This window comes from Caretta caretta, chromosome 7, assembly GCF_965140235.1.
Source record: "Caretta caretta isolate rCarCar2 chromosome 7, rCarCar1.hap1, whole genome shotgun sequence".
NCBI classification, from domain to species: domain Eukaryota; kingdom Metazoa; phylum Chordata; order Testudines; family Cheloniidae; genus Caretta; species Caretta caretta.
Window position 1 is genome coordinate 35,333,563 of NC_134212.1, and position 72,089 is coordinate 35,405,651.

Sequence of the window (72,089 nt, forward strand, 5' to 3'; positions counted from 1 at the left end):
CCCCTAGCAGGACACTTGACTGCCACCGGGCGAGCAGCTAAATGCCCCCATCTTTGTCATTAAATACATCAATCAAAAAATAAGTGGAAAGGGCAACCGACGAAGTCTTTAGGCAACAATGAGCTTTTTCTCTCTCGGCTGTTGTCTGGTAGTCTAGCCTTCCTTTAATACAAGTAGATACGATCTAAATTGTCCTGGGCTGAGGACTTCGCTCAGTGGTGCTGAACACAGAAAGAGTTCTCTTTCTCAAGCAGCCTCTGCCATGCCCCTGGCTGACAGGGACGCTGCTGCTGGGAGAGGGTTTATCTCAGTGATCATTTGTTAATCCTGACTCGGAAATCGGGGGGGGGGGGGCGGTGAGGGGGACGGGGGTGCAGGGAAGTGAGATGAAAAAATTAAGAAGTGGGTAGGCAGAAAGAGGGGAGGAGCATTTGGGCTGGTGGCAAACACATAAAACCAGCCGGTATGTTCACCCCACAGAGCAAAACAGGAAAACTATCCCCACATAAAACTTCAGATCCCCCTTCCCTCCCTGACAGGGAACAAAACCACACAACAACGAAGCGAGAGTACGGCGGGGGGTGGGGGGTGGGGGGGGGGAGGGAAAGAAAGCTTGGAAAACCCTAAACGATGAAGAGAAAGGAGAAGGGAAAACGGATCATCCTAGCGAAAGATTAAAGCAATGCAGATCGGTGTAGCCTAGCATACTAAAGTGTCAGGAGGTTTGCACACCTTTGGGGGGTTCTGCATAGCTTCACAAGCGTATTTACTGCAGTGTCTCATAAGGAAATTAACCTGTTACACTCCTTCTAGTTGGGGCTGTCATTCAGTAGAGTCTATGCTCCTTTCCCTGATCCTTGACTTAAGGAAGGACTGCAGAAACCCACCTTCCGCTTAGGAGAATCGGTGGTGCTTCTTTACAAGCAGGTGGTCTGTTTGCGCTTTCTTATTCCCTTCTCCCCCCTCACTCCCCCACCTCCCGGCTGGACAACTCCCTCCTTTGGAGAACACGCCCAAGTAGCTGAAGAAGAGAGGGGAAAAAAGAAGAGATAGATAGTAACATTGAACCTGAGGAGAGATCCAGAGCTGCTGCGTGCAGAGAGCGATCACTGCAGCCTATACATTCCCAGCACTAAAGTATTACGTGTGACAGGCATACAAATCCGGAATAAAAAGAAAAAGAGAGAGAGAGAGACAGACAGACACAGGGTGGGTGAGTGAGAGAGAGAGAGAGAGAGAGAGAGAGAGACCCAGCTGAGGGATATGGTGTTTGTCTCTTGGGATTTACAAACACACACCGCCTGTTCAGATCACAAGAGGGTTTGTCTGTTTTGTCTGCACTACCTTGACCCGGAGCTGCACTGTCTGAGGCAACGAGAAATTAACCAGCACGAATAGCATTAGAGGCATCCTTTTGCATGGTGATCTGAAAAACAGCAAACAAGGAATATGAACAGGAAAACAAGGCGTTGGATTTTCCATATCTTTCTGAGCCTAGGGATTGTATATATCAAAATTGGGTAAGTAACTTAAAAAAAAAAAAAAACCCACACACAAACGATTTCTCTCTGCCTATCCTGTCCAGACCTGTTAATATTTATCTGGGAAAGTTTGGAAGACTGTTGTTATTTTTTATTAAAGACAGAGCAGAAATGCTATTGCCTTTCAGTGAATTCTTGGTGTGTCGTGTAGAGCTGGGGAATGTGAAAGTCATTGGTGATGTGCCGGAAGCATGACTGGAATGGCAATGTGCTGGGGTTATTTTTATGCTCTTTCTGTACCTACCGTATCCCCTGAAATCAAACCAAACTCTGCTTTCACATGCATGGCGAGTATCGCTTCAATGGGATCTGAAAGGACATTTGTCAGCCGTTCAGGAGAGCGAGCACCGGCGAGAGTAGCCGCCGGCTCCCTACCCTTTCCTCCCCCGGGACCTCCGGGGAAACCATCTCCTCTCTTCCCAGGTGCAAACTACTTGATGGACTGTTGCTGAGGGGGGATAAGGACCTGCGCCTGTCCCCTGGGCGCGCAACAGCGATCTCGCAGGGCCGCCATGGGTCACCCTGCCATTAGCTGCTGGACTGGTCAAAGTGGGCGCTTTTATTTATTAAAAGCAACGGGAAATAAAATACGCGCCAGCGCTCCGGCTATCCGGAGCCAGACCCGCTCCGCTCACTTGTAGATCAGCAGCACCTTTTAGCATTACACCTCACCCAAGTCAGAGGCGTTATTCTGCAAGGGCGGGGAGTGGGGCGGCAGCCCAGGATCGGAGGGGAGGGGCCGCTTTATTTTTCCTAACTGCACTAATTTAATAGCTTAATAAAACAACGACGATGATAATAATAATAACCCCCCAGCCCTTGGAGCGTGTCCCTGTTCTGGGCGCTAGAGTTGCATGCGCTCTAATTTATGAATCAGGAAGTTGGGTCACGTTATGGCAAAGCCCACGCGCTCTTTATCTCTCTTTTAATTATAGACCGAAAAAAAATGATGGGGGGGGGGGAGGGGAGGGCGAGGCTCTGATGTCCGTGAAATTGATCCGCTCTTTCCTTTAAACGTCATTATTCTAGTCTTATCCCCAGGCTCCGCAAGGGACGGTCTGGGGAGGGCAACAAGCCCAGCAGAAAGTTGGGGTGGTCTTGGCCAGGGGCTGGTTGAGTAAAATGATGGTTTGGTTTTGCTGGAGTATGTGCCGTAATCTATCAGTGGCATGAGCCAACAGCCGGGGGAGGGCTTTAAACGCACGGTGCCTCGTGAATACCCCAGCAGGGTTACAGAGGATGGGGCTTTCTCTGTCCTCCGCTGGGGATCAGCCCCTTTATCTCCTTTACACCAGTCTATTGACTGACACAAAGCGGCCTGAAAACCGCTTGCTCCGGGGAGAGGTCACTAAAGGTACTGTCACAGCGTGAATGTGACAGGTTTCAGAGTAGCAGCCGTGTTAGTTGTTCGTCTCTTAGGTGCCACAAGTGCTCCTTTTCTTTTCGCGTGAATGTGGAAATCCTAGGTTGAAAGCGCTTTCAAGGCAGAGAACATGCTTTGAAGTGAGAAGATGCCTCCCTCTGAAAGCGCCTGTAAGAAGGCTGCCGCCTCAGGAATCGATTGGCTCTGAAAGCTGCGGTACTAATTTTATTTGTTCTGAGTCTTTCCCCCTTCTTCTCTCATTCCAGGGGTTTTTCCTCTGTGGTGGCTCTGGGGGCCAGCATCATCTGTAACAAGATCCCGGGTTTAGCTCCTAGACAGAGGGCAATCTGTCAGAGCAGACCCGATGCTATCATAGTGATCGGAGAAGGGTCTCAAATGGGAATCAACGAATGTCAATTTCAATTCCGAAATGGACGCTGGAATTGCTCTGCCTTGGGGGAAAGGACGGTCTTTGGAAAAGAGCTGAAAGTGGGTATGTTACCTCTTTACTGGTTATTGCAAGGTTTGGACCTGAAGTCCACCAAAAGGTTAGCAAAAAGGGTTTGGTACACATCAAAATGTCACAGAATCATACATGCTAGGGCTGGGAAAGACCTGCCAGGGCACCCAGTCTGTGCCAGCCAGTGCAGGATCAGTCCCTTTAGTGTATTTTCACCTGCCCCCTTCTCTAGGATTACCAAAATAGATATCTGTGAATTTTCCCTATAGGATATCTAGTGAAACCCTCCCAAATACTCTAAAAAAGCACTTATATAACAAATAAGCCATCTTCCTCTAAATATCCCACAGTCCTATACTTGTAAAGCCTGTGCCCTGTGCCTTTTTTCATGTATGTACAACACACAACAGGACTTGGAGATTTGGATCTGGTTCGGGGTTTTGTTGGGAGACAGGGTATTGAAGAGAAGCTAGATTTTGGACTCTACACACAAAGCTCATGAGCCATTCTCTTTAGATATCAGCCCCAAAGGGTGGACTATTTAGACCAGTTTTCAGAGTAGCAGCCGTGTTAATCTGTATTCACAAAAAGAAAAGGAGTACTTGTGGCACCTTAGCGACTAACACATTTATTTGAGCATAAGCTTTGGTGAGCTACATCGGATGAAGTGAGCTGTAGCTCACGAAAGCTTATGTTCAAATAAATTGGTTAGTCTCTAAGGTGCCACAAGTCCTCCTTTTCTTTTTATTTAGACCAGTAAGCTCAAGAAAGCTAACTGTTTATTTGGTGAGAGATTGGTTCCTTCGAAAACAGAATCAGAAAACACACACCTGCCAGTTTAGAATTCAACCTAACCCAAACCTTAGATGCAGTTAATATCTGGGCATTCAAGTCTGAACCACATCCACAGTCAAAGGGGTTCTAATCTGATTTTCCAATTTGGGCGCATCTCTCTCAGTCACACATGTTGGGTTTTTTTGTACTAACAGCTGAAGCTACATTTTAAAATTGCACTCAAATAGCATCAATAAAAATACAAATTTAGATGTGAGGAAATTTCTAAGGAAGGGGGAAACACTGTCTTCAGACCTAGTATTGTAGAACTTATGGCACCTGAGGGCTTCTTTGTGTTTGTTGATCATGTCATACTTGGGAACAGTGAGAAGAGTTAAGGATAAAATTTCAGCCTTAAGGGCCATAGTCACCTTTCAATTCCCAATTTAAAATGGTCACTGATACCATTATGAGTTCCATGTTCGACAGTAGAATCCACAGATCTGCGGTTGTATGCCTTGGACTGTGACAGTGCCCAGGGACCCAACGAGTTTAGATTCAGGAGGGAACGCTGTCACAATAGAGAGCTAAAGTATTCTGTGGGACTTGGGAAGCAAGATGTAGCATTGGCAAGGCAAGGAGCCAAGAGTGCCAGGGGCACTTTTACACCAGGAGTATTGGGCTCTTTGATTTGTTGTGCAGGGCCTTTGGTTCGTTGCGAAACACTTTGGTTGGATTGGATTCAGGCCCCACTTTGTCTTAATCCAGCCAGGGCAGGTGGACCAGGGCAGGATATGGCCTAACTATAATACCAGTATGGCATTCCTTGTGCACCCAAGATACCTATCAAAGTCATTGGGATTGGTACACAAAGAATGGAGCATTGGCATCTATATAGCTGAAGTTCCTCACTTAGGCAGGTTTAAGTACATGTTTTAGTATTACTCAAATGTAGGTGTGTGTGATTTCCAGTGCTCATGGTTTTATGCAAGAACAAAAACAGGGAAAAGTCTGAAGATTTTTTATTGAAGGCCATTGGGCTCTCAACACCTCTGAAATCCGGCACTATGTCTCAGATTGGTCACCCAAAGACTGGGGCATACAACATTAGTGAATACTTCTCAAATTGTGTCCGTTACACTGGAAAACTGTAACTGCTTCAATAGAGTTGGCTCATTCTGGCCACTGATTTATGCAGGCATGTGTCTGACTGATCTCAACCATAGGTCTGCTTGGAAGGCTGGTAGGATTGGACCACTCTAATCCAACAGTTACATATATATCTGTAAAAAGAAAATGTGTGTGCCCAAGAGCAACAAACATGCAGAGTTATTGTGGTATGTTGGGTAACACTGTCAGTTTTTTTCAAAATTGATTTAGCTGGTAGGCTATATTTAGGTACTTTTAAAGAAAGTCAATATTAAAGGAAGTGGATTTGATCCATCTTTGAAGTGTTACCTCATATCTAATTACCTATTATAATGTTTACATAGATAGGTGTATTCAAACATATCAGGCCAAAGTCATCCCTGGTGTAGCTCCATCAGAACTTATACCAGCATTGAATGTGGACCATAATGAACAAAACTCACTTAAAATGCATAAGTTTTATGTTCAGATTTAAACAATGTTTACACTTGCATTTCAAAATACACTATATGCATCTTGCTCGCAAAGTGCATAAGAAAGACAATCAATCCCATGCAAAAAAGCAGCTTTTTTGGAGCTCAGGAGTACACCCTTGGGATCTTTAATGGCAAGTCTGATTTCAGTACAAACTGTTATGGCTGAGTTAACTCACTGAAAAATAGTGGGTCTATTGGGTGCCACTAAATATTAATAACATTAGTGACAGGTTTCAGAGTAACAGCCGTGTTAGTCTGTATTTGCAAAAAGAAAAGGAGTACTTGTGGCACCTTAGAGACTAACCAATTTATTTGACAGGTTTCAAAGGAACAGCCGTGTTAGTCTGTATTCGCAAAAAGAAAAGGAGTACTTGTGGTACCTTAGAGACTAACCAATTTATTGAGCTTTCGTGATGCTCAAATAAATTGGTTAGTCTCTGAGGTGCCACAAGTACTCCTTTTCTTTTTGCAATTTATTTGAGCATCACGAAAGCTTATGCTCAAATAAACTGGTTAGTCTCTAAGGTGCCACAAGTACTCCTTTTCTTTTTGCAAATAACATTAGTGTAACCATTTGTGTTCTTCTATGTTTCTTGTCTGTAACAGCATGTGTGGGAACCCTTGCACATTTGATTCAGACAATATCATTTTATAAGAAGATGGGGAAAAAATCATTCAGTTCCTAGGATTCTCTAAGCTGCTCACTGTTTTCCATTCCCCTTTATCAACTGTTCATTCCATCTCATCACACCCTGTAAAGAACCAGTAGGAACTACAATTTACAATAATCTAAGCTAATATTTCACTGTGTTAAGAAGGGCAAATCCTATACCTAGTAAATACAAAGGCCAGATTTAATGCCCACAACGAAGATAAGATAAAAGAGAAAGTCTCAGATTTGTTATCATAAATACTGGCAGTGGGGACAGGAATGACACGTGCAATATGAAATGTTAAACCTAAAATATCTCCCATATTGTAACCAATGCATTAATTACAATGCAATTGAATATTAATCTTCAAAATATTTTTCACTACTATATTTTTCTATATGAGTAGTAGCTGTAGATCTCTACTTTCTTATTCCTTTCACACGATTACTCCAGATTGCCATTAGAATGCTACAAGTGTAAAAGGTACTAAAATATTAGTTAATGTGTGAACACTGATGATGTTTCTCAGTATGGTTGAATCTTTAAGATTGTTATCTTGGAAGTAGGCAGGATCCCACAACTGCAATTTGCAATAAAATCATTTGACCGCATGACATCATTCTGCCTTCTCTATTAGTTGAGTGCCATGTGACATTAAAGTGGCATTGTGGTGCCTGTACTAAGATTAGGATGCAAATTCAAAAAGACTGTAATGTAACTTGTTGAAATGTGTCATTCAGTGATTACAACACGGGCGTATATGTGTACTAATACTATACAAAGTACCCCAAAAGAAATTCTATCAGTCTGTGCCGATTCAGCCATACAACTCCTATGCTAACTGGAGTTGTGTGTGTAAATCTATGATAATAGGTTACCTTGACAACTGCATAGTCATGCATCCTAGACTGTTCTATACTTAGTACCTATCTTTAAAAAAGGGAAACAAAGAAGACCTCAGGAACTATAGATCTCGTCACCCTAACTTCAATATCTGGAAAGATACTGGAACAAATTATTGAACAATCAATTACTGTGCATCTAGAGGATAATAGGGCGATAGCCAACATGGATTTGTCAAGAACAAATAATAATAAACCAACCTAAGTTCCTTCTTTGACAGAGTTACTGGCCTAACTAATGTGGGGAAGCAGTGATATATCTTGATTTTAGTAAGGTGTTTGACATATTATCACACAATATTTTCACAAGAAAATTAGGGAAATGTCATCTAGATGAAAATACTATAAGGTGGGTGAACAACTGGTTGAAAGACCATACTCAAGTAGTCATCAATGGTTACTATTCAATATTTTCATTAATGACTTGAATAAATGGGGTGGAGAGTATGCTTATAACATTTGCGGATGACACCATGCAGGGAGGAATTGCAATCACTTTGGAGGAAAGGATTAGAATTCAAAATGACCTTGACAAATTGGTCTGAAATCAACAAGATGAACTTCAGTAAAGACAAGTGCAAAGTACTGCACTTAGGAAGGAAAAATTAAATGCACAAATACAAAGTGTGTATGACTGGCTAGTCAGTAGTACTGCTGAGAAGGATCTGGGGGTTATAGTGGATGAGAGTCAACAATGTGATGCAGTGGTGAAAAAGGCTAATATCATGCTGGAGTGTATTAAGAGGAGTAAGACATGGGAGGTAATTGTTCCACTCTACTCAGTGCTGGTAAGGTTCGAATGGATTATTATGTTCGGTTTTGGGTACTAAGCTTTAAGAAAGATGTGGACAAATTGGAAACAGTCCAGAGGAGAGCAACGAAAGTGATAAAAGGTTTAGAAAACCTTACCTATAAGAAAAGCTTAAAAAAACTGGATATGTTTAATCTTGAGAAAAGAAAAGAGAGAGAGGGGACCTTTTGAGGTCTTCAAATATATTAAGGGCTATTATAAAGAGGATGTAATCAACTGCCCTCCATGTGTATAGGTGGGACAAGAAATAATCATCTTAAACTGCAGCAAGGGAGATTTAGGTTAGAGATTAGGAAAAACTTCCTAACTATAAATACTGTTAAGTACTAGAATGGGCTATCAAGGGAAGTTGTGGAATCCCCATTAAGAACAGAATAGACAAACACCTGTCAGACATGGTCTAAGTATATTTGATACTGCTTCAGTGCATGGGAATGGAGTAGATGATCTTTTGGGGTCGCCTCCAGCCCTATCTTTCTATGACATCAGATACAGTTTTATTATCAATCTGAATCCTGGGATATCATTATTTTATTACTTTTGTCTTTACTTGGTAGTCTGAATTCTGATATTGTGCAAGTGTAACCAAACTGATACAAGTTTAATTTTCTTTCTTTTGTTGATTCTGGACTGTGACTCAGGAGATCTGGGTTCTAATCCTAACTCTGCCATTGATCTGCTGGGTAACACTGGGCAAGTCATGTCCCCTTCTCTCTGATTCACTTTATCCATCTGTAAAATAGGGATAAAGATTTTGACCTCCTTTGTTAAGATCATTGAGGTCTATGAATGAAAAGCACCACATAAGAGCTAGATATTATTATTTGTAAAGTTTTTTGGAGAAGTCACATATAACTTTGCTAATCTGTTTTTCAAAGATAGTTTTGGACAAAGGATTATAGCTAGTGACCACTTAAATTTATTCACTATCAACATGGCATATTTCTGTTCAGGTACTGGGTTCCCAAATATATTCACAGTGAGTCTTCATCCCATTTACTGCATATATTTCATTTCTAGTGTTATACAGTATACAGTAGTTTGTCCTTCAAGAGCAAGACTTTACTGATATTTGAATATGGATATCTGGTCATAACAATTGGTAATGATAATGTCAATAACAGTGCAGGTGATGTGGTGATTCAATTATGAGTGTTTTTTAAATTAACAAATGCATAACGATGTCCACACTTCAGCATTTTGGGACTTTCCATCACCAAAGCCATAAAGTCTTCAGAGTAAGACAGCCCAAGGATTCTGCTCACATCTATTCAAATGAAGTGTCAGAGAGGATCCAAAGGCCTGACCATGCAGATGTGTCTTTTGCAACAACATGAAGCTCCAGTTTGGGCTTTCATGGAACTCTGAAAGAACAAATTAAACCCTGAGGGGTTTCCACTGAATACTCAGCAGACCAACCCAGAGGATGTAATACCATGCACAGAGCAAACGTGAACCTGCTAATTGCCATAGCTATGACAGGACACGAACAGAGTGTTAATCTCTCAAACAACTGAGTCCTGACTCCTAGTTCCTGTGGCGATTAACTGCACCCAGAATACGAGAGTATCAAGTTGATGTGATGATGCAAGACACAAGGAAAAAGATGTTTCTGTTTCTGATTACCTTAATGACACTATGATACAGTTGTGCCTTTGCAATGTGACAAGACAAAGTTGAAAGCAAATTCAATGCAAGTCAATAGAAACCTGGCAAAACTAAAACCAACTTCAGTGAAGGTCTTTGAAGATCCTGTGACAGACATTAAACAGGAAGAACTTCAACACAAGTCTATTAAGACCCTATGACTCTGCCATAACGTGACACAGCAAAACTAAAAGTAATTTCAAGGCAAGTCTGTGGAGACTCCCCTCACTGAGACATTGCCTGTGAAAAACATTGAACACAACCTTTGGAGAGAGGACACGATGATCCGATTACACAGAAAACACATGAGACACTATTGCCATGCATGTGCCTGAGACTAAAAAAGTCAACTTTAGACAAAAGGATCTCACTGCAGATTTGAATGTTAAAAAACCTAAAAATAATGAAGACATACATTATACAACAAAAGCAAGAATATCCTGAGTGACACATCTGCCAAACATTGTTAAATTAACTCATTGTGTCCATAACTTCCATCGTGATGGACAATCCTCTTGGCCTTGCCTATGCTAGCAAAAATGGGACCTTGGATTGATTGCTGGTACAGTCAATAGTGCAGCTTTAGTAGGCAGGGATGATTAGAAGAGACTGATAAATAGCTGAGTCCTGCTTACGCTGCAGCTGACAACATTGGTACCACTGGCAGAGCTCAACAAATGAGGACACATTTTGGGGAATGTATGTGCAGCCTCAGTGTGTGTGGGCGTGGGGTGGGGGGAGGGAGGCTCACTATAATGTGGAAAGTTACGTTCCACAGACCTTTATCCTGCACATACTACTCATGTGAGTAGTGCAACTGAAGTCAAAGGGACTACCCATGTGAATGACGTGAACAGAATCTGGCCCATGTGCATTACAATCGGCCAAATTCAGCACTGATTTGCACTTTGTGCAATACTTTTAACTTAGGGAGAATCTCAGTCAAAGAAGTTAAGTGATCTATGCAGGTTCATAGAGGGGACAAGGTGTTAGGAGTTATTAGCTCCTACCTACTTACATTCTCAGACCAACAGACCATGCTTCTCTTCCAGCAACATCCTTAACTCTTGTTCACTGAGTGATTTACATTCCACATAGTCTCATGATAGTAATGGGAGAGAAACTTCTTGGAGTGGTCTGAGTGAAAGTGGAGTCTTCCATTCTCACACTTCCCCATGAATGACAAATATTCTGAAGGCCAAATTATGCCCTCTGTAATACCAGTGTAACCCTCTTATCTTCCATGGGCTTGCAGTGTAACTAGCTAGCCTTGTAATTGGAATTTATTAAACAATTGTTTTATAGATGCACAAAAGTGAAAAGAATTCAGCTCATTTTCCCATACCTGAGGTAGCAGGAGAAAAACGTAGTGACACTTATTTTGTCACTAATGTGTACAGATCTGACTTGCAGTAAACACACATCTGTCCAGTAAAAAAAATTACCATCTTTAGTCACTTTTCAGATTAGAAATGCATTTTCAATTATATTATTTCATCAGAATTATTTTTCTATCACGTCTTTGGACCAACATTTTTTGGTATTCAATTCCAGGGTAATTTCATGGTACAGGCTTTAAAATTTTTGATTTTTTGAATTCCAAAGAGCAAATATTAGGCCTAGGAGATCACAATAAAATGATTTGCAGAAGGAAAGTAGGTTAAAATTAAATTAGTTTTTATAGTCAGAGAGAAGATATTTGCCCAAGGAAACAAACAGGCAAAGCTGCCATCTTAGCAAAAGGTTTCTGTTTGGTATTGTGCCATTAATACAATACAGACCTTACTTTTTCCAAATGCAACCAGTGATTGATTAAAGATCGACAAATACTATATATTTTGAACCACTGGCACTCATGAGCCCCCAAGATATACTGAAAGGGCCAAATACAGATCCCAGTGAAATTAATGGGAATTTTACCATTTTCCTCCGTGGGATGAGGACTTGCATTTATGTGCTGGATTTTCATCTCCTGCCACTATATTTTAGCATATGTATAGTATTTGCATATGCAGTAATGCAGGCTTAGTTATTCACAGACAAAAAACTGTTCCTGCAAAAACAGAGGTGAGGCTGAAAATCTGGCATAATATATCTAAAAACCAGCATGTTGCTTTATGCCAAAGAGTCAATCTTTCTAGGCTGTGACTATCACAGTAAGATAAAAACATTGCCCCAAGGTCACATTAGTTGGAATTCACATCAGAAGGCTCTCATACCTGCCTTCAAATGTATCTTGTGAGTACATGTTTTAGAGAAACAAAAAGATTACATTACATTAGAACGTAGAATAACTAAATGCCTATTGCAGGGTCACTATATAGGGTTTTTCTGAAAGAAAATATAACTACATAAAACACATTTTGACACAGTGTCGTATAAGAAGTGAAGATATATAAAAGGGACGATCCATATCTTCTGAAATACCGAATGATAGGTCTGATTTTACAATATCTGTGCCTTGAGTAACTATTTTATACGCTTAAAATAGAATTTGCTTTTGAAATGGAATATACCTGTTTGTATCCCATTTCAGAATTTCATATTATTAATCTGTGTTGATGAAACATCATAAAATGTAGACTGATAAATGGGCAATAACTAAAGCCTCTGAAGATGGGAAATATTTCCTGCTTACCTTTTTAAATACAATTCACCCTATTTCTTTAAACTGGTGAGCTAAGAATTTTTAATTTGGCATCCTCAACTTCATTTCAAGTCAGCAGAATTGTTGGGAGCTCTCAGCACCCAGGTTTAGGCCCTTAACTGGAAAAATGGTCATACTTTAATTTTTAAAGCTGCCTTTTAAAATTAATTACACATGCTACTTTAAGAATCAAGCCCGTGCGCGCTCTCTTGCTCTCAAAAAGGCAGACCGAGATAAGTAGTCAGAGGATGAGTTCTGCTCTCCATTTTACTAGCTATGAATTATGATCTCTATAGAGATGTGAAGTAATGTTAGTCATGGCACATAATTGGCAAGGTACGCTGTATTTTCCATCTTTCTATTTTCACAATCAACATATATTTCAGTTCATGTCACTGCAGATAACTCCCTCCCTGACCCCTTGGCTTTAAATAGCAGAAAATACAACGTATGTTTTCCAGTGAGATAAATACAAATTTGTCTTTTTTATTTCCCAGATTAGTCAATTTATGGTTGGGCTGATATGGGGGGAACAAAACTTTTTAAAAATATACTTAGAATCTTAGAGTTGAGCTGCTCAACACCACCAGCTCTCACTGACTTCTTTGGGAGTGGAGGGCACTCAGCACCTTACAGGATTAGATCCTGATTTCCTATGTAATGCCAAACATACCCTGATTATTACGGCACTGATACACATACATTTTACAAAAGGGTTTAGTTTAAATTAATTACAAATGAAGAACTCTCTTTTAAAGAAGAACAGAAATGTTTGGGGCAGGGGGGAAAAGACTGGCAATCCCAAATCAAGTAACAGAATATAGATCTATGTTTGCCTCAAGTACACAAACAGATCCCGCACTGACTTGCCAGATCCCAGTCCTGTCAACACTTTATTCATGGGGGTAAAGTGATGGATGTGCAGGTTTGTAGGATTAGGGCTGTATTGTACAGTATGCATTTCCTATAGTTACATTAAATGTTAGAAGAGCCACACTGTGGCCAACTTAACAAGTGTTAAGTTTATGCTGCACTCTCTTCTTGACTTCAGTAGCTGTTCTGTGCAAGAAGCAACTGTCATACATACACTTTTAAGTACAAATAAACACATTTAAAAACTAAAAGGGTCAAAACATCATTCCCTCATTCAAGTATTTGCTAAATCTGAGTTCAAAGTTTCCCCCTGAAGCAGCTGATGGTGTAACTGATGCTAAACTCACAGAAGTTCGAGATAGAAGAGACCTAGTAGATCACCAAGCCCATCCCCTGAAAGGTCAGGATATTGTTCTTTTCATAGAATATAACTTTGCTTTAGATGTTGCAAGAAAAACACAAGAACCTGAAAGCATGAATTTGTGTCTTGGCAGCTAAAAGACGTAACACCACTCCTTAAGTATTTTTTACCTACTGTTTATGGCATATTTCATACCCTTTATTTCTATGTATTGAATAATCAACAGAACAAGTGATCTCTTCACCAAAAAGCACTTCATATTTGACCATGCACTGATATCTTGGTATTGCTTGTCTATCTATGGATTTGTACTGCCCAAACAAAAGAATTCTTCGTGTTTTACAGCTTACTAAATACTTGATCTGATATTCAGCAACAGAGGGAGTTTCCATTCATAAAGTGTGAGCAGTATGGAACTGGTGGTATTTATGGTTTAGTTTATTCATGATAATCCCAGTGCTTTTATTTATGACATGTAATGAGCTTTCTCAGCATCTCTTGTGGTTGGTATTACTGTGCAGTCCTTGGTGACAGGACTGAAGACAGCTTTGGAATTATCACATGCTACAATGAGAAGGATCTATTCCATTGTCCAAAGACAGAACTCCAGTGAATCAGAAGACAGATAAGGCACTACCAGTTGCTCTGTGATAGTGAAGTCTCAATGGTTTTTAGAGCCATGAATACCAAACTATATTCCATCAAAGCAAACAGTACTATGGTACTGGTAGAGCAAGACGTGCGGGAGAGCAAGAATTTCTTCCAATAGCCCAGTGCATAGGTTAAGTCCAGAAGAAAGTAGAAAAAGCAGAAGATATTCATGTCCAACACTGAAGAAGAAACCCGTGTTCCTAGAGCACTGAAGGACTTGTTCAAGTATAGTTCAGCTTAACGTAAAGATTGTACCTGTAATGTAGCCAAGATCAGAAAAAGCTTGATCATCTCCCATGTAATTACAGGTGCAACCTTTACTTGCACAAATAGATATTTTTCTAAAGGTTTCTAAAATCTGATGTTCTAAAGTTATTATCCTTTGTAGGCCTTGCTCACCATAGACAAAAAGGAGGGAATAAGTTACTAGCTGGTTAGGGGGCTTAAGGACAATTTCCTCACTGTGACTTTGTCTCTATGCTTGAATTTCTCCCCCATCCCTGTCTTTAGCTTTGCATCAACTTTTGCAAAGCAGAAAGAGTGGAGAGTAGGGCAGTGTACCAGTCCATCAATTGCCTTCTTAGCCTAAGTGGATTTTGCCAAGTTGTTTATCAGTATTTATGCAATACAAGCCAAAATATGGCTTCCCCTTCATGGGCACTTCATGGGAACAAGAGGCAGACATAATGCAGCTGCTTGGGAGAGCATGGGAAAGATTGAGGGGTAGCCTAGCATTACTAGAGGGGTGCTGCATATCCTAACGGGGGCACGTCAAAATGAGTTTAACTCTAGCTAGAATACCAGTCAGTACAAGCTACAACTTTTGTACAAAAGTAGAAAACTCTCCACCCTCCCCCAGCAATCCTAGGAGGCTTATGTAGGCACCACACCTCATTCCACCCCCCACTCAGATGCCCCAGGCATTCTGCACCCCAGCACTCCATTGGCTGGAAGAATCATAATTTGGATGTATGACATTTCCTTCACTGACCCAACCTCCTGGACTGTGGTTTGCATGGATCCTACTCATCCCCTCTTAGTTTGTTCATTGTATAGATTTATATTAAATTGAAGCTCCAAGAGGAGTTGTCAGTAAAGATTATTAAGATTTGCTATGGATGTCACCACCTTGCAAATATTTTTTTTTTAATTTCTGGGTCCCTTTCTGATGTTTTTAGCTGTTGGGTTGGAGGATTGTTCATGTGACATATTTCCAGTCTGGCAGATCATTCCTATGAATATATTCTGTCTCTTCAGAGTTCCCCCTTAAGACATGCTCTTTCGCTTTTACACCCCATGTCTGACTTTCTTAGGCATTTACAGAGTGCCAAGCAATGCTGTTTGGGGTTCTCCAACCTTTCAGGTTCTACAGATGAGAGAGGATCACTGACACAAGCTTTCCTAATCACCCTCCTTCCCCCAGGGAAAGTGTTGTGAGTGTTCTGGATATCCCCCAAAGAGGGCTCCATGGTCAATAGTGTGGAAACCACTGCTCTGAGCCCTATTCATCTTTCCCTTCCTTCTTTACAGCATCCCTTTGTCATCCCCTCACAATAAAAACTTGGCAGGAATAATTACTTGCTTCTTTGCCCTTGATTTTCTTTGACTCTAACAATCTTTTTATGCCACTTTACCTCTTTTCCTTGTACAAGTGTTTCTGGTCCCGTCTATAAAGCACTTTTGATGCTATAATCATCAGTAGCTCTGGATTTAAAAATACTTCTACTACTACTAAAATAACTGCACTGGATTGCGGTTAAAGCCTGAGCCCTTACAATGGTACTTCTAGCAATAAGAACGCGAATTTTACACTGCTAAATCTTTGCAGGAAAGTGAAGGTAAGGGAGCTAATTTGGCTGTGAGACGCATATACATACATTCCTGACAGATGGAGGAAGTAGAGTGAAATTATTCCACTTTAGTTCTGGCTCTTTCAAAACTCACCGTGGGTTGTTCCCCATGTTGTCCTTACATGGTGCTGTAGCAACATTTCAAGGTGAAGACTAACTGTAAGCAGGTGTAGTTAGTGTATTTTAAGACATCTTGTGCCCAGCCTCATCCCTTCCCCTCCTTAATAGATTACTCCTGCTGTGACATATACCTGCACATAAAGATGTGTGCGGCAGAAGCTGGCCAGAAATTGAACACACTGCAACAGTGCTTTTGATGTGTTAATGCGCACCTGTTTTCTGGCCAAATCCAGAGTGTGCCAAAACCTGGCTCAAAAAAACTTAAAAAAAAATCTTTATTCAGTAAAAGAAAAAAAGAGACATGTCCCACCCCTCCCTTAGTTAATCTCGCTCACTCTCTTTTTTAAAAAAGTATAATCTATGCAGTGTTCTGAGCAAAACACATATTACAGAGTAGGTTAAATCTTGCACTTTATAACTTACTTGCTTGAATACAAAGGTAAAAGTCCTGTTGCACCTTTTGAGTATTTAAAGCACAATCATGGAACTGGCACAAAAGCAGTAAAATTAGATAAACACAAAATTACATATACTAATGCCAGAATGTCTCACTACACCATTTATATTCCTAAGGACAGAACAAGTGTAACTGCTTCAGCATATGAGTCATCTATGCAAAACACAGCAGCCTGAAATAGATGAGACAAGTGTGTGATACATTATGAATACTGTATGAGGCTTTGAGTCTTCCCATGTGGTGAATTCCTTTGGATACCTGCCTTCTTTACAGTGCAATCTCCTGTCCTTCAGCACTGAAGAGCTGACAACTGTTTTTCCACAAAAGAGGAGATTTTTTTTTAAAATTTGACATTACTTCTGATTTACAGTGGTTTAAGTAGGATTAGAGTCAGGACCATGTCTTTTTCTTATGTGAAGAAAAGCAATTCCTGAAAACAACCTTTGTTAGATGAGAAATGGTGCATCTAAAGCAAAAATACGAACAGATGTAAATGTAGACCTAAAGAATCCACTCCCTTCCACAGAATAATCTAATGAGAAATAATTTTGCTTAGTATCTCTGCAAGGCTCACCCCACAAAGTTGCCAAGTCATCCCTTAAAGGGTTTTAGGCCCATTTACTATAGAGATGCCCCATAAACTGTAGGAAATCCTAGAGATCTCAGTGCATCCAACTTTGACAGCCTCCTTCCTGGCAGCACAACCTCTTTAGTAGCCTCCTTAGTAAACTAGGTAGGATGTCCCAGTTTACCATAACTGTCTGAAGAGGAAGGCTTTTATGAAGACAAATCATACTTCACTGATCTATTAGAATTCTTTGAGGGGGTCAAAGAAACACGAGGACAAGGATGCTCCAATGGATATAGTGTACTTGGACTTTAAGAAAGCCTTTGACAAAGTCCCTCATCAAAGGCTCTTAAGCAAACTAAGCAATCTCTTAGGGAGCCTAGTTCACCAAGGGTATGTCTACACGACAACTAAAGACCTGTGGGATGGCCTTGGTTGGCCTGGGTCAGCTGACTGGGAATCAGGCCATGAGGTTAAAAATGCAGTGTAAATGTTCAGGCTCGGGCTGGAGCTCTGGCTCTGAGATCCCGTGTGGGGAGAGGGTCTCCAAACCTTGGCTCCAATCTTAGCCAGAATGTCTACACTGCTATTTTTAGCCCTACAGCCTGCGCCCTGGAGTCAATTTACCTGGGTTCTGACACTTGGAGCTGTGGGTTTTTTATTGCAGGGTAGATGTACCCTCAGTGTTTTGGAGTTGTAGACCAGGATCTTGAACTGGAGGCTACTGGAGACTTCTCCTTCTCCTTTAAATTTTCATGACAAACCAGTAGTCCAACAATAATAGATCGGCAGAGTCTGCAGAGGCATAAATATCCCATCAATTCAACATTGATATAAATTGTTTCTTTTACGAAGGACAAATCAAGAAATCTTTTAGGAAAGTCTTTGATTGCTAGTTCATTTGTAAACATAGCACACAGTACCATCAGTGGAAAGACTGTTCATGCTGATAATTGGCAAAGAAGTTTCCTTATTAATAGATTGTTGTTTTTTTTCTCTCCATTATGCTTCCTTGCCATGAGGTAAGAAAGTAGATATTTTTCATTAAAAGAATGAACCACTTAGAGACAAACATAAAAATATAGATCACATATGTGAAGAGAGATGCTGCTGAGAATGAAGTGTCTGTAATATTTCCTTCCTAAACTGATGTTTCTCATGAAGTCTGATGAATAACAGAAATTTGCTTGTTCCATGAATCATAAGCTATCACCAGTAGTTGTTTGGAATATGACAGGGCTGAGTTGGCAGATGTTTAACAAGGGGATTACATCTTCCTATCCGTCCTCTCTTTATAAAAGGCCTGATTCTATTCCTATTGAAGCAAATAAGAATTTTGTCACCCACTACAGTGGTGACAAAAATTTGAAATTTTTCCTTTAAAGTGGGAAAGTTTGATAATTTTGGAAAAAAAAATCTAAATTTTTTTTCAAATTGGGAGTTTTATCAATTTTCCACAAACAGTTCTGATGAATTGACATTTTTCAGCAAAAAACATTTAGTTGGAAAACACCCAACTAGCTCTAATGATAACCCAGAAAAATATGTATGTGGTTATCTGGATAACACCTACGCTTAAATATACTGCAGCCTGGAGCTCTATTTTTTCAGAGAGTGCCTAAACATCAACAAAAATCAAAACTTTGAATGGTGGAGTACTGCTTATGTCTGCATGTTTACAACACTTCTAATTATAACCATATGGCATTTGCACCGCACTGACTTGCACATATTTTTCTAAATAACCCTATCACAAATGTTGTCCCATATATTTACAGCACTGTTTTAATTTCAGGTAGCAGAGAAGCAGCTTTCACATATGCCATCATTGCTGCTGGAGTAGCACATGCGATCACTGCTGCCTGTACCCAGGGAAACCTAAGCGACTGTGGTTGTGATAAAGAAAAACAAGGACAGTACCATAAAGACGAAGGATGGAAATGGGGAGGCTGTTCTGCTGACATCAGATATGGAATAGGATTCGCCAAAGTGTTTGTGGATGCAAGGGAGATTAAACAGAACGCAAGGACTCTCATGAACTTGCACAACAACGAGGCGGGGCGTAAGGTAGGTATCTCTCTGCTCTCCACCGTCATATGACAATTCCTTGTCTAGAATCAGAGGTCTGATTACAACACAATGTTCAGAATGAAATGTGCTTTAAGGCTAATGCCATTTTACAGTAGCCGAATAGGCACTTTTGTAAGCTACACAAACTTGTTGGATGATCCATCTGTCAAATATTTGTCTAAATGTTGCTCTTTCCAGTCATAAAACAGAAAATGCAAACAAACAGTTTAGCTGGAAAGTCAAATGGTGCTTAAGATAGAAAGCTTGCCTGCTACTGTGTGGCTGAATCTGCTTCTCTTCAGGTTCAGACATGAACTTCTCATCATTCAGTTGAAAAGGGATCACTTTCAACCCAACTGTCTAAACCTTGCTCTTTGTGTGGGGACTACAGCTAAAGGAAAAAAAACTTGAGTGAAGTGGAACTAAGAGACCACAGACTGACTCATTTTAACACAACATAATATATACACACGTAAGGCAGGGTTATCATTTTAAATGGAGCGCTCCCCCACAATTCCTTAGAACCAGCAGCTTAAAGCACATTCATACAGAAACAATGTTTGAACTCTTGTCTCCCTGGCAGCTTTAAACATGTACATTTTATGTGGAATCTACACAGCAATTCTGGGAATCTTGACATCTCTTGGTTTTGCTTCCTTTGCAATATATTGCAGTGTATTCAGATTTCCTATTGTCATGTGGCAAAGACGGAGGCCTTGGCACTCCTGTGTAGCAGAGCTGTGCTCAGCACAGGACTCGTGAAGCGGGCCACCAGTGTCCTCCTCAGATCCTCGTGAGCTGGGTTGATCCCCAGGGTACATGAGAGCAGCCTCGGAGCACTCTAACTTGTGATAGCTAGAAATTGCCCAATGTGGGTCTTTACACTGGCCAGTGGCACAAAGGGGCCAGGATCTCTGGCCCATAGGACATTAAATTACTATGCGCGAGTGTGGTCCTACTCTGAAAAGCAACTGTGTAAAAACACCTTCTTATTGAACAGATCTGCTCCCTGTGGTTTAGAGTCCTGTCTGCTGACTTTAGTGGTTAGTGATTTTTTTACCGCCTTTTAAATACTGTTAAGTATTACAGAGCAAGAGAGCTAAGGACAGTGAGCTGGAGTCTGTTCCTTCAGGTGCATCATCAACAGAATGGTTCACCAAATAATGGCCTCAGTGACTCCTGTGCAGCCCCATGGCCTTTGCTGGGTTTGCACAGTGTAACTGAATGAAACTCAGCAAACAGTTCTGTTATTGATACACAGTTCCCTTCCAGAGTAGAAGGGCTCTTGAACGTAGTAATTCACTGTCCTACAGCCCCATCTTGGCCCTTGCTCCAGCCCCTTGAGTTAAAATAATTCCCATGCTTTCTTAGCTCTTTATTTCACTTTCTCCACTGCTGGCATTTCAATGGAATTTTTCAGCCAGCCCATAAGTGGTGGCTTTGTCTTTGTCTTGGTGTGATTCAGTGCTGGATTTGAGTAGATTGAAGTGGAAAGTGGCTTGAAGACACTAATATTTCTGTTGCAGTAACAATAATTAGGGCTCTGAGCGATCACAAGACCACAGCATTTGGGACTTGAAAAAGAACAACGGCTTCTGTCACAAACAACAGCATAACCTTCCTCAGACTTATTCCCGCTGAAAGCTAGAGAGGTTATGTTAACAATTTCTTTTTTCAGTGTTCCAAATGCCTGGGTCTGGCACTCCAGTGCAGAGATGATCTCTCAGAACACTAAGTTGTTATCACAACAGAATATTAATGTCTCCTGAACTTATCTCATATAGAGTAACTGTTCAAAGAGCTTGATTCTAACAGTCCCTGTGCTAGGCTCCAGTGCTCTGAGAATCAGCCTCTTGGCTGCTAGGCTCCTTACAGCAGATGAGTTAGCATACCTGTTTGTATTCCACCATCTTGTTTAACACATAGGGTCACATTTATTCTGTTACACCAGTGTAACTCCACTGAAGTCAACGATAACAGAGGAAATTGGACCATTATATGTGGATTCCCACCTTTTGTGTTGTCACTTGCAAGAGCTGGTTCATGGAGAGGCTCATTTCCACCTAACTGGTACAGCTCAGGGCTGGCAGAAAGAGAAGAAGCTTAAAATGGCTTACTGAAATCTGGCTGGCTGTAAGCTTGTTTGGCACTGGGGATTGTTTTAGGAAAGCATCACTAGTGCACAGCTGAAGGATGGGGCAAAGCATCCCAAACTTTACATATTATAGTTACAGGGCCCAGGTTTTCAGAATTATATAGACAAAAATGTATTAGACATCAGGGTCCTAGGATGTGATTTTGGGCCCCACTATAGCCGTACGTATGTTTCTGTGGCAGAGCACAGGGGTTGTAGAAGTCCTGGAGCCAGCCAAGGCAGAGGCACATTTGCCTCTTGTCTTGCTAGACTGTGAGCTTTGTGTTGTGCCTCTGAGACATGCAGCACAAAATGTTCTTCCTGGTCCTTTGCTTTTAGCACCAGTGTGCACACAATCACAATGACTTTATGGCTAATTTGTGTGCACAAATTTGTGTGTCCTAAAAAACTGGAGCCTGGGAAGTTTCACTGTGTTTGTGTTACTATCTGGAAGAGCTTGTGGTGTGTGCTATCTTTGGCAAACTGCCAGGTCTCCAGCAGGCTCAGAAACTATTCTGATATGGAGATATTTATATGCCTGTTACTGAAACCCTCACAGTGCCCAACTACTGATCTTATTTGAAATCTTTAATGATCCAGTGGGGTGCGAGACCAACACAAGCCTGGGAAGGTGTTATTGCATGTCCACAAACCAGTAGAGAATGAAGAACTAATGACTGTGTTTAGTACAGAGATCAGGCTTTGCTCCCATATACCTGTGAGGGATCACAATGTTTTCATCACCTGTTCCATTCTACAGCAAGCACTGATTGAGGGCTTACATCAACGTGGGAGAGACTGCTGACTTTAAATGCTGAAATTGGACACGCAAAAGATTGGCATGTTGTGTGTCAACAGGCAGCACTCGAGGAATATCTGAGATCCGTATATTTTTGGGGCTCTTTTTCCAAGAGATTCCAAATACTAGGAATAACCTGGTCTACTCTAGGAGATTTACCTACTGCTGACAACAGTTGCCAGCAATTGGTTCTCTGGAACAGCCTATAGTTTAACTGCTAGTGCAGACAGGATAAGAGAGTTATCAGCTGGGTTTCAGCAAGCGTGTTTGAGACTGATTAAGTAAGAAGAGTAACAAGGGAAGAACGTTAGTAGGTATCGGTAGGTACTTCAGGTGTAGGTGTTGATTTTTGCCATGCATTTTTTAGTTTATTCTGATTTTAATCTCAGCCTCCTTCTCTTGACAGGTTTCAGCGTAGCAGCCGTGTTAGTCTGTATCTGCAAAAAGAACAGGAGTACTTTTGGCACCTCAGAGACTAACAAATTTATTTGAGCATAAGCTTTTGTGAGCTACAGCTCACATCATCGGATGCATACAGTAGAAAATACAGTGGGGAGATTTTATATACACAGACAACATGAAACAATGGGTGTTACCATACACACTGTAACGAGAGTGATGAGGTAAGGTGAGCTATTATCAGCAGGAGAGAAAAAAAACCTTTTGTAGTGACAGATTGACAGACCCAGAAGAGTACCCAGAAGTCACCTACTACAGGACAGGCCCAACAAAGAAAATAATAGAATGCCACTAGCTGTCACCTTCAGCCCCCAACTAAAACCTCTCCAGCGCATCATCAAGGATCTACATCCTATCCTGGAGGACGACCCATCACTCTCACAGATCTTGGGAGACAGGCTAGTCCTTGCTTACAGACAGCCCCCCAACCTGAAGCAAATACTCACCAGCAACCACATACCACACAACAAAAACACTAACCCAGGAACCTATCCTTGTAACAAAGCCAGTTGCCAACTGTGTCCACATCTATTCAGGGGACACCATCATAGGGCCTAATCACATCAGCCACACTATCAGAGGCTCGTTCACCTGCACATCTACCAATGTGATATATGCCATCATGTGCCAGCAATGCCCCTCTACCATATACATTGGCCAAGCTGGACAGTTTCTATGTAAAAGAATAAATGGACACAAATCAGACATCAAGAATTATAACATTCAAAAACCAATTGGAGAACACTTCAATCTCTCTGGTCACTCGATTACAGACCTAAAAGTGGCAATTCTTTAACAAAAAAACTTCAAAAACAGACTCCAACGAGAGACTGCTGAATTGGAATTAATTTGCAAACTGGTCACAATTAACTTAGGCTTGAATAAAGACTGGGAGTGGATGGGTCATGACATAAAGTAAAAGTATTTCCCCATGTTTATTCCTCCCCCCCGCCCCCCCACTGTTCCTCAGCCGTTCTTGTCAACTGCTGGAAATGGCCCTCCTTGATTATCACTACAAAAAGTTTTTTTTCTCTCCTGCTGGTAATAGCTCACCTTACCTGATCACTCTCGTTACAGTGTGTATGGTAACACCCATTGTTTCATGTTGTCTGTGTTTATAAAATCTCCCCACTGTATTTTCTACTGAATGAATCTGATGAAGTGAGCTGTAGCTCATGAAAGCTTATGCTCAGATCAGTTTGTTAGTCTCTGAGGTGCCACAAGTACACCTGTTCTTCTCCTGACAGTGTCTCACTAGTGTAATAGCTAATGAACTCTGACGCCTAGAAAGCAGTAACATTCAGATCAAGGATAATATAATGAGTGCCCTCATGTAGAATCAATTTGTACAATGTGTTCCTGGTCTCTAACCCCATCTATGCTAGGAAATAGACCCAGTACTGACAATGGGTGTCAGCAACTGGTCTCATGTATGTACGGTATCTACAAAGGTTTATCTGCTTGGGTCAAGGGATAAACAGTTTTCATCTGTATCTCTGCGTTTCCGTCTGACCTGTGCAAGCAGAAGTTCTCCCAGTTTCTTCAGCAGTTGCTCCTGTAGTGCAGCGCTGGAGTTCCCAGAAACTCTTTTTAGGGTACATCTGCACTGCAGCTGGAGGTATAATTCCCAGCTTGGGTAGGCATCCACATGCTCACTTTGATTGAGGTAGCACTAAACATAGCAGCATAGCTGCAGCGGTGCAGGTTAGCCACCCAAGTAAAATCCCCTCCAGGCCCTCCTCATTAAGTACTTGCATAGCTAGCCCATGCCACCGCCCGGGATACACTGCTATTTTTAGTGCACTAGCTCAATCAAAGTTCGCACATGAACATCTACCCAAGATGGAAATTACAAATTACAGTCCTGGAAGTGATTTTTGCATGCACCCTGAAAAATGGCCCAATCAATGTTAGAAGCCGTAGTTCATTTGTCTGGCATGTCTGTCTCTGTTAAGAGGGCTCCTGTAGTTCTCTCCCATATCTGAGACATGTCACATCAGGTGTCCCTTGCTTCAGTGAATTAGTATGTCCTGAAATGCTGATTTACCACAGTGAGAAGCAAGCAACATAGGGAGAATTGTAGGAGAATTCATAACAGCTGTGTCAGAAAATGGAGATAAAGCTCCTATTAATTTGTAGGCATGATTCAACTACTGACCTGCTCTTAGAATTTCCACTAACTGCATGGGAATCCCATACAAGGAACAACTGTGGAACTGAATCCTCAGTTAGCAAATTAGACTTACCACATACAGAGGTACTTGAATTATTGCAGGTAACTCCCACTGCTGAAGGGTAGTTCTGGTCCAGGGGGAAAAGATTACATTTCTACCAGTATAACTGCTAAAATAGCAAAGTACGCATGAAAGGGCCTAGAGATTTTGGTGATTTGACTGAAAGATTTTCATTCTGAGTCAGAGGCAAGGACATTATCAAATTGCTCTCTCTCTCTCCCTCTCTCTCTGACATTGCAGTTCTGTGAATGACATCTTGCATCAGAGTTACATCATATTAAATATAACGCCACATTATGAGTCATTGTTATAAATCATGACACAGGCTACATTAGAAGGCTTTTGCAATCCAAGGGCACATCAAGGTGGATTTTTATTTGATGTTTCTCTTTGCAGACACACATAGGTGTGCTAACTTGTAATTCTATCATGCATTGGTAGTGCTCCAATGCTTTTTGGGCTCTTGAGTTTAAATATGCATTGTAGACGAGGTTCAGAGCGAGCATAACAGAGGATTACCGTAACTATCAAGCAAGGCTGTGAGAAATTACAAGGGGTGCAGCCCCCCAAATTGATCCAGTAACTCTGAGAATTAATCTACTGTAATATTTACTGTCCTATTTTTTGGGAAGAGGAAGTTGAGATGAAACCGTGCCATAGGATTCCCACAAAACTATTGTGTGATGCCTAACGTGATATTCTAGTCCCCTTTCCTGTCCATGTCTCTTTTATTGCCTAGCAAAGAGTTTAACCTCAGAAATAGGTTTGGATTCCTCAGACATGCTGCCTTGTAACTTTCCCCACCCTCTTTTGGTGCTAGTATCACCAGACCCCCACAGTGAGGTCAAAGAAGTTAACTGCAAATCTGCAGTTGACAGCAGTTCTCACTCAATTCAATCTGAACATGTTTGACTTCAGTCCATGCATGCTGACCAACATGGTAACATGAACATGAAATAACAGTGTCAGCTCTTGGGGGTGGGAACTATTTTTTTAACATAGCACCCTGCACACTATTGACACTTAAAACAACAGTAAGCAATAGCTTGAAAAAATGTGTGAAATTAAAGGCCAGGTAAATATTTTAAAATTTCAAATTGATGCATGAGCTTTAAAGGAACTAACAACATTGCCTGGAGCCAGACAAAATGCAGTCAGGCATTGTAAAAGCTACCAAGAGTTCTACCACTGTACCCCACCCCCTGCCTGTGCATGCTTGAGGCTTGATTCACCCTTGCTGGTGTGGAATAGGGACGGAATGCAGTTGATCAAATGGGAGCAGCTGCACCTGAGGGAGGATACCTCCATTGCTGTCCTTCCAAGGGGTCCAGCCAGGGGAGGGCAGTTTTAAAGTACAATCTGGGTGCCATAGGTGCTCCATGTGTGAAGACTGTCAAGGATTTATGCTGGCTGGCTCCAGGCCCTCCAGAAGAACGCATTTGTGGATTGTCTTGCACAGCTACAACCTCTTGTCTAGTCAGATTTTCTGCGATGAGGGACCTACTTCTTGGGCTCCGCCAGCTTGTGTAATGCTGACAGACGCCAGCATTACAAACCTAGGACCTCTGAAGCTCAGTGTATGTAGCTAGCCTTTGATGTATGAGCTAAAAGCCACCTGGCTACATCAAAGGACCTCTAAAGCTCAGTCTGTCTCGGTAGCAGACTCATCAATCTCTAGGTTGTCTGGGTGCCCCTAGAGTGGAACAGAGCACCATACCAAGCAGGCATGGGTGACACTTGCATGGGTGGAACCCCAGGGGAAATCAAGCCTGTGGCAACCCTTGAACAGACTGCCACTCACCATCATTTGTGTTGCAGCTTTGTTATGTATTTATAAAAAGAAAAGGAGGACTTGTGGCACCTTAGGGACTAACCAATTTATTTGAGCATAAGCTTTCGTGAGCTACAGCTCACTTCATCGGATGCATACTGAGCTGTAGCTCACGAACGCTTATGCTCAAATAAATTGGTTAGTCTCTAAGGTGCCACAAGTACTCCTTTTCTTTTTGCGAATACAGACTAACACGGCTGTTACTCCGAAACCTATGTATTTATAGTGTCTCTTGGAGAGCGCAGTCATTGTACTATCCTTTAGCAAGGTGCAAAGCAGGGTGCAAAACCCTCCCTGAGCTAGCCACTGTGGAACAGAGATGGAGCTAAGGCCATGCCTGCCCTCCCCACCTCATCAGAGATGGCTGTGTCACAAGAGTGCTAGCAGGGAGCAGCCACAGCGCCATGACAGCACGAGGAGTGAGCACGGGGAGAATGCCCCTTGTACTGGGAAAAGAGCCTGCCACAATCTGGCTCTTAGAGAGCTTTGAACGGAGACCAACTGACCAATGTACAGTAACCAAACGTATGTACTTTTGTATTCAAATATCCCAACAGTCACACTAACAGGAGTGTCTTAAATGGGTTATACATCAGGATAAATGCTCCACTGTGTCTGGAGCTGCTGAAAATTAAGGTAGACTCCAGAGAGTCCAAGAGACCAATTTATAGTGGAATAATTAAAACCTGGGTGAGGCTGCTCTGTTACCATAATATCACTTGATCACTGATACCAAAAGTATCTGCAGCAGAGCCGTATGTTTCTTGAAGCTCAGAACTTGCTAATGCCCTTTAAAAAGTTACACTAGTTATTTTCTAACTTTGCTTCAAAAACCTACTGATCTTTGCTTTTAGAAACGTCCAGTGTTTCACTTTTTGCATGCCCTTTAAATGTAAAGCTGATAATCCACTTTCCCCATTACAGTTAGGCAGTAAATATGAATGGAATAACCACAATTGCTAGTTATTCCTGAGTGAAAATAGTTTAAAGTTGTAAATAGTCTCTCAGGAGTTGATTCTCCACCTTCTGTTCAGTTGCTCATATCACTGGGTGTCGGGAACGTTTGGAGAGGCAAATATATCCAGGAGAACTGGCTGTGGCACCATACCGTTTCAAAAGGGGATGTAACATGTAGAAACACCAATATGTCTGGCTTCGGAGTGTGGAAAGCCACTTAGTCACAGAAATCCCAAAAGTGCCTGTATGGTGTACTGAACTGGTCCGATCTTTTCTCTTTTCTTTGTCTGTTTGCTTCTACAATGAATGGTAAATCTGTCATGTACAACGCTGAAGTATTAACAGCCAAATCCTGTCCCACTGAAGACAATGGCCAAATTCCCACGGACTACAAAGAAGTAGGATTGGCCTTACGCCTGGGAGTCTGTCACTGTATTGTACTATGAAACAAAGGATCAGAGTTTGGGTCCTAGGCCCCTGAGGAACGGAGGCTGGGAGCCTTGTGGAGACAAACAGACTACGTCACTGGTTTAACTTCATTGCCTTCAGTGGATTTGCTCCTAACATGCAATGATGTGAGCTCAGGATAAAGCCTAGTATGTGTTCATTCCTTTATGAAGAGGGAATGCTTTTTACGTAGGTCATTTTTTCCTTCTGGATGGTAGCTGGAGAGATGTTGTCAGGTTCCACTAGGAGCTGTATTTAGTCCTTCTGGCCAGAGGAGGTTATTGCAATACTGGAGTCCAAAAGTGTGGGGCAGGGTGAGTGAGGACATAGAGGAGTCAGGGATGCATAGAGCTGAAGAAATAAAGGGAATCTCAAAGGAAACTCACCAAAAACACAAATGAAAATATCTTACACGATAAACTGTCAAAAGCAGCGTGCGGCATTTCACTCAAACCTGTGATCTCAATATATGGAAGCTCTACTGCTAAAACTGCATGTACCATTTTGAAAATACTCCTCTAGGCACCAAAATATCCCCACACATTGGCTTGCTCAATGATTTAACAGTGTTTCAAGTCAGCTTGGTTGAAGCCAGGAGAAGAACAAACCAAAAAAATTGGGGACTTACGGGGCTCATCCAAATGTTTATGGGTATAAACAAAGGTAACAAGGCTGCTCCCAGCAAGCTGCTTCCAACTTCCCAGTTGGTGTGGTTCCTAGGTCCAGCCAAATGCAGAAGAAGAGGATGAGTCAGCCCAATTTAGAGTCCTTTCCTGACAGAGCAGCTTGTTTTAGTGAGACCTGGACATATCCCACCCCTGCAATCCCTGCACTATTATAGACATTCTGCTCAGGGAGAGTGTATTTACCTTCTCCTTGATGACCACCGAATGGGGCCTGTACAACCCATCACTATAACGATGCCCTGATGTCATAGTTCCAGGCAATCTCCTGAAGAGGCATTAGACACAGCAAGTTGTTTCTGGCAAGCCCACCTACAACTCCTTTGACATGCAGTTTGTAAGGTAGGATTTTCAGGAGGGCCCAGCATTGAATGAACGCTGCTCCCAGTAAAGTCAATGGTGAAACTTCCATTCATTTCAATGGGAACAAAGTAAGGGAAATGAGGAACAATTTGGAACCTCCACCCTCCATTTTCCTCTCTTAACGCTCCCCCCCCCCCGCAGCCGGCATGAATGTTTGCACTACACCTGACAGGCCTATGCAGGGTAATTTCCTAGGTGTGAAAAAAAAATTACAGTTCCTGGGCTCTCTCATAGTATTTTGTTTGTATTTGAAGGGATCAAAGATCTATTTTATGGCTTTCCTACTGCTTTTAGATAATAGTCTTAAAACAAGACTAAACTTGACAGACAAGCTCTGCATCTTCTCAACAGCCCAGAGTAAAGATAAAGGGAACATTAATGTTATTCTAAATTATGAGAAGGAATCAGACTGCACAAGAGCTGTAATCCACAAGAATGAATTTTCATTCCACTTGTCCTCCACTTTCAACTCATCAGAAGTTGTGATACATGGTCCTACTTGTATTTTGGCTTTCAACTCCCTCTTATATCTTATGTGGTTGAAAATTGAATTCCTGATTTACATTGAAGATTAGGGAATGATAAATGCTATCACTTACCTGCAGTCACAATTTTAGAGGATTCTGGCATTATGAGCAAAACAGGCATTTCATGTGGGTGATTACTAGTGCTGACAATGATAGGTAAGAAAGGGCCATGTCCTGTTAATAAATAATAAAACCCCTCTCAAGTTCCACATTTAATATCATGAATTTTTCATAACAGAAACAATCAGAGGATCACTATAATGATTAATTTGCTTAAATAATACAAAGTCACTGGCTGTGTCACAAACTTTTCAAGGAACATGGGAGATGTTTCCAAAGTTAATCCATGTTTGCTCTTTGGATAGTTGGCAGCATATGTCATTTAGAGACCACTGAGATCCACGACTGTCACGGGGTCCACTCACCACAGCGGCACCTCCTGCTGGCCATCCTGGGGATTAGCTCTGTCAGTTGTGCGCCCTCTTCAGGGGGTGCCTCTCCTGTTGTCCTCTCACCCTGCGGACCCGCCTCACTCCAGGAACTGCAGCATCCTCTTCATTATTCTCCCTTCTGGAGTTACCTAAAGTCCTTCTATAGAAATAGTCCCAGGCAGTCTTCTCCTGTGCTGCCCTGATGATGCCATTTACTCAGTGGCCGGTAGGGGAACCTGGGCCTGCCCTGTACTCTGGGTTCCAATCCAGGGATCCTCAGCTTAGCAGTTCTGAGCTCTACCCTCTCAGCCCTCACTGCTCCTTTCCTGGACTGCTTCCTACTCTTCCTTGTTCCCCCCTTCTCTGAGAGTACCAGCTCCAAACCAACTTCTTCCTCTCTCTTCCAAGGGAGTGACTGCCCTTTTCCCCAGGCACCCTGTCTGTTCTCAGCTCCTGGGGTTTAGGCCCCATTTATTTCTGTTCACCATCAATTCCCTGCTCCCTGGCTCTCCCTCCAGGTGCAGCATGTGGAGTTAATTGGTCTACCTGGCCACTTTAACCCCTTCAAATCCCTGGACACCCCATCACAAGTACCCTAGGAGAAATGAAGGATTATTTTAGACATTATATAGTCCACTGCTCTATAGGTCTGATCCAGTTCCCACTGAAGTCTATGGAAAGATGCCCTATGACTTCAGTGTGCTTTAGATTAGGCCCTCTAAGAGTTGTTGGTGTCCCATTAATATTCCAAAACCAAAACACTTTGTTTTACACTTGTTTAGAGACAACAGTGTACTTACTTATCACATCGCTTACAAAACCTAAACACTGAAAGCAAAGAAATGGAATGTTTAAGAGCATTGTAAATCTTACCCTACTCACATACTAAAAACCACAAACATATTACTGTGGTCAAGATAAAGAAATGCACATTACATTACATCACAACACGGCAATCTTAACTCTGTCCCATGGATGGTAGAGGCTTTTTCTGTATAATTTCTGTTATCTTGATCTTGGTTATGTTGAAATATGTTTTCCTTTGTACTTGTTTTTGGAATTTCCCTGTGTAGTTGGGTGTGTGGGTCAGTGACTTTGTTTGTGTTTTTGATGTTCATTTGCCTACATAAAGGGAAAAGAACATCATAGGCTAACATTTTCAAACTTGGCACTTAAAGTTAGGACTCTTAAAGTGGTGGTAAGATTTTCAGAGGTAGGTGCTTAACATGACTGGACTGACATTAAATTTCATTGGGAGTTATAGGTATCCAGTACCTCTGAAATTCAAGTCTCTTATTTAGGTGTCTAAATATGGATTTGTGCATCTACCCTAGGCATGACAATATGGATATTTTGGCCATTAAAAATTAAATAAATGGAATAGAGGAGCCCCCAGATTTTAAAGGATTTATTGGTGCTTGGCAAGTTAACTTCTTTGCAAGTTTTTGACAATCTAATAACTGTTTGGCTAGGTCCTTCTGGAATGCCATTTTCCACACACCTAAAGAGATGGGTGTTTATACCACACATAACCTACAACACGTATTAGACTAAGGCTCCTATGCAGTCTTGCTTCATTCAGTGCATTCCTGAGAAGATATATTCATTCACTATGCAGTTACATGAGTTATACATGTTTAATGCTCCTCCCATCATGAGGTGTCAGCAGGAATGGAACCTGGGGCCTTCAGCACAAGCCTCTACAACCTGAGCCAAAGAAGTGTTGCTGTACCTGACTCTTACCCTATGTGTGGGCCAGATATTGTGGTCTGTGTGTGAGACACAATACCCATAGCTCAGGTATTACATATGCATGCCTCTTCCTCCAAACATTGGTAAACAGTGCTAGAAAGGTCTAACAAGTTCCATAACTGACAATACAAAAACCCATGCTCTTAAAGAGCCTTGCAAAGGTGAGTAAGCATTATAAGCCCACTTTTACAGTTGGCCTAAATAAAGATGTTTGAAGCAATGCATGTGAGAGGCACTTGGCTTCAATGGAGTTGCAATAGTTTAAACCAGCAGACAGTTTAGCCCAATGAATGTAAGTTTCTCAAAGTAGCCTGTAGTGGCCCGGTGGGTGAGGGAATATCTTTTATTGGTTATGTTGGTGAGAGTGATGAGCTTTCAAGCTTACACAGATGACCTGAAGAAAGGCTCACCTACCTTATCTCTCTAATGTCCTGGGACGAACACGGCTACAGCAACACTACATACTATAAAGGCTGCTTAAGAAGTTTGTAGCACAGAGGCGACTAGAACCCTGCGCTCTGCAAAGCCATGAGCTCTGAGAATGCGAACTGCAATCCAGACATACAAAGGACTTGGCACTAGCCTAGGCCATTCAGATGGGCTAGAAAGGTTTGATTTAATGAAAAGAAGTGCGCAGAAATCTGGAAGCAAGCAGTTTAAAACCCACTCAGTAAAAAACCAGCATATCATCTTGGGAAAACAATGGCAAAAGTTAAGATGCCTGTCGTGGAAACATGAGAGAGTGACATGCTCTTTAAAAGGCTAACCTGCAGAGTATGCGCTGTGAGAGCTTGTGAAGGAGCAGAGTCTTTGCACAGCCAGGAAAAGATAAGACCCATATTGCCAGACATAGAGCTGAAGATGAAATGCCCATTATAATTCCGAGCATTCTACTAATCAGCACAGAGTAACAGGTACAAGTACTGTTAGATGACTGTGTAGCTAATATTTCCTGGCACTCTACTAGTGAGTACAGAGTAATAGGTACATGTACTGTTACATGACTATATAGCTAAAGTGGGAATTAATGCCAGAACTAGCATTTGTGTTTTCAAAAATGATGTACTGAAAACTTGTGCACAAAAGATTTGAGGTTTTAGAAAAATGATCTGAGTAGAAACATATTCTGGACTTCACTTTAACAACATATTCAGATTTGTTTCAGAGGAACAGCCGTGTTAGTCTGTATTCGCAAAAAGAAAAGGAGTACTTGTGGCACCTTAGAGACTAACCAATTTATTTGAGCATCAAATAAATTGGTTAGTCTCTAAGGTGCCACAAGTACTCCTTTTCTTTTTATATTCAGATTTATCATCATTGGGTCATAAATGGTTAACAGCACTTAACACCTAAACTGATCCAAGGTATCTAAAATACCTAATATTCTAGAAAGGTTAGATGAAAAATATATTGAAGTGCTTGCTCCTATAATGGCTTTAGTAAAATGCTAAGTCACATATGGCTGCAGAGGAGATGCCAGATTCATCAAGACCAGATATTGAAGTGCTTGCTCCTGTAATGGCTTTAGTAAAATGCTAAGTCACATATGGCTGCAGAGGAGATGCCAGATTCATCAAGACCAGATATTGAAGTGCTTGCTCCTGTAATGGCTTTAGTAAAATGCTAAGTCACATATGGCTGCAGAGGAGATGCCAGATTCAAGACCAGAGCAGTGCCATAAGTCAAAAGCAGGGACTGTTGCAAAATCTTTAGGAGAACTGGTTAGCCAAGGTGTCCTGACATTTTTGGAACCTGCAAAGCACACAATGGACCAAACTCCTTTAGAATTTGGTCCATTGTGGGCATACAGAAAGAAGATGGCAGTGTCCACATTTGCAGAAACTATGAAGTAGATTTGGATCCATTTCCAGTGCTAAAAACAGAGCATCTTTTTCCACTGCTAGAAGGTGGCAATATTAATGAAATTAGATTTGCCTTAAGCATACTAGTAGGTGAAACACAATCAAGAGCCTTTAAATATCTGACCATCAATATTCTTATGGGGCTATTTCCATATGGCTTTTCCCTGGAGTGGCTAGCACATTGGCTATATTACGACATATAAATGGTCCAGTATGAAAGTGTTTAAGTGAAGTGATCAACCATTTGGATGGCATACTAATGAAGGTGACAATGATGAAATTTATTTGAGGAGCTTGGAATGCATGTTAAAAGAACCCAAAAGGTTTGGTTTACAGGGTTGTTTTTTTGTTTTGTTTTTTTAAAGGAGAAACTTGCCTTTTTTTCTAGTCAGGAGACGTAAGATAAATGATGCAAGTAGAAGGGTTAAAACCTCTTCCAGAAAAAAAAAGTGTAACAGTTTCCAAAATAACTATGCCTAGGCATGCCACAGTAGTCAGATCCCTAGTTAACTGGGTGACACTTTATATTTAAGGTTCCTTTTGTAGATGGTTTATACAGGGCTAATAAGTGATTAATAAATGATTAATAAAATAGATGTTGTAAGCATATTACAGGCATGAGTGATATGTATTATAGATGGGTATACGCACACCAGTACAAGATGTGATAGGTAGTTATAAGCCATGATTGCAAGCAATCTATTGTCCTGTTAAACTCTAACTGATTAACCCTTTACTAAAAGATTATTTATTAACCCCTTATAAGCAATTTCTAAATTGAACCTTAATATAAAGAGGGGCCATTCATTTTATTTGGGAACTTTGCTATCTAACATGTCTACAGTAGTAAATAGAAAGACGATTGTTAATAAAGAATACGAGTACTTGTGGCACCTTAGAGACTAACCAATTTATTTGAGCATAAGCTTTTATTTGAGCATGAGCTGTAGCTCACGAAAGCTCATGCTCAAATAAATTGGTTAGTCTCTAAGGTGCCACAAGTACTCCTTTTCTTTTTGTGAATACAGACTAACACGGCTGTTACTCTGAAACCTGTTAATAAAGAATAGTAACTGGGTTCGGAATGAAGAAGGTAATAGGGCATTTGAGCACACCAAGAATTTATTAATATGTAGCGAGGTGTCAGTACATCTGAATCCCAAATTAGAACTTTTAGCATGTGGTGTCCCACCTGTAGGTATAGATGCCATCATACCACATAAAATGCCTGTTGGGACCAAGACAAATTAATTACAGATTCTGTAAGCAAAACCAAAACACTAAACAAACCTTTGTTTAGAAAAAGAATCTCTGGGTATTATATTTGGAATCAGGAAATTCCAGGTACTTATGCATGGGAGGAAATTTTCATTGACAGCAGGCCAGAAGCTCCTTGTTAAAATTCTTGGCCTGAAGAAGAGTATGCTAATCTTTGTAACCTAGCAGCTGCTGAGATAGGCTCTGATGGTAGGATCTTATCTCTGATAAGTATAATCTATCTGAAAACATGGAAGTGCTGATGTATTATCCCAGTTGCAATTAGAGGTTGCAAATCCTTTAAAGCCAAGTCCAATTTTTAGAATTTTTGTTTTTGGAAGAAGTTCCTATTTCTGCAAGAAGAATGCAGCAGTGACAAAGAGCCAGTTCTTAAACTAAATTAATTAAAACTGCATATTTCAGAGGGCGATGTGAATGTTTTGTATGGTGAACATACACAGTGTGGAAAGATGAACTCACAACAGAGTGACTCTATACTGTTGGGTTTCTGTGCGATGACAATGAAATCCTTGCAAGTCACAGTGTTGGAAAAATTGCATGAAGGCCACACTTTAGCTGAAAAAGCTAAAGCTGTCACTGTCACTATTTTTTTAAAAGCCAGATTTGTATCAAGATATTGAGTTGGTGAGTGTACAATGTGATGTGTCACCACAGGCCCATAACGTGCCTACTCCTAGATCCCGATATCTTTGGAAATACGATTTGAACCCATGACAAAGAATTCATGTCAATTGTGTAAACCAAAAAGACTTGAGCCTAACTGGGTATTCTTTCCTAAAGAATACTCTTGGAGATTGCAGGGGAGGAGACAGGAGAAAATTGAATAAAAGTGTAATTTAAAAAGTAATTAGTTCAGGGACATATCTTCTGACTGTAAAAGTAACGTTAAGAGATAAATACATCAGTAATTTACTGTGAAGTATAAAATGTTATTAGACTCCGAAGCTTAAAAACACTAACTCTGTGAACGAAACGTGAAGAAATACTGTGCCTTTTCCGGATTCAGAGGATTTATTTCCCTTTATGGGCAAAGCAGAGGCTTGACAGTCTGTCAGTTTTGCCTTTATCAAGACACTGTCAGAGACAGTGCTTCCTAACTGAGAGATTTGGATAGAAGTAGCCGGGAAATCACCTGAAAAGTCTGAATTATAATGAGAAAAAATACACTGGCTGCATTTTTGGGATATATATGCTTTGCACAGTTTTATTTATCCAATAACTGGAGGGTTAATTATCTCAATTCATGCACACAGGTACATGAGCCTCTGTGAGTTATATTGGTTAGAAATGTTTGGAACCAATAAGAGGTGATATTACTTTGTAACTAGTATTCTTGCCACTACAGGGTTTAACTAAAATAGCACAAAAGAGATGTTTTCTGATGAGCTGTCTGGAAATTGGTGAGGCTGTTGTTTTTGTTTCTATCACTCTTTGGAAGCCATTTTCTGGATAGCTTAAGCATTTGTTAAAGAGATCTAGTTGGGTCACTCATGATTCTTCGATGTAGAACACCAGCATCTCTTAACTCAAAGTACTTGACTCCCAATGGAGAAAGTTGCAAGGAAGATGGAATTCAATGGAAATCAGTCAACAATCAAACACATCACTTTGTGGACATTCGCTGTGACAAGAATGGATTCCAGTTGTGTCATTTCTTGCTTCCATTACAGTCTTTGCACAATAATGAGGAATGAATCATTCCCTGCAACTAAGATTGCAGTGACAACTGTCAATGACAAGACACAGGAATATTCCATTCCTAGTAGAGTAAGGTTGTAATTAAACCTGAATAAGACAGAACTTTCATTCATTCTATTCTCAAACTCATCACTGTAAATAAGTTTATATTATTACAGCACATTTTATCCAGAAGTACCTTCAAAGCACTTCATAAATAACTTACAGAAATGTGTACTATACATTCAGCAACTTTGAGTGAAAAAGCACAACTATCCTGCCTTATAATGGTAACTTCACACACTACTAATGGAAGAAGCAAGTCTGAAAGCAAAACGTAGGCTAAAGATTCCTCTTTTGTGGCCCACTGGATTTTTGCCTGTACTTGGACTGCAGTACTGAGCTCCTAGGTCGAAGTGTGCACAAAGAAAGTGACTTTTTAAACCATGACCATGTCTTTGCTTTTCTTACGTCTTGCAGAGTACAACACCAGTCATTTATTTTATAGATGATCTATCTGTGAACATGCAGCAAGGAAGATAGATCAAAAGGTAATAAGTTGTTATGGTGATGTCAGGTATAATTCCAGAATATCACTACCGTCGTCTTCCTTGCAAGTTAATGAAAGTTGCCTCCAGGTTAGGGGAGTTCACCTAATCTGCTTTTTTCTTTTCCACATCCATCATCTTTTCCTTCATTTTTGGCTTGAACATGCCATCCATTATCTCTTTGGAGATGAAGGTAATGCACAGTAAGGCACAATCTTATATCAAAAGGGAGATGGACTAGATAATATAATGTTCACCCCACAACCCAAACACCTATAATTTCATGACACCAGCACTTTTTCCAATCAGTTTCAATGTCACTTCATGAAAAAGCCAGTACTTTAGGGCAACAGGGCCATTTAATCTCATATATTGCAATCTGTCATCTCCACAAAGCGTCAGAATTTTACTTGGATGAGAGCAAGCGACAATCCCAAATAAAACTTTCCTTGTGTCATTGTCCCGTTTCACCCAGGACATCATACTTCTGGTTATATTTTATAATACATGTAACTATGTATTGAATCGTTCTATGGTTTGGTTACCTTCCAGTGATTGCTGTTGACAATACTTTTAGCCCATGGCAGAACAGGTAGTTTCCTCCCAATGCAGCACAGAAATCAGATGAAATAAATAATCAGATAGTTGCTTTTTCCTATTAAAATTAAGAAAAAGCTGGAAAATTTAGATTTTTTTTTCAAAAGCTGTTTTTCCAAGTACCTTTTTATTACTCTATTTTTTATATTTCCTATGTGATGACACTTATTTGGCCCTGCACTATCTAACCTAATCTAGGTGATAATGGATCTTCCTATGGTTATTTTTTAAAAACAAATGGTTGCCGTTTAGCAACAACAGTGATAGTTATGTTTTCAAACATAATTCCATTTTCTCTGTGAAAATATTTGGATTAACATTTGCAGTCTGTAGATTCTGACGTTTAAACGAAACTGGTGCCAGCCTTGGAGGTAGCTGGTCTTTGATATTCACCAAGAACAACAGTAGCCACTGGTCTGATATAAACAAAATTCGAATTTTCTTTTCTAAAACTACTTGTAAGTGCAGAGATGTTTTATTTGCAACTTTATTTTAAAAGCTTGATTGCCAATGAAGTAATGGGGATAAGTAATTTGCAATGCATTTCCTGATACAGGAACTCATGTAGTCATACTGGTAAAAAGGCTTGAATGCATAATCATGAAATACTTTTGTTATTAGTCCAGAGCCAACTGTCAGAAGAAAGGGTGGTTTAAAATGTTTGCCATTAGATTGCAAGCTTAGTCACTGACATTCACCTTAGGAGTATGTTTGAAATCCAACCTTGAGCCAAGTGATTAAATCATTCATTTCAAAGGTCCTAATTAAACAAGCTGAATTTGTTAGTTTCAATCTATATTTTGATGGACAGTGGGTGGCAGCTGAGGTCTGTTCATATGATATCTAAAAGGAAGCAATCCAGGAGACCACTGTGTTATCAAACATGATAGAACTGGGAGAAAGGAGGGAAGGGGAAGTAAGAATCTTAATATATGGTTCTACTCTGAAAAGGGACTCAAATATGGAGCATTCTATGTTTATTGTGCCTCGGATTCGATATCAGATTTGCTCAGTTATCTACAGGTGTTGCTGAGATAGAAGTAACTGTGGGCATAATATGGCAAGCAGCATCTTGGTGAAGACACCTGAGAACTTAGGAATCTAGTTTGACCTCTGGGTCCAAAATTATGTTTTCAGGGTTGTCGGGGGAGGGGGGGAGGGGGATTAAGTACTGAGCAAGTTTGATACAGAATCTTTGAGACATATACATGGAATCCTATCAGGCCATTTTTATAATCACTTTTCAGAATTGAGCAGGGCTAGAAAGCATTATACCTTGGGGGGAAGGGTTATCCCCGAACTGGCTAGTGCAGGGTTTTTTCCTCTGAAGCTGCTGGTGCTAGCTGTGGTCACTGACAGGACATTGGACTAGATAGATCCCTGGTCTGATCACGTATGACAGTTCCTATGATTTGAAGGAGAGGGTCCTGTCTTGTGGATTAAGTCAGGGAGGGCATTCCATGCACGCATTTAGGAAGAATGGGAGAATCTGTGTCACTTACTGTCCATATTCTTCAAAAGTTATATTGTTTCTGCAGAGTTCTATTCTCTTTTCAAAACTATTCTTTAAAACAATAACTCACATTAATGGGTCCTGTAAAGTGTATTTTCTTCCTCTCTTTGTTTCTTTGATATCAACAGAGGTGAAAAAAAAATCACTTAGAGCAGTGGTTCTCAATCAGGTGTCCGGGTCCCCTTAGGGGGCCTTGAGCAGGTTTCAGGGAGGCCTCTAAGCAGGGCCAGCATTAGACTTGCTGGGGCCCAGGGCAGAAAGCTGATGCCCCACCACATGGGGTTGAAGCCCGGGTCCCTGAGCCCTGCCACCCAGGGCTGAAGCTGAAGCCTGAACAATGTAGCTTTGTGGGGGGCCCCTGTGGGGCCCCAGGCAGTTGTCCTGCTTGCTACCCCCTACTGACAACCCTGGTTTTTATATGCAGAAAACCAGTTATTGTGGCACAGGTGGGCTGTGGAGTTTTTATAGCATGTGGGGGAGGGGGAGTGGGGAAGGAGGGAGGAGCTCAGAAAGAAAAAAGGTTAAGAACCTCTGATTTAGAGCACAGTAGTCCAGTGTGGTATTTATCATCATCACAGGAAAATCAGACATAGGATAGTCTAAAAAAAACAGTTTCACTACATTCCTCCCAACTTTTCTCTTCAGACTTCTTCTGTGTCCTTCTGGGTATTTTTCCTCTTTTTTTCTATACAGTGCTGATCAATAAAATATACAATAGCTCTTCTTCCCCAATGACATCGACCTCAGGGAGAAACAAACTAACATTTATTTGAATACTACTCAATTTTCCTGGGCTGACAGCGACAGGGGGTAGCGTGCCTGTGCAATGACATTAGTTTCTTTACTTGTTTATCTCATGCAAATACAAAGCATGTTTGGAAAACAGTTATTATGGGATGGCGACTTTTCCATAATGCAAAAGCAAAGGGACGGTTGATATCCAAGGGTAACACGTGTAAGATTAGGGTGTTGTGTTTTTTAAACCCTCGTCAACTATGTATAAGAAAACTCTGGAACTCAGCATGGAGGCCAAGAATCAAAGCCATCATATGACTGCATAAGCCATGAAAAAGTTACACGGAATACCAGTCTTCACGTTTAGGCTCATATGGAGGTCATCAGCTAGAATCAGGAAGAAATCTATTTGCCCTTCAGAAACAGACCATTTATTATCAAGGTAGGATTATTTATTGGGTGAAATTCTTGAGTTATGTCCCAAAGCAGAAAATACTGCACCTTAGAAAGCACCTCTTGCATGGTCACTACCAGGCGTATGTTTCGTCTATCAATAGTATTCTGGGCATCCTCAAGGACAAGTGAACAATGGTCCTGCTTGATTTTGTTTAGCTGTCTTCTGTTCCTAGCGTAAGATTGACTCTTATGGGTGGTGGTGGGGGTAAAGATGCCACATGACCTTGGCATAGATGATTGGCAGTTTGCCAGCCACTTTCTATTTGAAACTGAACATTCACCTGCAATCAATGGGGTTGACTGTTCAGAATTCTTGTTGTAATATTTCTTCTGTAGTAGTCGGCTGCCATATTAGTTTTTTGCTAACAGCTTCAGGGGTAATGGCCTTTAACTCAAGAAGATTGTTAGATGCTGAAGTCCTTTCCCCCCAGTTTACCATGGAATTTCAATTTAAAATGTTACTACATTACTACAGGTTTCAGAATAGCAGCCGTGTTAGTCTGTATTCGCAAAAAGAAAAGGAGGACTTGTGGCAACTTAGCGACTAACACATTTATTTGAGCATAAGCTTTCGTGAGCTACAGCTCACTTCATCGGCATCTGATGTGTTAGTCGCTAAGGTGCCACAAGTACTCCTTTTCTTTTTACATTACTACACACTGTTTTGCAACAGCTCCCTTTTAAAAAAGAGAGATTTAGTAGTAGTCCACTGAACAGAGATCATCTTTCCTGGTTAATTCAACTAGATCTTTGCTAACCTTGGAGCAAGGTTAATCAAGTAGTTTCAGTGCTCTTCCAAGTTGTTTCAAGCAGATTTCACACTTATCTTTGATAGCAGCATTCATGCCTGGCCAGAAATTGACATCTCAGGCTCTCTTCATACACTGCTCAATGGATAGAGGGGTCTTGTATACAAAGCTTAGCATTTCTGACGTCATGCTGTATAGTACTATAAACAAGATGTCCTTCATACAGAATATGCAACAGTTTAATCTGTATGGTTCAGATCCACAAAAGCACTTGGACACCTAAGTCCCAGTGGCAGGTGCCACTGCGATCCACAAAATTGCCACTTGGCTGCCTGCTAAACTCACTCAGTTCCTAAATTTTCAGGGTCAAAGTTCCCTAGGTGACTAAGTTTCTGCCTCTGGGCATGTGCATTGCTGCCTCACTCTAGGCTTCCAGATGCCCATCTCAGAGCTAAGTCCCAGTGCAATCCACAAAAGTGGGGAAAGATAGGTTCAGCAGTGCCTATCTCACCTGTGGTGCCCAATCCAGTAGCCCGTGCTCAGAGGCCACCCAGTGGGTCAGGTCCCATTCAAATTCTGGCTGGGGGAGCAGGTAGTGGTGCCCACCTTATAACTTTTAGCCCAATGGTTAGAGCACTCACTTGGGATGTGGGAGATCAGGTTAAATTCCTCCCTCAGGCAGATGGGGAGAAAGGGTTTGAACAGGGATCTCCTCCACCTCTCGGAAGAGTGCTCTAGCCACTGAGCTATGGGATGTTCAGATATAGGGTTCCCTCAGTCCTTCCTGTTGAAGCTGTTCCACTTTGGTTAAATAAAGAGTCATTGGTGCAGGGGGACTGGACTTTGGTCTCCCACCTCCCAGGTGTCATTCTCCCTCTCTCTCTCTCTGGTCCAATTTGAACAAATGCCTTTACCTTTCTTGGTTATGGTCAAACTCCTCCGAACCTGATTGTCACACATTGTATACTCTCTCATGGTATTGCCAATGTTTTTACCCCAAATCAACAGATCCTCAGGTATTATTTCCAGATCCTCAAAGGTCTGGGGTACGATGCTTTGATACACTTCCTGTTCAAGGCAATCCCAAAGGGAAGTTGCTCAAACATATCTACCACAGTGAGAGTTGAAGGTACACAGTTTTGTACTTTCAGTATGAAATTGGACCTGCCAAAACTCTTGGCATACATCCCAAACTTAAACAACTCTTACATTTGGAAGCAGAGACATGATCTTATTTTACCATCTGGCTAAGCTCCCATTACTAATAGGACTTTATCAGTTGTGCCACCAAAAATATGTGTATCATATATTTATATTGATGTACTTATTTGATCTGTAATGCAACCCATGCTGTTAAACCCCTCATCATATTGTTTTGCCTCCTGTTCAGGTAAGTTATACCCCTGTTTGATCACAGGCATGTGGACTCTGCTCTTCAACTCAAATACACTTGTCTTTCCCTTCCATTATTCTAAACTCTGAGTGAAACCTGTCCTTATGTAGGCATTCGAGTGTGGCTTTGCCACCGAGCTCATTTTATACCAGCTACGTGAACCAAGCTTAGTTTTGACATTGGGTGGTCACTAATCTTTTTGTGTGTATGCATTCTGGGGTTACAGTTCACCCTGCTCCAGTCTCTAATCCAATGTCACCAACCCAACCTGTTGTAGAAACTTGATTTGTAAATGTATTTACAGACTCAAAGAACTGTTTCTGCCTTATCATTTTATCCTGAAAGTGTATGTTTGTGAATCTATCTTACCGTTAAGGCATCACACTTCTGCAAATTGAATACGAGCCAACAATGTGATGCAGTTGCGAAAAAAAACATTTGGGACATATTAACAAGAGTATCATATACAAGACACAAGAGGTAATTGTTTTACTCTACGTAGCCCTGGTGAGGCCTCGGCTGGAGTACTGTGTCCAGTTTTGGGCACCACACTTTAAGGAAGATGTGAACGCATTAGAAAGTCCAGAGGAGAGCAACAAAAAATGATAAGAGGTTTGGAAAATCTGACCTATGAGGAAGGGTTGAAAGATTTTAGCATTTTTAGTCTAAAGAGATTAGAAGAATGAGGGGGAACCTAGTAACTGTCTTCAAATATATAAAAGGCTGTTATAAAGAGGATGGTGATCAACTGTTCACCAAGCATAGGACAGATAGTAATCGGCTTAATCTGCAACAAGGGAGATTTAGGTTAGATATGAGGAAAACCTTTCTAACTGGAAGAATAGTTAAGCAATGGAACAAGTTACTTAGGGAAGTTGTGGAATGCCCAACATTGGAGTTTTTAAAGAACAGCTTAGACAAAACACCTATCTGGGATGGTCTAGGTATACTTGGTCCTGCCTCACCATGAGGGGATGGACTAGATGGCTTCTCAAGGTCCCTTCCAGCCCCTACATTTCTATGGTTCTATGGAAATGCTTGCTCTTATTGCATGGATGACAACACACCCCTTATGCTTGACCCCCTTTGCATCATCTTGTGATTGCCCTCACATTGATAGTAAACAAATCTGGTCTCTGCTATTTGTTTGCTTTTATTTTTAGGTGGTAGTAGTCATTTTTAATTAGATGCATTTCAGGTTTTTCACTGCTTGTTAACTCTTATTTGTGAAGTACAGTTTTCACTAGCTCTGCAGATCTCCACTGCTCTTTTCAAAGTCAGGTCTATTTCTTTTAATAACCTTGCTTTGCCCAGATTACCAGTTTCAGCACAAATAATTTGGTCTTTAATTAGTTCATCTGGTAACTGATCAAATTTATATGACTTAGCTTTATGACATCAGTCTGTAACACAGGGTATGTCTACACTTGGAGCTGGGAAGCGATTACCACTTTGAGGAGACATATTCACTCTTATTGAGCTAGCAAGGTAAAAGCTGTGGTGGAATGAGGAGCATGAAGAGCTAGACACCCTGAGTATGTACCCACCTGCAATGCTAGGTACATACATGGGGGAAGGGAGGCCCAGCCCCTCCCATGACTCAAGCCACCAAGGCTATACTCTATTTTTAGCACATTCTTGAGCTGAGCTAGTGCGGGTATGTCTCCTCAAGCTGGGAATTACAACCCTAGCTGAAAGGTAGACATACCCATAGAGATCAACAGTCTCTTCTGGTATGTGGTTTCTTGTAAAGAAAATGTCTCTTTCCCACGTGACATTCTTGTAAGTACTTGTCTTGAAGTTTCTGAAGGATTTTGTCTAGTGGTTGGCTTTACCCTTCATGGTCCCACTAGAAAATTATGTAGATCTCCAATATCTCTGGGTCTGGCACATGTAAATTGTGGGTGAGGTAGGGTTGCCCAGTTTTCGACCAGAACACCCTGTCAAAAAGGGACCCTGCTGGCTCCAGTCAGCACTGCTGACCAGGCCGTTAAAAGTCCAATTGGTGACACAGCGGGGCTAAGGCAGGCTCCCTTCCTGCCCTGGCTCTGCGCAGTTCCCGGAAGCAGTGGCATGTTCCCCATCCAGCTCCTACATGTAGGGGCAGCCAGGGGGCTCCACATGCTGCCCCACCCAAAGTGCCGGCTCTGCAGCTTCCATTGGCCAGGAATCACAGCCAATGGGAGCTGTGGTGGCAGTGCCTGGGGATTGGGAAGTGTACAGAGCCGCCTGGCCATGCCTCAGTGTAGGAACCGGAGAGGGGACATGCTGCTATTTCCAGGAGCTGCTTGAGGTAAGTGCCGCCTGGAACCTGCATCCCTGACCCCCTCCTGCACCCCGAACCCCTGCCCCAACCCTGATCACCTCCTGCCCTCCAAACCCCTCAGTCCCAGCCCAGAGCACCCTCCTACACCCCAAACCTCTCATCCCCAGCCCCACCCCAGTGTTTGCACCACCAGCTGTAGCCCTCACTTCCCCTGCACCCCAACCCCCTGCCCCAGCCCAGAGCCCCCTCCCACACCCTGAACCCCTCATTTCTGGCCCCACCCCAGAACCTGCACCTCCAGCCCAGAGCCTGTACCTCCTCCCACAGCCCAACCCCCGCCTCAGCCTGGAGCCCCCTCCCATACTCCAAACCCTCTGGCTCCACCCCCCCAGCCCAGAGCCCCCTCCTGCACTTTAAATACCGCATCCCTGGCCCCATCCCAGAGCCCACACCCCCCAGCTGGAGCCCTCACCCATTCTCACATCCTAACCCACGAGCCCCCTCCCACACCTTTGACTTCTCTTTTCTGGCCCCACCCTGGAGCCCGCACCCCAAACTGCAGCCCTCACTCCCTCCCGCACCTCAACCCCCTCAGCCAGCCCGCTGAAAATCAGTGGGTGAGTGAGGGTGCGGAGAGCGAGCGATAGAGGGAGGGGGGGATGGAGTGAGCAGGGTTGGGGCCTCAGAGAAGGGGCGGGGCAGGACCTCAGAGGAGGGGCAGGGTAGGGGGTGGGGCAAGGGTGTTTGGTTTTGTGCAAGTAGAAAGTTGGCAACCAGAGGGTGAGGGAATGATTTCATCCTCTCCAACTTCTCTCATACTACTTGCTTACAGTACAGCAGGTAAGTTTTGCAACCGCCTCCTCCATTTTTCTGCCACCCTCTCTTTTCATTTTTCCAATGGCTGATTTTTTTTCCTGAATGCCATGTAATAAAGGTACACATAGGAATACTTGTAGGAGACTGGTATATTTCCTGGTCCCTCACTTGACATCAGCCAAAGTTACAAAAGATTATACCCTGGTTATGGCAGGGATCAGAGTATGCTTTGACTGCAGTGGCTACATACATTCCTTCAAACACTGAGGATCCATATTTCATATATAGAACGGGGCCAGATTCATCTCTGCTGGTAGAGAGGTTCTCTCCAGCTCAGGGGTTATATTTAGGAGTCCCCAGAGCAGGGTATGCTGCAGAAACCCTGTTGGTGAAGGCTGCTCAGGAGGTATAATGACTTTGTGAATCTTATGGCCTGCCCTACTCACTTTTTGGGTGACTTTTTGCCACCAAGGGCCTGTGTCCTAGTTTGTGCTGACAGAGTAAAGCACTCTCAGTGCATTGGTGTCACACCAAACTCAGGATCTTGCATTGTCCCTGAAAGGTAGGCTATATTGACCCAGTAAAACTGTCCCAGAACAGTGTATCAATGGATTGGCAAGTGAAATTGTGAAAAATAAACTATTTTAAAAAAAGAAAGTATGGAATTCCGACTAACTTTGGTAACAGAAATGCTACAAGATCTGATCTGACAACATATTATAGAAAAGTGAGACATGAAATTAGTTCTCATCCTGTATATTTTCCTCCTACTTTTTTCTTCTTTGTCCATTGTTTAAACTCCACATGGAAGTGCCCAAAGATGGGATAGCTGCTGGTAATATCACCAGAGAGTACTTGTGCAGGTTTTCCTTTCCACACCCTTTTAATGTAAACTATTTCCCAGAGGCTAATGGCGGGTGAGAGAAAGATCAACAAATACTGACAGTTTACTGTAGGAACTTGAAAAAAAGTGGGCAAAACTAAAAACACTCCCTTTGTCAGCAATTAGCACAGTCCCGAGCATTCACTGGTACACAACAGATGTGCCTTCTGTGGCTGATAATGTTAGGTATGGTAAGTGAAGAAACAAAGGACACAGGTTTGCAATTATGCACTCCCCAGACCCCAATATTTTAAAGCAAATCAAACTATGGTAAATTAGTTCCTAGTCTAATGTGAAAAATATGAGCCACTAACTAAATCTTCAAACAAACAGATCCTGACTTCCCCAAAATATGGCAACTTGACATTTTTATATTTATTTTTTTGTAATGGAGAATGATGGGCTTTTAAGGGTAAGCTGCTTCCTTTGAGCAGCAAACATGCAGTGTGAGCTCCCGGAGGCCAATACTTTTGAATTGCGTCCACACTAACCCTAATTGGAAACGACGATGTCGATTTCAGCGCAAATCCCCTCATTGGGGAGGAGTACAGAAATTGGTTTGAAGCCCTTTATGTCGAAAAAATGGCTTCATTGTCTGGATGGGTGTAGGGTTAATTCGATTTAATGCTGCTAAATCCGACATAAACTCATAGTGTAGACCAGGCCAAAGAGAATAGCTCCACACCTCCTCACCAACTACTTTAGGTAGCCACATATCACCCAGGTCTTTCCTTGCATTTATGAAGACAACTGAATTACTGGTGGGATATTAAGGTAACCTGAAAGCATAAAGGTGCCACTGTATGTACCTTTTAATGCAGGACAAATAACCCAAGCATCTGACATCACAATACTACAGTGTAACAGACCACCATATTGCAGAGTTTTGCTTTGCTTCAGGTAGAGGATAGACTGTATACAGAGTTATGTTTTTGATTGGTCTCTTGCCGAACTTGCTCGGTAGTGGATTGGAAGCAGCAGCAGGAAGAAAGGGATAGAGGAGAATACTCTATAAGAGGGATGGTGGGTTGAAGGTAGGAAGAGTGGATTAGGAGGAAAGACAGAGGTGGGATGGGAAGTGCACTTGCATTTGCAAGTTACAATGGATCACTTATGGAGATATGTCGGGATGAATTTGGCACAGTGACTCTAAACTTGCCCCACCTAGATGATGCATAAAAACACAAAAAAAGAGTCAGCTTTTTCGTCTAAACTTACATTAAAAACAACTAAAAGGGTACCATCAGGTATGGCACAACACAAAAATAATTGTTTTGGTCTTCTAAAAGGAACCCATTATGTTTGGGTTCATTTACTATTATTCAAAAGTATCATGTTCAAATGAAGTCAGGTCTTTTTATCCCAATGGCTTGCGCCCAGTCCTAACTGAGACCAGAAAACTTCCTCAGCTAGTTCCAGCTGGCATCAAGATATGTCACACAGAACAGCAAGCTCAACACATGGCATAGATCCTTTCAATTGTTGATCCATTGCATCAGCTTACTCAGCTCTTTCCAACCGAACTGTTTATTCCCTCAGTGATCACTGTCTGTAAACGGGATGTTACTGAAAGGGAACTGAGGCTATCTAAAACGTAAACTACATTTAGGGGGGAAAAAACCTCATGACTAGATTGATAATAAAACATCCATTTCAAGACAATTTGTACTATTCCGGGATGGAGGATTCATGTGAGAATTAGTACAAGGCTATTAGGCTTTATTATTTTTCTTGCCACTCTGAATATTTGCACTAGGTTGCAAAACCAGCCTCTTGAACAAGGCAAGTTATCAAAATGAGAAATGTATCACAGATCACCTCAAAAAACGGATACATTACAAATAAGGCTGAGAGAATCTATATTATTTTCAGGTTGCTGAGCTCTGGCTCCTTTTTTGTCTCCCCATCTAGCTCCTTGGTGTACTACCATTATGAATGACTGAGCAATAACAATGCAGTAACTGAATGAGTGAGGAAGTATCTCAAAATAACCAAAATAATCCATAATGTAAGCCTAAATTTAAGCAGAGCTGCAAAGATGTTCAGATGCAGATCTGAATCTAAAAACTTTTCCAGATCTGGATTTTGGTCCATCCATTAGATAGATCACTGCTAATCATTAAATTTGGATCTGGATGCAAACTGTCCCATAATTCCCCAAAATGTGATCTATTGTACCCTAAAATTATTGCCATCGTCTGTTCAGAATTATACTCTCTAGATACTTTACCAATCCTGGCATCAGTCCAACCTCATTGATTTCCATGACAGTCCAACACATGGAACAAAAGCGAGATCAGGCCATATCTAATATTTTTTGAACTCCAACTTTTCAATGTTTGGAAAATTCAAACAAAAACACAAAAGCCTAGTAACATTTTTTGTAGCAGACACGCAATACTGTTCCAACTTTCCTCAGAAGGCTAAGCAATAGCAGTTACTATAAGACCTATAAAGCTACAGTATATAAGAACAATAAGTGTAGCACCTATACTTGCAATGCTTAAAGTAGCCTGATTGTTTCCATCTTCAGTAGCCCCAACTTGCACAAGAATTGGTCTGGTCAGCACCAGATATTAACTAAAATTCTGTGGTTGGGATTAAGTAGCACACAATTTAAGAAGCCCACCATTTGTGTTGTGATTTAAGACTCTCCTAAGTACACAGCAAACCTTTTTTTGAACATATAGAGTTTACATCGGAAGAGAAATCTACAATTGTACTACAATGAAGGCTGAGAATTTTACAGACTAAGGGGTCTTGTCTTCTTCTCCACATGGAGAATAGACTTGAGTACCTGGCACATAATAAAACTACTACATAGGAAAGTAATGTATAGATTTTCTTAGATGTAACATTAATATGCAGCATTTGTGTGTGTATGTCTATCTATACATTACCATGAGGCGAAACTGGTGAAAGTTTTTCTGCAACGTTTTTTACTAGCTTTTTTCATGCCATTTTCAGGTCTAAATACTGGAATGGAATTTATTTTCCCAGTTTGGTTTGCAAAATCCATTTGTAGCAAAAATCATTGCATTTTCAGAATTTGGTACATATGAGATTCCATGTGAAAATACCATACTCGAGGTGTGTTATTTGTGCTTCTCTGCAACTCCCCATCTTCTTGGCATATGCCAAAATTGCAATATAGACACATCAGGCTGGGCACAGTATAAACACATAGTAAGCAATGGGAAGACCACAGTTGGTGGTTAAAGACACCATTTTTGCTTTTGTTTGAAATTGGATAAAGTTCTCCTCTCTGATCAACATGGGGTAGGGAGGGAATCAGTTGACCTCAATAGGAGTTTGATGCCTGTGACAATTACACAGCCGGCACGTGAGATCTGCAGCCAGGGCGGTCATGAATTTTGACCTGGGTTTAGTAGCCGTTGCTATAAAGAGCACTTTTGAGAACAATAGTTCATTACATCCGATCAATGTCTCTTTGATGGAGTCTTATTGTTTTAACACAGTCTGTGTTCTTTCAAATCTAGATTCTTGAAGAAAACATGAAATTAGAGTGCAAATGCCATGGAGTTTCAGGATCTTGTACGACTAAGACATGCTGGACAACCCTTCCTAAATTCCGGGAGCTTGGCTACATCCTTAAGGACAAATACAATGACGCAGTTCAGGTTGAACCGGTGAGGGCGAGTCGCAACAAGCGTCCAACCTTCCTTAAAATAAAGAAGCCACTGTCCTACCGCAAACCCATGGATACAGATTTAGTGTACATCGAAAAATCTCCCAACTACTGCGAAGAAGACCCTGTCACTGGCAGCGTGGGAACACAGGGCAGAATGTGCAACAAAACAGCCCAGCAGTCCAATGGCTGTGATCTGATGTGCTGTGGTCGAGGTTACAATACTCACCAGTACTCACGCGTGTGGCAGTGCAACTGCAAATTTCACTGGTGCTGCTACGTAAAGTGTAATACGTGCAGCGAAAGAACAGAAGTGCACACCTGCAAATAGCCGCGTGGCTGGGGAAGGTGACGCCGGATCCTTAGGCATGAATACATTTGCACATGAGCTCAACAGAACTACTCAAGCCTGTAGCAAAGGCCCCGCTTCCTTCCAGAAGAAAAGCTAATGAACGGAGCTGTCTTTTCCTTTCATGTTTCAGTACCTAGGTGGCTACACATTAAAGGCTTGTATAAATTATCCCCCAAACCAAACCAAAACAGAAAAACAAGCCACCCTGACGCACAAAACCGAGGAAAAAAAAATCACCTCAGCTACTCTGCACTTCCAAAGCTTAATGCAGGGGCTGCCTTATGAAAAGAACATCCAGTCAAGTGAAAAAAATCTGAGAGCTTGGCAACTGACTCTTTCGGTTTGGAAAAAGATGATTAAATACACAAGCTACTGTGCATAAGGGATGGGTTGGGTGGGGGAAACAAAACAAAACTTTAAAATGGTCTTTGCACAGGATGGGGGTGACAATGCCCCAGTGTGAATTCCTACTTAAGTGTGGATTATGCAGATTTAGGTTTCTACACTTGTGAAAAGCTTCTGCTGGTCTTGCCTGTCTTTCCATTTCACACAATTTGCTACAGCAAGTAGAACTGTTGAAGTTTTCCATAGACACTGGTTTATCTGCCTTTCTTTTTTTGTGCTGCAGATTTTAGCACAGGGATTTGGGACATCTGGGCATAATAATAGCAATATTTAACAATTTATTCAGATAAAACTAATATTAATTTATTTAAATAAAAAAGAACTCTACAACATTTTTGGAACTATTCTGCAATTAAAGTAGATAGCTTGCTTTCTTTGTGGAATAATTATTTTGTAGATACGGCAAGGAAAAAACTGAAGCTGTATATATTATTCTTTACTTGGATATTTCTACTAGTTGGATTTGCAGGATATTTTCTGCAGTACTAGATGTTTAAGTACAAAAGCAGGCATCTTTTATAATTTTTTTCTGTTTGCTGCTAGTTGTCTGGAAAAATCAAACTGGTAGTGATTATAATCTCTTTACAATACACTTTTTTTTTTCCAATTAAAGAGGAGCATTATGAAAATCCAGTTTGGAATACATCAAAAATAAATATGAAACTCCAGACAAACTTCCATCTTTGGAAAATGAACCATAGGATAAGAGTATATTTTGTAAGAGACTATTTTTATATGAATATTTTATTTATACTATGTCTGCTTGTATAATTCTATAACCTGTACTTTTTCCTCAAAACAGGCATATAATTTGTAACTCTTAGGCTATTTAACAGATAAAGGCTGATTAGTTTGTGGACACAACAGCAGCAAGCAGGATACATTTAGCTGCAATTGGTAGATGTGTCAAAATGCAGAATGAACTTTCTCTCCGGATGTGTGTACAAACTGGCTCTTTTCCTGCAGTTCAATTTGCAGAATATGCAAAACAAGAACAGGGTATGTAGCATCAATTTTGTCACATGGCTTGAATTCATGATTGGTATTAACTGGATGCTCATTTATCCCATTCAGAAAAAAAATCTGAATTAGCTTCCCACATGCGTCAGTCATTAAACTGTGGTGTTATGACTAGCAAATGTGCTGTGTGTGCTGTCAGTTAAACCTCTATATTGTGTTACTGTCAAATTTGATTTTATCAGTGGAAGACTATAGACTATGACTGTAAAAACTAGCATGACACACATCGCCTGATTCTCATAGATAAGATACAAAGCTTACAGTTTTTGTTCAACTGGTTTTGGCATTTGCCTTATTCTTTCTCTCCAAAAAGTTCTGAGTCAAAAAACTCAAACCACATTTAGGCAAACATTAAACAATCTATTTCTCCAAAGTCCCATTAAGTCCTCCTTGTGCTTTCTTTTGATATTTCCTTTCTCATCTGGGAAACTAGAAGTGATGTGGGTGAGTAAATAAATATTCCCACTCTGGCTGGAATCTTTTTGCTTGCTTCTCCTGCCTGAATCATTTAAAGCCTGACCCACAGTTCTAATTTCAATGGTGGTTTTGCGTGAGTAAGGAATACAGGACTGTGCTCTTATTGATATCACATGTTCCAATGTTTGGGACATATGACAAACACTTCCACCGTTGAGAAATGTGAGATCACTCAGTCAAAAAGGTCGAGACAACTGACAACAAGGGAAACAAACAACTTATCTAGGAGGCTGTGCTCTCCAATGACTCCCATTGATATTAATAGGTATTAGAACAAATAGATAACAAGCAAATTAGTAATGGGTCTGATCCATTGATTTTTGTAGGCGTTTGCCTGTACTAGGACTGCAAGTTTGGGACCACTTGAGAAAGGAAATGATGGAAGTAGTACAATATAATTTTACAGGATTTGGGTAATATAATGTATTTTCAGAATTGCCCTGAATGCAGACTATTGTTTACATATACACACACACAAAATACCTGCTCCTTACAATGTACAATTAAGATTAAGGATATAGTGTTTCTTTGCAGATCTGCCATTTACCATGTTACAGCAACTCAGACACCAATATATGAGATATCAAAGTAGAAGTCGGATAAGGTTAACACAGTTTACTTTCAACCTTATGACTTGTCAACATGACACAAGTTAAAAGTAGTATTTTTTTTATAATGGAGCTTATATTTTTTCAGGATTCTAAATTTTGTGTATTAAAGATTGAAAATGGGACCTAAAATTCAAGAATATACATACAATATGGAGATTAATTAGTTATATACATGGTTTAATAATGCAGATCTCTGATATAGTTAATCATGGGGCAATTTTTTTTTAGAGTATGCATTGGCTTTCATTAAGTAGATACACAACACAGTCAACAGTTTGTTGTTCTTCACTGATTACAGTAATCTAACAAAGTGTTATTTTTGCAGTATGTTTTTACCATAGGAAAAGCATTCTGTAAAACTGCTGCTTTCTGTATATTTCGATACATTGGTGATGCACAGCGTACAACTAGCACATTAACTCTTAAAAGACAGATTTCTTTAAAGAATTTTAATCACAATAATAAAGAACTGGATGGATATACAAAGAAAATCTATTCATTTTTATTGCAGAACTAGAAAAGAGATTGATTAGCTTACCAATTCTTAAATGTTTTGCAGTGGAAATATTCTCATTTGTGAAATCAGTTTAACATTTACATAAGAAACAACACTGGCCCTGACATTGTTCCTATATTTGCAGTTTTCTGGTGGTCCAAATATTAGGAAGGGTGTCTTTCATCTGTTTTGAAGTTGAATTTCAAGTTAGGAATACTGCATTTGACAAGTAGCCCTACAAGTTCAGAAATGAGGAAAATGTAGAGCTGCAGTCTACTAGAAAGTGTCTGAAAGTTTGGCTACATCTTACCAGATAAGAGAAAGTTGGCTCATCTGAGTCAGCCATGAGTCCGGAGTTAATTAGCCATTCCCTAAATTTGACTGAATGGCATGAAGAATAAATAGGCGAAAGAAAGATTTATGATTTTGTAGATATTTTTTCCCCAAACAGTTTGTTCTTTGTCCTCAGGGAATAGAAGAGCTCTGTTTGTACTTGGTAAATAACCACACAATGGGAATGAAATGCATACAACTGCAGAGGAAGACAGCCTTCAATAGAAAAATTCATCTTTTCATTTCTACTAAATGAGTGGAGTGCTGGATTGATGTTCACGTAAATAACCTGGGTAATGTTCAGAAAGTGAACATGTTCAATATTGTAAAAACAGTAAGAAAGTTAAGAAAAACATTTGAACAAGGATAATTATGAGTTTGGAAATTTTAAAAACCTTACTTGACTTATACTCTTTTTTTTCCACATTGGAATTCCATTTTGTAAAACTGAAAATAAATTACAAGTGGAATTCTAAAGAAAATTAAAAAGGATTCCATTAATCTATTTCACTTCATGGCCCTAATTTTTTTTTAAGTTGACAACTATCTTGATCACAGTTAGCTTGCATACTTGGAAAAGTACTTGCATAAAACAAGAATCCATCAATGACCTAAAGTTTTCTTTGCCATGTTTGCACAAAACTAATGGAGACGTATCTTTCAACAGTGATAATTAAACTGAAAACCTCCCTAAAATGTAAAGTTAATTGGCTCATTTGGTAAATGGCAAGGTTATTCTGAGGTTGCACAGTTAACTTGAGACAAGGAAAGATACATATGAACCATCTCATGAGTACAGGATTTAATAGTATATTTCAGAGATTATAAAACTGTTTAAGCAAAACTCAGTTTTAAAAGCCCATTTGTATGGTTAAATTTGGAAATGGGGCAGGCTTCGGTTGCCCAAATGAAAATTCAGTATAAATACTTCAGATAACATTTGTACATTTAAATAATAGACATTTGGAAAGACCACAATGGACACCCAAGTTGGTATGCTGACACAGCAGCACACACACACCTATAAAATAAGATTAGTTGCACACAAGTCCCCCAAATCTATTGTTGCTAGGACTATTCTGCGGAGTGTATGCATATGAACCTGCCAGAACTGGGGTAGCAAGTTCTGCCATGTGCTTCTGCTGCCAATAACAAAGTTTTCCAGCATATGCACTTACATGTAGTGCAAACTACAACATAGCTTGCAGTATTTAACATAGTGGGTTTTATCATGCATCATGCCGTACTGGCAGTGGCCTATAGAATTCTCCTAAATTCTAAAACACTCAACTGAGTAATGTTGTGTGCAACTTTCAGAATATGATGCCTCCCAACTGGTTAACAAGGGATGTTTTCCTCCAGGAAAACATTAATTCGGAGTGTGTGGGAGTTCTTCTTAAAGGCATATTTTCTAACACTGAACAAAAATTCAGAGAATTCTAACTTTGGGAACAAATGTTAATGATATATTGTAAGTTAATCAACGAAGAGGTACAACTGGAGTTAAGGTACTCCTTGTTTGAAGTAAAGGTGCCAGAATCACTCAGCAATTCTCTCACTCTTACCATTCCAGATACATTTTTAAACCATTGAGACTATTTCTGATCATGCTTTTGGAGTTATGTGAAAGCACCAGTTATTTCTTGTGTATTCCTGGATTTGATCTACAGCAAAACATTGAATAGAGGGGGGCTGTGTGAGAGAGCGATCTCCCTAATTATTGACACATGTTAAGTTTCAAAATAAACATACTGGATGTGGGATCTGCAAAATGCTCGTGCGTATCTTACAAGAGAGATCACACTTCTTATTCTGTGAAGTATGGCACCCTAAGTTGCCTGTTTTCTCCACTGGCTGTCTGTTGTATCTCCTCTGATGACTGTATTTTGGACAATGAAGCCACCATATTACCACCTTCTTCGGCAAACCAACTCCACTGGAAGAAGCTATTATTTTTTTCTGGGGGAAAGGGATGCCAGATATGGCTGCGTGCATGAGAGAGCAAGTAAGTGGGGTGGTAAGAAAGGATACAATCAAAATACCCACTTCACCTGTGAGCACCTTCATGTTTAGATGCACCCGAATTTTCTCCAAATGGATAAGCCCAGCTCTAGTTTTTATGCCTGCTATACTCAATCATCCTTTCCCCCCTCAATCGGTAATGTAGACTGCAAATACCACTTCATAGTCCCAGGTTAACTGACAATTCACAAGCCTCATGCCACATAAACCTAACACTACTAGTTACAGGTCATAATCTTATTTTAAAAAAAGAGATATGCACAAGTGTGCCTTGGGATCAATGCATTGTGCACAGAACCCTATTCTGAAAACCCTTCTGTCACATTTTCACCTCTACTTGGAGCCAGTGTGCAAGTTTGGAGAATGGATGTGCTGCCTGCTCAATAGTTTAGCTAGTATTTTATATCCCTCTTGCACTGGCAGGGAAATTAATTGGGTGGGGGGGGGGTGAAATTAAGTTTAGCTATCTAGTCTACCTCCCTATATTACTGATGGTTTGCCAATTATCGTAGCAGCTAGAAGCAAGAATATGGTAAAACAGAAAGGCATATGGTATAAAACAAAAATGTCCGTCCAGTCTTGACGTGTTCCTATCATTCTATCGCATGTGGTATGAGAAGTCTGGAAACAGTCTTTACCTACAGCATGATATCCAGCTAGTAGACCAATTCAGGTCTAGAATGAAAAGTCAGACTGTTTGAAGGTTATTTCATACTAAATCAGCAGAGTAGAGAAGCTCAGCTGTTTCTTTAATTGTGCTACACAGGGAGAATTTTAAACATTCACTAGTGACCAAATTTCCACTTCCATCTGGTCTGTTGTAAATACTGGGTTGTAGTGAAAAATATGGAGGAATAGTGCTAAATTCTGACCTCAGTCATGTACACTTACTGATTTAAACGGGATTGCAGAGGTATGCAAAGAGCAAAATGCAGTGGATGGTGCCTAAGAAGATCTGTTCAAAGTATTTACTCATATTGTTTGCACCCCTTTCTTCATGCATATGTTTCCTTATTCTCATGCAGTTAGTTTTGAACTCACCGCAACAACACACAGTCTAAATTGTTGCAATGCAAACTGATTATAAGGTGGACTTATAAGATTCTGCAAATGGCCATCTCTCCTTGTATATTCAAAATCGGCTGGGGAGTTTTGTGGAGCCCTCCAATGCCGTAACTTTAAAATCTCAAGTACTTTTCTGTAGTCTCAGCAGCAGAGCATGGTGTTTTTAAAGCAATGGTATCAGGACTTTGCAGAAAAGCAGCAAGAGCTGCTGGGGGTTGGAGTGTTTGGGAAGTAGCTTTAGGCAGGGGAAGGCAGGTCAGGGGACAAGGAACATCCTAAGAAGTAGTGAAAAGAACATTATAGCCCATCACAGAGAAAGAAAGAAATGACCTCAGAGGAATAAAATGAAGCCCAGAGATGCGTTGGAGTGGAGGAAAGAAATAAAGGAAGGTCACTGAAAACCATTAAGGAAGACAGAGAAAGAAGATTATTGGATTCATTGGGGAAAGGAGGGAGGGATATTGGTAGCTTGACTAAACTGACTTGCTTTGTAACCTAAGTTAGTGCTGTCCAGCTGATGGCCCAAAGGTCAGAATTAGCCCACAAGATGATTTCACCTGTCCCATGTCCCCTTTTCAAAATTAAAAATAATATTTATTGGTGTGGTGCACTGGAGTCTAGCACCCATAGGATACATGACCAAGGAGAAAAAGCTTGAACACAGAGGAAAACATTTCTAGCTGTTAACAGCCCTTTATCAATTGCATTGAGACAGTAATAAATCTCTTTTGTGAGGAGGTTCCTCAGTTTCAGTTTATGTTCAATAACTTCACATCTATACATAAGACTATAGAGGTGCGTGCACATATGGACAATTTGTTCTGCAAATATATTGTTCATTTACAATCTGATCCTTCATTGGTTTAAAGATAGACAGATCTGGTTTAAGCAACAGGGGAAGTTAAATGCTGGCTTAAGCTATCAGGGAGCACATTTTGTCCAGAGATTTTTGATTTATCCAGATATATAGTGAGATCCATCTCAAGAAGAGAAGGAAGTACAATTGTGATGAGAGTGATGACTGAACTAAAATCTTTTACTTAAATTATATCTTGTAGAAATAAACTAAAATGTATAGGGTTTCCCTGTGTTAAGATAATTATTCTTTGCACTTTTGTAGTACTAACCAGTGAAGCAGCGAAAGTGTTCTGCAAAAAGTATAGTATTAAACCTCATGATACTCTGGTTTGATTATCCAGCATTATTATCCCCATATAATGAAGGGAAACTGAGGCACAGAAGTTAAGTGACCTGTCCACAGGCACATAGGAAGTCTGTGGAAAAGTCAGGAATAGAAACCAAGTCTCCTGACTTCTAGGATGTTACTTTAAGAACTAGATTAACGTCTGGTCTCTAAAGATAACAACAACAAACAAAATACATGTTGAGATTTAATGACAAAATTTATTTTTTAAACAGAAGTCTTTTTAAAATCAGCTTTCCTTCCTCTTACTGTATATGCCAATAACTCAGGATAGAGATTGCCTCTTTCTTCTCCTACAATGACTTCCCCAATTCCTGAATAATAATGAATAATTAATAAATAGAACCTTCACATTGCTTAATTATTAGTGATGTTGCAGTGGAACTTAGACAAAACCCGAGCTCAGGGTTTGTCTAACAATTTCACCTTTAAATACATTTTTAATACTAGCTTTAAAAAGAAGGTGATAGAGAATAGGCCTAGAAGTCAGAAGACCCGCATTCTAATCCCAGTATTGGCAGTAAATGAGCTTGGGCAAATCAAAAGCAAACATATAATGGACCAAGCTCTCCATATGTAAAATGGGAATACTACTACTTATCCACCTCTCAAGTGGTATTGTGATGCTTTATCCGGAAAGGTCTAGGAAACAGTTTGGAAATGGAAGTGGTAAATTCTATTACTTCTATATTTAAAGTCTGCAGGGAACGGCCTGCCACCTAAAGAGGGAGATGTGAGGTGACTCAATCTAGATGACAAGCTGTGCTCACACTAAGTACGCATGGTGAGACTTGGAGAATAAGTACAAAAAATGGACTGGAGTCTTTCTGAAAAGTTAGAAAGGCAATTTATCTGCTTCTGTCTCTCTCTTTGTACTAAGTTTGGGCACCAGTCAGATTATTTCAACGCTTGCCCATCTCTAATTGCATTTCTAATGAACTGAATTCAGATTAAACACTAAAGAGAAAAAACTTCTCGGAACATATATTGTGTTTATTTAGGCCAGGCCAGTTTGTATGAAAGTATAAAATCAATCAAGGCCTAAAAGGAAGCTGGCAAACAGTCAGTGCTTTAGCAGATCTTCACTTCCTCCATGAGAAAGCCAGTGGCAGAGGGCTGACAAATTCTTAGCACTTATAACATCAGTTTATTTAATAACAAGATGAGTAAAGGTGATACAATGACTTGAATTGATGACTATGGCACCAAAGTTGTCATTCTGATGACTTGTTTGGGCAGAAAGAGTGGTAGTAGCGGGGTGATAGATTGTTCATTCTTTATCCTGCTACAATGACATCTGCTTTATTCACAGATCAGCCACCAGTTGCTACAACAACGCCAGTGTGCTTTAGAAAATGTTGTTGAGCTGCTGAGAGAATCTTGGCTACCCATTAGCAAAATGTTAACTATGCAAAACCAAATAGCGTCCGGTTTTGTTGTTGGAAAAAAGTCAACGCTCTGCAATAAGTAAGACTGTCAAAAAGAATTTACATTCAAAAAGTAGAGAGGGGGTTTAACCCATGATATCACCATGATTCCACCCTCCCTCCCCCCCCCCCCCGAATTCATTAGTAAGCCATTAGGTTCAAAGAATGGAGAAAATAAATAATGAGATTTAAACAGAAAGAACAAATGCACTTTCCACAGAACAGCTTGGTGTCTGCAGCATTCTGACATGTACATTGCCCTCCATTTTCCTGTGTACTATTTTGGATTTTAACAGCAATCCTTTGCTAAGGAGAGGGTTATTTATTTACTTATTTAACACGTAACATTTTCAGAAGATGCCAAGGGCTGCTAAACACTGTGAGAAATCTGATTTGGATACCAGATAAAGTCTCTTGCTTCCAGCTCCCATGGGAGGTAAGGGAACCTTGTCTTCCTATATACCAGTCCCCACAAAGGACCAAATTATAGACAAAGTATTCACAGGCATCTGGAAGAGGGTGTCTTTTTCTTCCAGCCAGAGAATGCCTCTGTGACGCTGGGGAGGGATAGGGTACTCCTACTGGAGGGTGAATGATGTGCCCAATGAGGCAGGAGTGATGTCTGAGGAGTGGGAGAATGATCCAATTGGCACCTAGCTATGAACAGTCCAGTGAAAACTCACTCATTGTCTGGACAATGGACAAATATTCTGATACATCTAGTGTGGCAGCAACTACAGGCTTAGGAGATTAGCCCGAGCAACAAAATTTGGATCTGATTTCCCTCAAACTAGAAAAAATGTTGCTTGTCATTTTATCTTAACGGGATTAAGGCTTAGTCTGCATCCCATTGCAGCTGAGAACTAATTTGCAGCACCCATCACGCATAGAGCAGGCATTGAGGGCAGAGAGCACTCTTCTTCTTTTAAAGCAAGTAACTTCACTATATTTATTACCCAAATAAATTCTCAGTATTTTCCACAGAATAACATTTTATTCCTAATTCTTTTTATCCTGCACACCTTCCAAATGACTCATGAACCACTCTTCTCCCCTCATTTTTATTCCGTCAGCAAGATCTGCCTCATTCTTCATATTTAACCTTATTGGATGCTAAAAATATTAAGGTAATATTAATGTAAGTCTGCTGTGTTCATTTACAGTCCAAATGCGGTATGAAGGAACAGCCAGAAAGGATTTACATTAGCGTGACAGAAGTAAAAGTTTAACAGCTTTATTGACATAATTATCCAATAATTTCTAAGCAACTAATTTCAACACTTACCTCTAAAAATCATAAATATAATAACTTTAAAAAAAGTATGTCATTGAAGTTTTGAACCAGTAGATCTAAAGCTCATTCAGAGACCTGAGACCAGGGCAGATTGGAGATGATACTCATCACTACTGGGAGAAGAGGGGAGGTGGAATCTGGCCAAAAAACTGCCAGGAGCCATTGAAGCTCAGGAAGTCACAGAGATCCTACATACGAGATAGCGAGACAGTGTTAATACCTTGTGTGAGGAAGAAGAAAATAATAACAGAGAAAACAGCTACAAAAAAAGTTACATATTAAGCAATTTACTTATGCCGAGGTCAGCTGACTAAATAAACCAGTAAAGTTGTAGTATTTAACATAACAAGTATTCTACAATGAAGAACATACCTGGTTTTTGATGTTTTTTAACCCTGTCCTTGGCATCATAAGAATGGCCATACTGGGTCAGACCAACTGTCCATCAAGCCCAGTATCCTGTCCTCTGACAGTGGCCAATGGCAGGTGCCCCAAAGGGAATGAACAGACAGGTTATCACAAGTGATCCATGCCCTGTCACCCAATCCCAGCTTCTGGCAAACAGAGGCTATGGACACCGTTCCTGCCCATCCTGGCTAATAGCCATTGATGGACCTATCTTCCATGAATCTAGCTAGCTCCTTTTTGAACCCTGTTATAGGATTGGCCTTGACAACACCCTCTGGCAAGGAGTTCCAGAGATTGACAGTGCATTGCGTGACATGTAAACACTTTCTTGTGTTTGTTTTAAACCTGCTACCTATTAATTTCATTTGGTGGCCCCTTGTTCTCGTATTATGAGAAGGAGTAAATAACACTTCCTTATTTACTCCTTCTCATAATACAAGAACAAGAGGCCACCAAATGAAATTAATCTTTTGAAGTTTTCTCTGTATATGCTCTTCTTTCCCAGTACTGGGATTTCCATCTCTTCCATCACCTCTGAAATAACAAATAGACAATGTATGTTAATATTATCCTTGTCACCACCACATTGTTTATATTTGTAAAAAGATATTTCATAAAAGTGCCAACAGGCCAATGGAAATGATGGCAGTTCCTCACCATCATCTGAATGGGGGGGATCTGGAAGCTTTGTGGGATAAAATGGATCACATCCTGGATCGGTAGGGGATCTACACTCCCCATACATTGTTTGGATGGGAAGTCATGTTGTAGCCCATAAAGCTTTAGGCTGCTCAATCTCATCTTAAAGGGAAGGGGCTTCTTGATTTTCCTTGATGCTCTCCACTATTAATGTTAGTCCTGTAACCGTAAAGGCACCTGAAAAATGGGAACATGGCTTTGGATATTAGCACAGCATAAATTCTATTCTTCAAACCTTAATGGAGGGAAGATACACTTGGAAAATATTTTCCCTTCTTGAAGCTTAAAATATTGCTCAAGTTTCAGAAGTAGTGGTGGAAATTTTTGCTCCTACCCCATATCGTTGCAAGAAAACTCCTTATGCCCATATTTGGAATTCCTACTCAAAATATTTCCCATTTAGATTCCACATGTAATCTATTTTTGAAGTCTGAAGGGCAGAACACCATACCCACCTGTCAAATCACAAATACAAGAGAACATGTAAATGTAAGACCGGGGGAATGGGCAGCTTATTATGTTATTGCTCATCACTTAGAGATTCCTGGGTTCAAATTATTACTTTGTTGCTCTCAACATAGGTCCCATTTGGTCAATTAATAAAACGACCATAAGCTTTGCTACAACTGAGAGTCTCAGCTGAGCCAAAGCCTGGTAAGATATAGAGTTACTGCAGGTCAGGATTCAGGAATACTGGCAGATATATTAGGGTAACTAAGCAGTGGGCTAAATTCTGATCTCAGTTACACTGGTGTAAATCTGGAATAAGTATTTATTTTAATTAAATTACATGGGTGGAAATCCAGAGTAAGTGAGAACACAATTTGGCCCAATGTCCTATCAGTGCTTCACTTTCCTGAGATGCAATTCTCTCACAATTTAAAAAGGCATGTAGAACAAAAGACTAGGGGGATGGATCACTTGATGGTGACCTGTTCTCTTCATTCCCTCTGGAGCACTTGGCATTGGCCACTGTTGGAAGACAGGATACTGGGCTAGCTGGACCTTTGGTCTGACCCAGTATGGCCGTTCTTATGACTAAGTCAAAAGGGCTCTGTTTATTACAGGTACAGTAAGCAGGAGAAGGCGGGTGCTCCTTGTCGTCATGACTACAAACTGAAATCTCTCTGTCTTGCAAGTTTACCAGATTACATACTGTTCGAGTTGAAATAATATCTGTAAGAAGCCACTAACATCTGATAGTGACTCAGAGTCAAGGGAGAGATGGTGGAGTTGGCACAGGCCCTGAGCCTATTTGCACGATAGATTAGTGTCAATGGGTAGCATGCTCTATCAGTATCTCCCTGCTCTCCACCAACATAGGTTCCTTGTGTTATTGCTGATTTGCATGAGCAGAGCATAAGGATTTCAGCCAGCAGAGTCATTTGTTTCATGGCTGCTGAGTTTAAAAAAAGAAAACCCAACCCTGCTATCTTACAGTTTGCCATTTTAAACCTAATTATATACTTGGAGCATTATTTCCGGAAAATATGAGTATGCCCTTACCAAAGAGGCATGGATAACATCTTAATCTGCCAGAAACAGGATTAGTTTTGACAGAGTTGTGTTTACAAACATAAATTGTATCACCTTTTTTTTAAAACAGCACCTGTGTACACCTGGAACGAGACAGTAGTTAATAATTTATGTTGGACAGTGATGACGGCTGTTTTTACTGGAATTATGCCATAACTTAGTGTCTACTACTATGCCCTGTTGGGTCAAGACAATACATCAGTCAAGTAAACCACTTAAGTAAATTATTGAGCACTTAAATTTACTTTTTCCACCTAATATGTAATTACTTCCTTGAGCCAACATTCCCCTTGCATCACCTGTCTGAGATGCTCTTTGTTTTTCTGGAAGGCTGAATATTAACTGGGGTTAAATTAAAGCTGCAACGTAGTTGTTCCCCAAAATTCTGATTCTAGTGAACAAGCTCCACCAATTTATTAGCTTTGGCTGACAATTCCCTGCCATTGACCCATTAAAATCCCTCATCACCATGAGCCTAGCAGTTGTGGTTTGCCCATTAGGTTCATGGTATAAAATGAGTCTAATGAATCTGCTAAAAACCACACTGCTTAGCCACTGGGAAAGTTAAATCTCTCCCCAAGGGTTGGAGACAGTGGAGCTTGATACAGCTCATGGTATGTGAAGAATGAGATCTCAACATCATGACCTTCATCTACACATCAGTTTTGAAGTGGTGGAGGAGTTTGATGACTCTATATGAGAGAACCGAGACAGAAAGTTGGGATTTAGAAGTGAGAGATCTTCATGGAGTCTGGTGAGAAGCAGAGTCCCACAGAGTTGTACTTGAGACTAGATACTCTAAACTTGTATTAGCAATTCAGACAAAAAGTATGATCATCACCCTTGATACAAAAACAGAAGGAGAGGTTCAGACTTAGACATAGTTCACTTGAACAGAAATAATGCCAGAGCTAAGAGTAATTTAAATGGCATTTAATTAGTAAATAGAGTCATGGAAACAGATCTAGGCAGATTGATGAACCCAAACTTTAAATTCTTGGTCCAATGTGTAGTTGTAATAGGATGTTAAACTAATAAGAAGTTGGCTTGTATCAATGGGGGAAAGTGATGTGCTAGAGAGAAAAATTTTGAGTGCTACTCAGAGCCCCTTGTTAAATTTCGGACACTGAGGAAGGGGGTGTTGGAGTGATTTCTCTGTCAGAGAGATGTCACACCTTTCCAGATACTGCTCAGTTACCCTCGTCAGAGATGTCTTAATTTCAGGGGCTTATAAAATTCATTTGGAAGAGTAATTTTCTTCCCCCTTTAAGAAGGGATCAATTTGGACCAAATGCCAGGCATTTCCAAAAGGTGTCATAGAGGAGGATGCCTCTACCTCCCACTACAAGTTCTTCACACACACTTCAAATTACACAGGTTGCACGCTGGGCTATATAGTATGTTCATAATAGAGCCCACTGTGTTTTCTACACTGCTTTGGGGTGTGTTCAGAAAGTCTACCGAGCCTGAATACACCAACAAAGACCTTGACACATCCATTAGTTCTTCTATTAGTTTGGGGTCCACTACTGTAAAGGAGGTTATCACTGCCTGAAGGATGCATGAGAGGGAAAGGTATGCAGTGCCTTAGAAGGATGATTGGTGTCTCCAATGCCCGGAAAACTATCAGTGTTTTTGGGGGGTACAGACTTAACTGTGCAGCTTGATGGATTCTTTGGGGCAGCATAGCTGAACCAGCAGGTTGCTGAATTTTTTAAAGCTTATCAGTATCCTGGGGAATTTCCTTAGGATCACCAAAGCCCCAAAGGAACCTCACCAGGGTCATCATTAGCCCATGTGTCATTCTGATGTTTCTATTTCAGCAGCTTATAATGTTTACAATCAGAGTGTAAAGTTCAGAACTGTAGTTCTGTGCACCACATTTTGACCAGATGAATCTACTAAGCATAATTCTAAGTGTTACCATTTGTGTCCCCAAATAAGGCAAAAATCACCTTTCAGAACCATAAAATGTGTTTTATCAACTGTTTTCCCCGTGTTCCATCTAATTAAAAGTTCTGGAGAGAACATGCAAAACCCACAGAGTAAACATAAAATGAAACATCATGGGAATGGAATTTACATTAAAGTTCTCACTGTATTCACATAAAATGACTCTAGGCTGAAAATCTCCCCCAGGTCATGGATGACACTTTAAGTTATATTTGATAACAGAATTTGATTAGTGATATTGATAACTCCAATAAATTGCTGTGAGCAAGCATGGTTTCATAGCTCAGATTATTTATAATTTAGAGGAACTACACAATGAAGAGATGCATTATGAAGATAAACTCTTTTTCAGTTAGATAGTGTATGATCAATAGGCCATTCAGTGGTTGATTAAACAGACTTGCAAAACATGAAACAGTATCTCCAATGTTAACAATTTTAGATCTGTGTATTCACAAACCGTGCAGTGTGGCACACATGTTTTAAATTGATTTCAAAATACCATATCCGTGGCACACCAGAGACATTAGCTGTACCCAAAATAGCAGATAACATAAAGGAGCAGATCCTGCTCTAATTGAGATCAATGGCACAAGTCACATTTGTCTTTTATGAGAGCAGGCCCATTACATTCTAGGTATACTTGGCTTAGAGTAAAAGTCATCCCTGTGAGGAATGCCAACACAAGACCAATGCGATGCTCTAAGCACACTGAAGCCATATTTGATGATGACAGCGGTAACTAAATACAGAGAGCATGCGTGAGATGTTTGAGAGTATAGCTCTTGTGGTAGCCCTCTGCATAGGGGTGAATTTCACGCTTAAGATACACTAGATAACATTAATGGAAATGTAAAGTACACACGTGTGCTGTAAGCTACAATGCTCTTGATTCTTAATTGACTAAAAGAAACATTTACGGAGAGTCTGAAAGTAACTGCAAATTTGATAACATGGCCAAAGTGACCACTTAGGATTACTATCAAAACTCAAATTTACCCCTTTCCCCACATCTAAAAATAATTTTGAACCTGCATGTCAAATACACAAAGTTAAATAGCTCATCAGTCATTGAGTAGTCTGACTTAGTTCTATGATCTTAAGTTAAAAAATTGTTTTCATTTCTAATAGTTCATGTTATCCTACATTTGTATGAATATTACAGAAGTTACAAGGTGTTTTTTAGGTCAGACTCACATGTTCATGAAACTCTACTGAATCTCATTTACAGCAATCCTTTTTATTCCAACGTGAGATTATGGAAATCCACTTTTTATTTGATTTACTCTAACAGGCCCTGCTTGTATCAATTGCACTGCCATGAAAGGAAACTGCTCTGCATGTCAATAGGCAATAGAATGTTGTCATTAAGGTAGCTCATAGCTGGTTCCTGATAAGTATACAGTAGCAGACATAATTATGGCACTGAGACCTGATCCCTCTTTTACATTTTTTTCCCCCTTTCCAAGTAAGATCTGGATACCAAACACATTGAGGTTTTGTTTTTTTAAAGAGTTGGTTGATATTGGGGAAAATAGCCAGGAAAACAGAAATCGTTCAAGTTCTTCAAATGAAAAAAACAAGTGATCTGAGGGCCAGACTCTACCTCCCCAGGAGTACCATTTGTGTGTATGTACATAAGGATAAAATAAAGCCCTCTTTCTCCGCATCAGGGCTAAGCAGAATCCCGGTCCATTGAGCTCTGGTAACAACTCCTTCCCTACTCCAAAAAGGGGCAGACAGAAGATGGCACAGGGGGTAAACTGATCCACATAAGAAGTGTAAGTAGCCAGCCTCTTCCTCCCAATGCTCCATGTGTGGTTTGGCACCACCCCCAGTGGATTATGCCAGTCAAGTTCCAAGACTGAACTACCTAAGGAAGGGCCCAGGTCTTCCCTTCTATCCTGACAGTGTGCTCAGCACTGCACGGTATTTAACAGATTATAAACAATTAATTAATTAATTAGGGCAAATTTGATTCTATCCAAAGGTGGGAAAACCCTATAGATATAATAGCATGCTTTGGGGTTCATCAACTGTACTTTAGTATATGAAACATTCAGTTACTTGTGGATGGCGGGTGACTGGTTGAACATTTTGATGCTCCACTTTTTTTCTCCTCCCTATTTCATTCAGTTTCACACACAAAAAGCTCATGCAAACTCTTTCCTTTTCACTCCCCCTCAGTCCCTCACTCTAATATTCAGGAGAAAAGAAGCGCTCACAGTTGCTGCTCTCCGTGTGCTGGTTCTCCTTCTGTCCTTTCAGTCTCCCTCACAAGGAGGAGGGACCTTTGGGTCCCTTCACTCTTGCCCCTCCCCCTAAAAGCAAATTGAGAATCGAAATGCAATGATGCCATCATGAATTCATTCAGTGTGTTACCATTCATTTCAGCAGCTCTGTTGATGCCTGCGCTTTGCGCGGGTGCAGTTTCCCGCTAGCTGGTTGGGCATCACTGTTTTTGGTGGTTGTTTTTAAGGCTGAGGTGACTGTTTCTAGTAACATTGAGGCTTGTGATGAGGAGCCAGGCTGCTGGAATAAAGGACAGTAAGATCACAGGCTTGAAGGGGTTTGTTCACCTAAATTTGCAGCTCTGTTGAGCCGTTTTCAGGGACTTTAGTTATTGCTCTTCTCTGTATGTCAAGCCAGGGGTTTTGATGCTAATTTGTTGGCACTGGAAGCTCACAATGCAAGTCATAGATTCCATGACATTATTCAGTTACAGATAACACAAACTACATTTATATTTAAGTGGCATATTGATTACCTTCTGTGGGTTGCGAAAGTTTGCTTTTACCCAGTTTCTATAATTGATAAAGGGTTATGTTACAAAGGCACCTCAGAGTTTCTTCTATTGAAATCTGGCCAGTAATCTCTCTCTGTTCATGAACTGAGTTTTCAGCACTGAGTTTCATGTATTTGTTCTGCTTTAACAAGTCTACTCATTGCAAATACTTTGAGGAGATCTTCAGCAGATTGAGAAACGGACATTTCCATAGGGTGTGCACATTTTGGCACAATGTTTTCAGATTAGTTGCACTACACAGTGATCCTAACAGTAATTTTTTCTGTTCCTTATGAATCCTCTGAAGTGGTCTGTGCACAGAATGGAAAACAAATATAGGCCTGTGACAGGCGTTATCTGTAGCTGAAGTGGCTGCCACACGGAGGACTACAAGCTTGAATGAAGTTAACTAACCAGTTGTGGTAGGGGAATTATTGACACATGGGTGGTGATTGCTGGGCTAATTAGGCAATTGGTTCAGTAACTGGGAGTATATATAACTGGGGTGCGGGGTGGGACAGGAAGAAAAGTGTGAGCTGGGTGGAGGAGAGAAGCTGTGTGAAAGGCTCCTTCTGCCATGTACCCGTACTACATTCTGTCCTGTCTGGAAACGGAGGATTAAAGGTAAATGTGGCAGAAAAGAAACAGACTGTATTTGTGATTGTGAAACCATGAAAACAGGCCAGGTTGTGCTGCTCATGGGGTAGCTGAAGAGGCTCTAGTGACGAGGTCCTATGTGGCAAACCATTACTCATGCATTGACTTCAGTGGCACTAGCTGAGTGAGTAAAGGCTGTTACTTAAGGGTTAGTAGGATTGGGGCCAAGATTCTGATCTTTAAGTATGAAAGAGTTTCAGAATCCTGCAACCAAGCAACCCCCTGCAGCTAGATTGCCCTCTTATTGTCAGTAAGAAGAGGGAAAATTAGACAAAAATCTAACTATACAAAGGTCCCTACATTGTACTCTGAAGATTGTGCAGACTGGGTTTGGCACGTTCACGTTTCAAAGTTCAGCACCTCACACTGAGAAACCTATGATGTAACCCATGGAAACTTCAGTCCTCAGAACAATCAAAAAAGCATCCCAACTGATCTTGACTGCCATGTTGGAGTATACAGTGAGAGATTCTCTAAGGTAACACCATTAGAAACTGAAACCAGCAGTTGGAAGCCATGAAATAATTTTTAGAAAAGTTATGTATTCACTGCTTCTGAGTTGACTTCAGGGGTAGCACTGCATAGAGTACATTCCAATAATCTATCCTGGAAGTAACAAAGATATGAAAAGACTGTCACACAGTGTGCATTAGGAAGGAAATGTTATACCATTTGGACTAGTTGTAGATGAAAAAAGGCATTAAAGGGTATCATTGCTACCTGAGAATCTAGGAGTAGTGATGGATGCATCAAGAACCTGAGGTTTCAAAACATTTCAGCAAAACTTGGACAAGCATTACATGGTGCTTCCTCTTAAAACAACAAAAAATGCTTCCCCCTACCAACAAATATCACCTTCATCCCTACTGGGTTAAGTCAAAACCATTGTGACCTTATCCCAATTCCTTTTCTGATCAGACACTGAGGAAGTAATGAGACTGCAGAACCTGGGTTTGATGAACAAAAGCCAAGTATCATCAGTGTATTTAATTGCTCCATAGCCCTGAACATCTCAATCTTAACTGGACATTGGACAGGATGGAAGATGAGACAGAATTCTGCAACGCTCCACGTGTAAAAGCTTTGGAGTGCGGGGTGGGGGATGAGCAATTGTTCAGCATTAGCCTCCTGAAAGCCTACTCCACCTGCCTTTGCAACATCTCATGGACAAGTCAACAATACCTTGTGATCAATGATATACCATTCCAAGAAACTATCTTACAAAACAAATATCTAATAAAGTTAGTGCAGGAACATTATCCTTATCCACTGCTAGAAGGAACTCGATAACTGTGGGTAAGATAGACTTTCAAACCCAGACCTGAAACCAAATATATAGTGATCCAAGAAATCTGTTGCTCCAACATCACCTTCTGAATCACTTTCCCTAAGAAAGGGAGGCTAGAAAATGGCAAAAATGGACAAACTGCTGATGTGATAAGCAAATGTCTGATCATAGCTTGCTTACGTTTGCTTGGCATTTTGCCTACCGCACTGGGAGTAGTTAAGTTGAACTACATAGCCTAACTAGAGTCAAACAGATTTTTCTACTAACCAAACTGGGGGGCATTCAGCCCAGAAACAAGGCATCCAACAAATATCTTTCAAATATTTTTTACTATCTCTAAAATCCTCTTGACACCTCATTGTACATGAACAATATCCCACAATGTGACAACAGAAATATGTGTCCATAAGTGTAGTGAAATGAATGCTACAACAGGGCTTGTGGCATCACACAATAATGCATTCTGAGACATGCTGAGTGGAAAGGACCTCATTAAAGGTAAACTGGAAAGTTATTTCTATACTGAATGGCTCTTCAGTCTAGTGAGTGGGGGCATTCAGCACATATTTCCTTAACTCATCTCTTCTGGTCTTCCCTTCTATCCTGACACTGCTCAGCACTGCACAATATTTAACAGATTATAAACAATTAATTAATTAATTAATTAATTAGGGCAAATTTGATTCTATCCAAAGGTGAGAAAACCCTATAGATTTAATAGCGTGCTTTGGGGTTCATCAACCGTACTTTAGTATATGAAACATTCAGTTACTTGTGGATGGCAGGTGATATATTTGTTTCTGGAGATCAGTGGGAACAAAACTGCTTTTTAAATATCAACCTCTATCATAAGTTCTGAATGGACATAGCTATTTGAGAAACCTGTTGTGTTAAGACTTGCCATAACCTCATGACATTAAGGTCATGGGTCAAATCCAAGAGGCTGAATCTGGGAGAAGTTACCTTTCCTCTGACGTTATATGGCATGATCTTCAATTTCTAATAGTCGGGTTCACATCCAACTGTGCATCAATGCATTCAGAATTACCAGATTGCTGCTGTCACCTAGCACTCTGATGTGTACTTATGAATGGTGAGTGAAAGAGTACAATCTAACTCAGAAAAATCCCAGAAATAGAAGCTGGTGAATCAAGTACTATAACATGTCCATTTAATACAGTTAAGTTACACACTACCTTTTTTGGCCAACTGTTTATCAAAAGCGTTAAATTCAGTATACATCTCTTTGAACTAGATATTTCTATAAGTAGATACTATTACATAATACATAACACTAGATGATTGTGGCAAATTCCACTTTGACACAAAGGCCAAATGAAGCTCATTTGTTGCGGCCTGGCATGTTGCTGCATTTTTTCTTAAACTGCCATGTTATCACAAGATTTTTTTTTTTAAATATTCCTTATAGTCTTTCCCCATGTGGGGCTTCATTCTGCTTCCACTGAAGTTAATGGCCAATAGTTTCTCAAATAAGTTTCTCAAATCTCTGTGAAGTGAATGAAGCTCCACGTGGGTGTGACAGTTCACCTGCACACTGCATGTTGCAGGACTGAGACCTTAAATTTTAATCTCTCCTTTGCAGAGACTGTATCTCTGTGTGTATAGTTCCCAGCATAATAGAGCC

The 72,089-nt window shown here is 40.7% G+C and overlaps 1 protein-coding gene across 2 annotated transcripts; it reads left to right on the forward strand.

Moving 5' to 3' along the window:
- Positions 1–671: 671 nt before the first annotated feature.
- Positions 672–51,501, forward strand: WNT7A (Wnt family member 7A). 2 transcript variants are annotated; one of them, XM_048858469.2, is made up of 4 exons: positions 672–1,520; positions 3,171–3,397; positions 19,099–19,370; positions 50,264–51,501. In XM_048858469.2, the coding sequence occupies exons 1-4, from the start codon at positions 1,450–1,452 to the stop codon at positions 50,741–50,743; spliced, it is 1,050 nt and encodes a 349-aa protein (XP_048714426.1). In that variant the 5' UTR covers positions 672–1,449; the 3' UTR covers positions 50,744–51,501. The 2 variants fall into 2 exon arrangements, with proteins under 2 accessions (XP_048714426.1, XP_048714427.1); XM_048858470.2 differs by lacking the exon at positions 672–1,520 and adding an exon at positions 1,855–1,964.
- Positions 51,502–72,089: the final 20,588 nt, after the last annotated feature.

Coding starts and splice junctions, on each gene's coding strand:
- WNT7A (XM_048858469.2), top strand. CDS start 1,450: ATGAACAGGAAAACAAGGCGTTGGATTTTCCATATCTTTCTGAGCCTA. Junction 1,521..3,170: donor ATTGTATATATCAAAATTGG/GTAAGTAACTTA, acceptor CTCTCATTCCAG/GGGTTTTTCCTCTGTGGTGG. Junction 19,371..50,263: donor ACAACGAGGCGGGGCGTAAG/GTAGGTATCTCT, acceptor TTTCAAATCTAG/ATTCTTGAAGAAAACATGAA.